This window comes from Fistularia commersonii, chromosome 10 (genome assembly GCF_037954325.1).
Source record: "Fistularia commersonii isolate RoL2024-O1a breed Wild chromosome 10, RoL_Fcom_v1.0, whole genome shotgun sequence".
NCBI classification, from domain to species: domain Eukaryota; kingdom Metazoa; phylum Chordata; class Actinopteri; order Syngnathiformes; family Fistulariidae; genus Fistularia; species Fistularia commersonii.
This window is the reverse complement of record NC_141293.1, coordinates 4136764-4197711: the sequence shown is the minus strand read 5'-3', so window position 1 is coordinate 4197711 and position 60948 is coordinate 4136764. Positions and strand designations below refer to the sequence as shown.

The following is a 60948-nucleotide window of genomic DNA, read 5'->3' as shown; positions in this document are numbered from 1 at the left end:
ATGACGCTGGACACCACCGAGTGGTAAAACATCTGCAGCATGGTCCTGCTGATGTTGGAAGATCTGAGCCTCCTGAGGAAGAACAGGCGGCTCTGACCCTTCTTGAAGATGGCATTGGTGTTCAAGGTCCAGTCCAGTTTATTGTCCAAGTGGACACCCAGGTATTTGTAGGTGTCCACAATGTCCACTTCTGTACCCCTGATGGTGACCGGATTCAGGTGGGTCCTTTGTTTCCTGAAATCCACCACCAGCTCCTTTGTCTTAGACACATTGAGCTGCAGGTGGTTCAGTCCACACCACTCCACGAACCTGTCCACCACGCTCCTGTACTCCTCCTCCTGGCCTCCGTTGATGCAGCCCACGATGGCAGAGTCATCTGAGAATTTCTGCAGGTGGCAGGACTGCGAGGAGAACCTGAAGTCTGAGGTGTAGAGCGTAAACAGGAAGGGAGACAGGACCGTCCCCTGAGGCGCCCCCGTGCTGCTCACAATGGTGTCCGACGTGATGTTTCCCAGCCTCACGTACTGCGGCCAACATGTGACAGGTAGTTGCTGATCCAGGCCGCGAGTGGAGCATCCACCTGCATGTCCAGAGGTCTTGTTCAGCAGGGCAGGTCCAATGGTGTTGAAAGCACTGGAGAAGACAAAGACTATGACTCTCACAATGCTTCCTGCCTCCTCAAGGTGGGTGTAGAGGTGTATTTACTCACTATCCCTCCTCTGTACATGACCCGACCATCTCAGTCTGGCCTCACTGACCTTCTCTCCAAAACATCTAACACGTGCTGTCCCTCTGATGGACTCATTCCTGATCCTCTGCATCCTCTCTAACTCCCAAAGAGACACTTAACATCCTCATTTCTGTAATAAACAGATCATCCACATGAGTCAAATAAAATATTTATTACGGTATATAAATGCAGAGCGCAGCTTACTTCACAGTCTCTTACCAATGTTACAATTTTTCACAATTCTGTGCAGTAAATTATTATACCTATATTATATATATCTTCACCAATATATTTATTGATATTCATTTGATGTTCACCAACCAAATCCATTTTTTTTTATTCTGATTTAGTGTGAAGCATGAAAGTAAATTGCAAAGTGTAAAAAAAGGATTTGTGACTTGAACAAGATTTTTAGACCCAACTTGTTAACAGGTGTTTTTTGTTTGTTTTTTGAAATCAAAAATAAATCCATGCGTCACCATGGAAACCGTAAAGGTATTTAATGTAATACCCAAACATTCCGGAAGGGGGCGCTCCAACACCGGAAGTCCTCTTATTTTGAAAGGAGCCGGTACCGGCGCCGCGGTCGAGTCCTTCACCGCCGGCAGCCAAGGACTGAGGGCGGTCGGAGGACCGGGGAGCCACCGTGAGCGACACAAGTGAGGCGGATACCACAAAAGTACTGTCTTTAACACCTTTTTTTTAATTTATGAATTGTAAGCTTTCACGAAGTGTTTTATGCGGTTTTGTGTTATTCGGGCTTGTTATATAATTTTTAGCTGCTATGAGCTGTGTTGGCTAACTGTTAGCTGGAAATCCAGAACAACAAAATGCCATGTGGTAACATATCATAATGTTCTTTTTGAATTCTGGTGTTGTATGTTATTCGTCAAACGGTTGTTTTTTTTTTTTTAAATATGAACTCCATTTGACAATCTTTGAAAGGAGTGTTTCCAGAGGTAAATACACTGTTTTGTAACTAATGTAACGTTTAACGTTGGCTCATCAGTAGTAGAGAAATTGTCCCATCAGCTTACAGAAATGTTTGCTGCAGTTTGCAAGCAGGCAATTGCGATATCCTTATTGAACACATTTTTATTACACTTTTTTCAAGCCCAAAAATAAGAATACAACTAAAAATAATTAATTGATCCAGTTGTCAAGTTGTTGCTAAAGGAAAAGGACGAATCTCCAGGATTGGATGTTGGATGGTATTTCCTGTATGTTATGGCATTTTTTCCAACTGCTTCTCTGTACGATCTACAGACACTTAAAAAGGAATGTCATGAAGCAAATATGAACATCTGTGAGAAGGATTAGCACTGAGCCAGGCCAAGAGTCCACCTAAAACGGAATAGTCGTCCACGTGATGAGATCCAGCTAGTGTTTTGTTCGAACTTAATAGGATATTGTCATTCTGTCATGACAGGTGGATGTGCAGGGATTTGAAGACATGTTCCCTCGCTCTAGAACGACAAAGCTTTTAATGTTTTTAATCCACTTAGATGCATTGTTCAGGCGTGTAGATGCATTGTTCAGGCGTGTAGGTGAAACCAAGTGAGTTTTGAAATGTGTCTGTGAAGGTTCTTGGTCGCCCAGGTCATGGTGCTCGTAAAATCCTGTTCCAGAATCTAAACTGCGTCAGTTTAGGGTCCCCTCCACGTCCCCAGTATATTTCGTCTGTCATCCCGAGACTTCTTCTCGTTCTAGAACTTAAGATCTGTGTTGATAAACTAAGCGCTTTGAAAAAACCTGTACGAATCCAGTTGCTTGGACAAGGTTCACAACAAGCCCTGAAATGCTTTCATTCCTTTGCTGGGTGTGCTGATGCAACGTGAGATTTTTCTTTTGTTAGACCAAGGTAAATACATGATTACTGAAAAAATAACTTTGAAACTGTAACAAAATGTTGCATATTTTTGCTTTGTCCAAATAACAAGCTTGCGTTTCATGTATTGAATACTTTATCATCTTAGTTGAATTAGATGAACCGTGTGTAAGAAGTAACTTTTAACCTGAAAATTGTCAAGAAGTTACTTGAAATATATTGCACATTATATGGCAATATTGCATGGAAAAAGAAATGATGCATTGAAATATTGTTGTAAAATGGTCTTGGATTAACAGATGAGACAGTTTGCTACTAAAGAATGGTCAAATAGTTGTTAGTCACCACATGACAAAGTGCGTTCAACCGCTTATTTACACCTGGTGATGTCATACAACTCACTGTTACCTAATTTTTTATTATTTAATTTATACAATTATTATATAATTATTATAATACATATATGTGTGTGTGTGTGTGTGTGTATATATATATATATATATAATTTTTATTATTATTTTGGAATATAGGTCAGTGGGGTTGTGGGGAAAAATAAACCCATGCGTGACATGTCACAGAACTCCTTGTAAAAGGGCTAAATTGCATGTCGAGAAACAACCAAGTGTAACTAGAAAACATCATTTCCACTTATGCAAAAAGACATTTATTGAAAAAGAGTGCCCTTTTAGAAAAAGTAACAAAAGATTTTAAATACAGGCCTACAGCTTGTGTCTTTGCACCGACTGAATGTCAGTGGCTTTGTGTAATACATGATAATACCCGTCCTGAGCCGCGAGGTTAAATCTGAACACGTTTCTCTCTCCTGTTGGCTACTCCGGCAGAATGGCCAAGAGGGCGTACGGGTTGCCTCGCCATGGATAGACCGCTGCCACCATGACGCACGAGACCCTCGCAAGCACCCAGCTGTCCGTCAAGGCTGCTGCCCTGCGAATGGTGAACCTGCCTCTGTCCGTCTATGGCTCTCTGGCTCAGGTGAGGCCCCTTAAAACTCCAAAAAAATGGCTAAAAGAGTTATTTTTCCCCCTGACGGATTATTTATTTGCATAGCAGAGCACCAGCGTATGAATTGTAGCTCAAATGAAGTGAGGCTGTCATTACAGACATGGATTTATATTGAAGAATGATAATCATTTCAAGCTGACCTCCTTGTTAAATTGTAATTAAAATTAAATGTTTGTAGCGACTAAGTTACAGAAACAGCCCTGGCGTTTTGACTCGTGAAAGACAGGGAAAACATGAAACAAGAAAAGAAAAATCAGTTTTGAAATACTTATTGAATTTGTTTTTTTGTTTTTTTTTTTCTATTCTTTCAGTTGGTGTGTTGATGATGATGTTCTAAAAGTTAAAATAATATAGTTTTATTGTTCTCATGAAATCAAGCGATGTCGCTGCTGGAAGGAAAAGTGATCATCACATGAATTATAGGAAACAAAGGCTTTTTATCAGACAATGTCTGGGTGTGCAGAGTAAAATCACCTATGATTGTCATCCTTGATGACAATCATAGGTGATAGGTTGTTGTCTGTTGTCTATTTATTCGTGGATTTTTTTTGTCAAACTATATCCTTTCTTCTGCCTTTCTATTTATATTCATACTCATATTTATGTTCGTATTTATTTCCCTTTTTTTTTGGACATTATAACTGTTATGCTGCTTTGACAAAGGCATTTCCCCTGTGGAGAAGTTTATCTTTATCTATAAAAAAAAAAGTTAAATCCATCCATTCATTATCATAGCTAGAGTGCAGTTGCAGGGTCTATTCTCCTGACATTTCATGTGGGAAAAAAAAAAAAAAAAAAAAATCTCAGTCAATAGAGAGTCGTTAGATTGTTTGAACTGACGCAATGAACTCAAATAACATCAAGAAGGAAGTCCACGAAACATCAACCATGCTGGTGTCTTGCTGTTTTGTGAACCAGTGTCACAGTCTTTTCCCCAAGTGTTGCATGACCGGAGTCACGTACACTTCTAACAGCCCCACGAGCCTGACATTTCCCCGGAGCTCTGCCAGAAACCGTATTCCAGTTTCACCCGTCCACCCTCCCGTTCCGATCAGCCGCCACTCTTAAAAAGACCATATCATCGGCGCGCGTTGTCATCGTTCCAGATAGCGTTTATGTAACGGGCCGTTGTTTGGGCCGAGCTGCAGCCGTGGGTTTGAGAATAATCTGCTGGTGTTTCTATCTATAGACGGCCGAGGGCTGCGCACGCCATGTCGAATTGATTCTCTCAAGTGAAGCCGCCATGCTGTCGGAGGATTGTCAGTTTTGCCTGTTGCGTCATCAGAGTCCAATGTCATTCCCATGCAGACAGTACGAAAGTGTTGGATGCAGCCGCGGCACTTTGCCCTAAACTTGACATTTTGCGAGCAGCGAGCAAGCACCAGTGCACGCACTGTAGAAAATTTCAAATCTCACTGAGGATTTTTGGTCATCACCATTTCGGCGTCAATTTTGGAAACGTATGCTCACATTTCGACTGAAATTCCCCTGTACGTATTTTCCTACTTCTAGCCCATCTGACTTTTCTTTGTGTCTTAAAGGCTGCAGAGCGTGTAATCTTAAAGAGGATAAAGGACAAAACTTGTGTCGTTTTAGCTGACAGGAGCAGCAAAATGAGTGGAGGCCAGTGAATGGCTACGAAAAAGTTGTTTTAACTCCAAAACCTTATGGGGTTTTAGAAGAAAAAGTCATCTTAATAGGTAGTAATATTAACTTAATACTTACTATTTAAATATTAAAATATTTAAATCTTTTAAATATTAAAGTTGAGAGAAAATAAGAAATTATCTTAATCGGTAGTCCCGGTGCAGACAAAACAACATTTTATAGTTTTCCCTGCATCACCAGAATAGAGACATGTAAATCACAATGAAATTCACATTAAATACAGCTTATTTCCAATGTAACTAGTTGAATCCAATTTTAGGATTTATTAGACCTTTTATCAAGTGATTTAACTAAAAATGATTGAAAAACAGATCTGACAGTAATAATACTTTCCAGGGCTTTTTTCACCCCACATTTGCAGGAAATCATTTGCCCGTTTAAGATAATTTTGCATTTTTTTGAAGATAAATCTCATGCCAAACATTTATTGAACATTTTTCATGTAATTTCTCAATTTTTTTTAAAGGGGTTTTCTTTGTGAGCTTCATTAAAACAACAACTTGTGTTTCACAATCCCCTAAAGGTGATTTTCTTGCATATTATACACACACATCGACTGTCATTCGTAACATCAGGGCGTTTTTTTTTTTTTTTTCCACCACATCTTTCGCGAGGGTGTTGTCGGTCCGCTGTCTATCTCTCTAATTCCACGTGAATGCAAGCTAATCCATCATGTAAATCCCTGGTTTCTCTAAATATTATGTCATGAGCGCTGCACTGGGAGCAAGGCAATGCTTGTTTCTGCTGTCAGTGAATTCGACAGTAACATTTTGACAGTGTAATAGTTACAGAACTGCAATATTTGCTTATCATTGAAACAGGGTTGAGATAACTGAAACGTAATATACATAATATGTCATTTTGATTCATGCCAAATAGAAGTACAGCTATTTTCTAAAAGTTTAAAAATTGTAGAAATGAAAATGAAAACAGTTAATGGTGTATTTGTGAGAGTCATGAGATCTCATGAAAATGTAACTAGGACGGTTTGAAACAGGTTGGCTTACAATAGAAAGTTATTATAATTTACAAAACAGGCTCTGGGGTGTTGTAAGATTTTACGAATGACAATCGATGTGTGTTTATAATATTCAGGAACATCGCCTTTAGGGGATTGTGAAACACAAGTTGTTGTTTTAACGAAGCTCACAAAGAAAAACCCTTTAAAAAATTGGGAAATAACATGAAAAATGTTCTCACATTTGGCATGAGATTTATCTAAAAAAAAAAAAGCTAAATTATCTGTAATGTGGGGTGAAAAAAGTCCTGGAAAGTATGATTACTGTCAGAGCTGTTTTTTAATCATTTTTAGTTAAATCACTTGATAAAAGGTTTAATAAATCCTAAAATTGGATTCAACTAGTCACGTTGGGAATAAGCCGTATTTGCTTTGCGTCTGACCTTTCCTCCACACCAAATTTGGTTTTGTGATGTTTTGATATCAGGAAAAAAAATCCTTTTTAATAGCCTAAAGCACCCAGTCAAAGAATCGCTTATGTAACGGCAAAGAAAAGCAAATACAGATTTTTGTGTTTTCCTGTTTTTTGAAACGCGCAATAAGCCTGCACTTTATTCACAATACAATTTAGCTGCTAGCATCTATTTTTATTCTACCGCGTGCATTAAACGTAACTCTGCTCGTCCCGCCAGGTGAGCGTCAGCGCCGGCACCAAGAAGCTGGTCGCCGCCACCGCCTTCAGTGCCGTCTCGCTACTCGTCCTCTCACGCCACTTCCGGAGGAGGAAGGGCAGGAAGAAAGCCGCGTTGCCGCCGCGGGAACAAGCCGGCTCAGCGTTATTCTCTTCGGCCGTTACGTGGAACGGTGAGTCTTCCTGAAAGCTCCACCTGCAGCCGTCTGACCTTTGAGCTCCATTTGGCGGTCAGACTCGTTGCAGAGCTGTGATGTAATCAGACGACCGCATTACCTTTAAGCGTAAACAGCGGCTCGAGATAAAAGCTCTCCGCTCATTAGAACCTACTTAGCAAAGTTCACCACCAGTGAGATAAGGCAAATAAACTGGAATTTAAGATTAAGGTTATGTCAGATGTCAATGAGTCACTTGTAGTTGACCTGTTTAATCTGGGTTAAAACTGATTTTTTTATTCTGAAAATTCACAAATTCAAGATGTCCAAACATTTTAAATAGTCCTTAGATTTGTTTAGGCTCCCAAATATTTAAAAATAAGAATGTCTGTTTGTCTCAACCTCACTCTGAATATTCATCTGATTTTCTATCTCACCAGCAGATCTGAGATCAAGCTGTTAGTATCTATGTATGCACCGGATAATCTTTAATATTTCAGGAATTGGAAACAATCACAGGGACTCTTCAGATCCAAAAGATTGGTCTTCAAAACATTCATTTTTAAAGACACATCCTATCACACACACACCCATTTATGGTGACCTGTAAGTCATTTAGATTTTAGCAATTTGTGAATTTATAGATTAGTGTTTTAACTATCTGAGAGCTAATCAAGTTTCCGTGTCTACATGGCAAGCTGGGAAACAATTGATTTTTGTCAGAATAACATACAGATCCAGTATTTTTGTCACCTTGAATCCTTTTGTTGCATTTTATTGCAACAGAATCCAGCATCAGGTTTTATTGTCACCTAGATTTCCATTCTGACCTAAAAAGCATCAGTCTTGAGATTCACTCGCCATGTTTCTGACATTTTAAATCGCTCGTCGCATCCAAAATGCGTCGGTTCTCTAAAATGTTCAAGTCATATCAAAAAGACCGATTAAACAAAACAGTCTTGCAAAACTCACAAGTCTTTATTGGTACGGGACGTCACCGACGCACTGGGAGGTTGTTAGATAACAACGGGCATAAAGGTCAAACAACAGTGACTCCCTAAACGCGACACCAGTCACGTCTTCCACAATACACCTGCTCCCAAGCGTTCTCATATATCCGGTCCTTTCGCTCAAGGAGAAACATCTCTGCGCCACAGTGAAACACGAGCCCCGTTGTAGCACAGGTTTTGTATCCAAGGGTTGTGCGGGAAAATCGGAAGCGACGCAAAGAGAGCGGCGCTTCATCTTGACACGGCAAAATCCTCGCACGTTCATCATTCATACGCCGTCAAAATATTATTAATCCTCATTTAGCATGAATGGATTCCAGATTTAAAGTGGTTGTTGTCATGTGGGCAATCTTAAATTATGTTTCCCTGCACAATGAAATTCTTACTTCGCAGTGCAGCCACATAGGTCGTGATAAACGAATCAGTAATAATAAGCATACTGTTGTAACCAGATGTAAACAGTTCAGGGAAATGTAAACAGTATAAGCAAATTAAAGCTGAGTGCAGCTTTGACTGTGCAAGCTCACAAAATGCAGATGCAGGTTGTATTCAGACAGTTTAAATAAACCGTTAAGCTACACAAAGAGTCGAGAGCAGCAGTGGCTGTGTGTTGAGACGCATTTTGTAACAACAGTGCATTTTGTAATAAACGTCCAAAATGTAATAACTTTTTCATTTCATTTTGTAATAAAGCTGCATTTTGTAATAAAGCCGCATTTTGTAATAAACTGCCCCAACGCATTTTGTAATAAAATTTGCTGCATTATGTAATAAGTTATTACATATTGAGAAGATTATTACAAAATGCACTTGCAACTTTTTTATTTTCTAGGAAATGTAATAACATGGTGCATTATGTAATAACAATTCTAAAGCATAAGTTTGTTAATTGTATTTTATTTTACTTAAAAGTATTTGTAAAAGCTAGGCCTATTATTAGTATCACTGTATTAGCCTAGTAGCAGTACTTAGCAATTACTATCAGTACACTATTCAAAGGTTGCATTAACAGAGAATATTCTATAAATTCCATGTTAAATTCCACTTAAGAGGAGAGAGCGCTGCCGGCTTGTAATCATTCACGAGGGACGTGCATCTCCACTGCCGTCACCATTCGATCAGATCTGATTATACGATGCATCCCCATGCAGGGTCTTAACCAGCTAGCAAAACCCGCCATTCATGACGACGCTATAAGGTCTTAAGTTTTTCGCTAAAAAAGCTCCTACACACTGAGTTATCCTCTGGGCTCTCTCAGGCTTTCATGGCAACTTTCTCTTCGATTTTTGGTTGGGCCGGGTCACTAGTTCTCTTCGTTGTTTGCGGAGGCTAACATTAGCTCGGCGTGCCATCGGCTAATGCGGTTCCCCACGTTAGTCTTGCGACTGAAGTATTTCATTTTTGCATGACAAGTTTTACAAAAGTCCTGGGTCTCTCAGGAACGTCATAGAAAGCAAAACGCTCCCGGACATCCAAGTTTGAAGATGGATGTGCGCTCTGAGCACCTGTCCAGGGATGTTGTCTGATCCGGTTGCCTTGCAATGGCTCTGTTAAGTTAAGCTATTTGTCCGACATTTTTGGAACCGTGTACCGACAACTCGAGCCTGTATGGAGTGGAGTCGGCAGGGAAAGCCTTTGCCTTCCTGGTTGCTCTGGCTTTATCCTGCACAGAAAGCTCCACCAGACTGATCCCCGCAATGCTGCTACAGTTTTACGATGCGGTTCAGCCTGTTTTCGTCTTTCACTGAGTGGTTCCAAAACCATCAGATATAAGAGAAAGAACGAGAATAAACCATTTTCATGTGAAAGTACATGCTCTGGGAGGCGTTAGGCGAGACCACATCGGTACTTGCCTCGAAAGTCTGGTTGCTGTCGATTATAGTTCCCAGGTTTCTCGTTTCCACTACCTGGACTTGAATAAACACTGGAGGGTCAGGTGGAGGCCTCTTCCTAAAATCAATAGTCATTTCCTTGGTTTTTAAAACAGTAATCGCTAATGATGAGCGCTCACACCGGTCCATAAAATCATTAACCTCAGGGCCGTGTATTGCATCCTTGTTTTTGAGGAGTGAAACAATCACAGGGTCGTCTGCAAACGTAGTCATATTCCTTTATTGGTGCAGACGCTGGCACTCATTTGTATACAGTATACCCTTGTTTTTCACGGGTGTTACGTTCCAAAAAGAACCCGTGATAGGCAAAATCCGTGAAGTAGAAACCTTTATTTTTTTTTACAATTATTATACAATTAAATACTCTATTATACATCGCTGCTGTTGTCCTGATGTTTTTTTCTTCCTTCTTTATGGAAGGAACGGAAGATTCATTAATTCCGTAATGCCGACCTACAGCCGCATAGCTTTTACCTTCCCTTAGCATGTCCAGAAGTTTAACTTTATCTGCGATAGATAGCATCTGCCGCTGCCTTTTGGGCCCTTTTGTCGGTCCGGAGCGTTTTGTCAACATTACGGGTTTTAGAGAATCTCGAAATTGCAAGAGAATTTGCACGTACGTAATGTAAATTTGGCAAGCTGTTTTACGTACGTGTACATATTAAACTGCAACGTTATTGACGCACAGGTAGAGAAGAAGCGGAGTGACTTTTTTTAGCCAATCAGAATGCAGAACGCAATGCACGATGCAAATCCGTGAAGTAGCGAAACCGTGAAAAGTAAACCGCTTTATGGTGGACCCTCTGTGGTCTGTCGGATAAAAAGTCCACTCGCCAACTCACAAGATTGTATGTGTCGGTGAGACGATATGCAACAAATGAATGGTTTTATACAGTAAAAAGTGGATGCGAAGTCAAAAATGTCGGCTTTCATCATCCCGTCTTGAAACTGTAAACTTCTTTGTTTACTCAGATAAGACCGGTCAACAAAATGCCCGCGCCTACCTGGACTCGGAGGGCGTCTACCCCTCAGGTCTGGTCCTGTCGGGGAGCGGTTACAGGAAGCTGTCGACGTCTCTGCAGAGCCTGGCATCCGTAAGACGAAGACACCTCCTGTCAGTTGAGAACCAGTAGAATTAGTGAAAGTTAACAGCGCCGTTCTGCCACAGGTGAAGAGCGTGAACTCGTCCAGCAGCAGCACCTGCGCGAATGAATCCATCTGCTGGGACCGACTGGGGGACGCCGACGTCCACGGCGTGGTCAACTTACCCGTCACCACGCCTGAAAACCTCTACCTTATGGGTAAAAGACACGCAGCCGTTTTACGTCCCACAGTAAAAAAAAAAGCCTAGAATGATATACTGCTCAAAAAAATAAAGGGAACATTTAAACAACACGATGTAACTCCAAGTCAATCACGCTTCTGTGAAATCAAAATGTCCACTTTGGACTCCATATTAAAAGTTGAGTGCAGGCTGTATGCATGCCGTATTTATGTATATAAATATTTATATTAGATAAAAAAGGAGCCAAAACTAACTGAAATTTAGTTTAAAAAAAAGGAAGGCTGCAGGCTGATGCAGGCTGTACGCATGCAGTATATAAATGTTTATCTTAAATAAAAAGAAGCCCAAATGAACTGAAATTTGATTTAAAAAAGGAAACTTTTTGATAAAAATGGCAAAAAAATGGGATGCCATACCAAAGAATTTGCTCAATCAGAATCCTTTTATTTTTATTTCTCCTTTATTTAACCAGGAAAGTCCCATTGAGATTAAAAACCTCTTTTTCAAGGTAGTCCTGAAAAATTTTTTTTTTTTTTTATTTTTATCTCGAGATTAAATATACTGCTCAAAAAAATAAAGGGAACACTTGAACAACACGATGTAACTCCAAGTCAATCACACTTCTGTGAAATCCAAATGTCCACTTTGGAAGCAACACTGATTCATTTTGACTCGTTTTAAGGACATTATATTGAAGTTGGATCAACCTGTAGTGTGTTTATCCTCTTAAATTATGAGTGTGACTCCAAATCCAGACCTCCATGGGTTCATACATTTGATTTCTATTTATAATTTTTGTTGTCAGCACCTTCAACTATGCAAAGAACAAAGTATTTAATAAGAATATTTCATCCATTCAGATCTAGGATGTGTTCCCTTTAGCTTTTTGGCAGCATATATAAAAGATTTGTAAAGGTAAAAATAACCCCTATTCTTCCGAACACTGAGGCACAAAATCTGTCTCACACAGACAAATAAATTCTTCCAAATTTGAAATCAAAGTACTTTTATTTCAACTAGTTTTGTGTTTAGTTTGTATATGCACTTAACTTCTTTCTATTTTTATATACTTTTCAGATATTTTTCCATTACATTTTAAGATTCAAAGTTTTTATTGTCCCTATTACAGTCTGGAAACATTTTTCTCTGTACAATGAAATTCTTATTTTGCTCTCCAGTTCAGCCAGATAGATAACAAAAACACAATAATAAGCATATAATTGCAACGATTGTGCAATATCCTACGAAATTGGATGTAATGTTTTGTATTTTTAGACAATTTTCTAATCAGCAGTTGCTGTAATTTAGCTGATTGCATGTGTTTTCTCCAGGTATGGATTTGTTCGAGGAGGCCTTGCGGCGTTGGGAGGAGGCGCTGACATTCAGGAGCCAACAGGCCGAAGACGACTCGAGCTGCGCCTCCATAAAGACGGGAGCCGGAGACGCCATCGCCGAGCAGAGCATGGAGGTGAACACACACACACACACCCGTTCATATTTTCAACATCCCGTGTTTCCCGTGCCTTCGCCTCGAAGTTTGGGTTCTGCAACTCTTCATACTAAACACAGGTCTGGGGGCTGTTTTGCAGTAAAACTCTGTTTCCCATAAGATCGCACATATACAGATAATATTTTTGAACTTTGTTCCACAGAAAACCAGGAAGAAGCCCTTAGATAACGTAATTTGTTTTATTAATATGCACCTGAATTCAGAGAGGCAGTTTCACAATAAATATAAGAATAAGAACAACTTTATTTCTCCCGAAGGAGATTGTTGTGCCAGAGCTTCAAGTAAAATCTAACAATAATAAATAATAGTGGGAAATTGTATAAACAGTAAAAAAAAAGGGGGGGGGAATAAGGAATACAAATAAAAGTATAAAGTGTCAAAGTCAAGGCTATAAAGTGTTTTAAGGTTTTAAGTGCAAAGATTTGAAGATTCCCTGCAGCTGAAGGAAGATGAATTAAAAAGTCTGATAGCCTCAGGTATGGTCATAATATGGTCATAAATCAGGACTGGACGACAGGGAAATCTATTAAATACTATATATTTAGTTTTCATTTATTGGTATTAACCATTGCATTTAGTTATTTTAAGGTATTACTAATATATGCATGCCATTATCCTCTGATTTGGAACAAAACTGATGGTATTACAGAAGATAACTTGATGATAAAACTTGAAAATGATCCCTGTCCCTTCCAAAATTAGCTGGTATTATTAAAAAAAAAAAAAAAACACAATATAGCATCACAGGTAGATTATATTCATAGATAAATATCCCACCTTCATCAATGTAGTTCTCCTTTTCAGTGCGAGGTGGTGCCACCTGGTGCTGGTTCAGAGGAACGCTGATGTTTCTCCTAACGTCACTAGTCTGATTTTAAAACGACGGGAAATCATTTCTCTTCAGACGACCAAAGGGCAAAAAAAACAACTAGAGCGAACCCGTGGAAAAATTTGAAAACCCGAAAAAAGATGCCGCTTTAACCTCATGCATCTTTTTCCACGAGCCTACAGTAGCCTGAATTGTTGTTTTTTTTTTTTTTGTTTTGTTTTGTTTTTTTTAACCTTTAAACTGTCCTTTAAATGCTAAATGAAGACGGCCTTTTTTTAAAACTCGCCGTCCGTCAACCTCTTTATTTTAAAGGGTGCGGATTAGACGGCGTCAAATAGTTAAGCTTTGCCACCCAAACAGACATGCGACAGCCCAACCATCTGTCGTTCATCTTAATGAAGTTTAATGAAGTCCGTGCACGCATTCCCAAGGAAGACATGGAGGAGCCTTTTGAACTTAAAACAAAGTGCGAGCTGGAGTTTCCAAAACAAATCAAAAATAAACTACCCCTTTCTAGTTCTCGTCGGATGCAGTGGTTGCATCACTGGAGGTTTCACTGCAGGAAAAAAGAAAAAAGAAATATGTTCGGATTTTAGATGGACAAAATGAATCGAAACGACGACTGCATCATGATGATTATTCTATGAACTTGCTTTTAGCTCATCTGAAATTCTTTAAAAATGAGTTTTCTCAACGGACCGCCGTCGATATGCAGAGATTTTAAGCCACGTTGCATTTAACCAGCGTTAAAACCGCGCTGACGACATGGGTAGTCTCCAGGTCCGTGTCCTGACCTCTGTCAATGTGTGCGTATTTTCGCGCCCGTAGGACGTCATCAGCTCCGAGTTCATCCACCGGCTGAAGTCTCTCCTGCAGAGAGCTTACCGCCTGCAGGAGGAGTTTGAGGGCGTGCTGGGAATGTCCGAGGCTTCGTCCCAAACAAACAGCCAGGGTGAGTCCTTTTCGCAAAGACGACCTCCGCAGCAGTATCAATAAACTTTGTCATGCTCATATATCAAATTAAATATCCCCGTTAAATGCATTTCAGAATCGGAATCGGGAATTTGCTTTTCGTTTGTAATAAAAATAAAATAAAAAGAACGGTAAAGATCAAAATAAATGAATACAAATAAAGTTAAAGGTATGGAAAAATATATAGATGTCTATTTACAAACACATGTAGATGATTACGTAATAATTTTGTGTAAAATGAGATGAGATGAGAAAAACTTTATTAATCCCGAAGGAAATTGTTGTGCCAGAGTTTCAAGTAAAAAACATAACAGTAATAGATAATATTAGAAAGGAGGAATAATAAGTAATATAATGAAATATGTATTGTCTTAACTGTTAGCAGTAACTACAAAGATTTAAAAAGTAGGGGTTAAAAGTAGGGATTATTGATTTGGATTTTATTTAAACACTATTAATCCATTCCAGACCCATGTTTTTTTGCACCCCCAAAAAAAGTGTACCGTAATGAATGTCGCTGAAATGCAGATTGTTGGGTTTACAATGTCACGATTACTGTAATCTGGAATATTAAGAGCATCCGAATAGAAGCGGCTAAAAATAACAAAATAAATCTATGTGTACAGATATAGGCCGCACTTACCTATAAGCCGCATTTTATTGAAATACATACCAATAACATCCGCAAATACATATTGGAAATGCTTTTTTTTCCCAAACACGGATGATGTAAAAGACTAATAATCAATAACACAAGAAAAAGTCCATCCATCCGTCCGTTTTCTATCCCCGCTTCATCCGACTCCAGCTGATCCCCATCTTTTTCCTGCGCACTAAAACCATTAAAATCGTCTTCTTCGGTGTCAGAATTGAACGGCCTCAGAATTTCACAAGAATTTGCGGTCCGATGTTTTTGTCAGCATCAAGTTCGTTAGCCCCCGAAAAAAAATCCATAAATAAGCTGCATCGTTGTTTAAGCCGCAGCGTTCAAATCGCAGCGGTTTATCGTCCGGAAATTACGGTCGATAGCGCAGTAATATCAAATTAAATTTCCCCATTAAATGAACCGAAACGCTATTAATCCACTCCCGCCTCACGTTTTTAGATCAGAAAAATGTACTTTATAAATCAGAAATGATGTATAGAAAAATGATAATACATAATAAAATGGTTTTATGAAGTGTTTTCACCTTGAAGATGGGGAGAAGATACCGTCCAATTTTAATTTCAAGCTCTACCGCTTAACCTAATTTACCGGACGCACACTTAACGCTGCGATTTATTGCTAAATTTAACTTGCCCGCTTTGCAACGCTTTATCGTTTTAGAGACGGAGTGAACGCCGCTCCTCTTTTTAAAACTAAACGACTCTTCCGATGCTCACCGACATCTTATCCATCTTTTCACGCACGCCTCGCTCTCGTTTGTGGAGGCCCGACTGTTTTTAGCACCGCTTCACGGACAGCGCTTGCAAAACAAACGTTCATCCCACTTGCTCGTTACTCAGACCTCGGCTCCTACCAAAAAGCAAAAGAAAAAAATAGCCAGAGCGACGGCTCGTATCTCAGAAAACCAGTGAGTCGAGTCAGAGCGATCGTACGCCCGGCTGTCATTGATCCCCCGTCTCCGTCCGATTTGAAATTTTAGACTTGTCGGCCAGAGAGGAGCTGGAAGAGGGCGGTCTGAGAGACAGCATCAGCATCGCCTCCACGGACTCCTTTGTCTCCGCCGCCGAGGTGAGGGTTCGCCGAACCATATCTCTGACCGCCTGCTAAATATCAGCCTTTACACATCGATTCTCGACAGTTCTATCCAGCCAGATGTGTAATATTCCGTAGGAATATATTGTTGCCTTAATGTTGATGTCATAAGGTTGATGCCTTAGTTTGATCCTTTAATGTTGATGATATGTATACTATATAAGCGGTATCCTCCAACCGACATTGGGGCTTCTTCTTCTTATTCTCTCTCTGGAATATGCTCTGCCATTAAAGCCTACACCCGTTATAACGTCCCAAGGATCGTTCTTGTACACACGGTACATTTCTCAAACCGAGAAACATTACAGGATGCAAGCTTCGTTCGAAGGCCGGCGGGCGGCTAGCGACGGTAACGCGGGACGGTTTAATCTCCTGGCCTCGGACGTTAACCGAAGCCGATGTTTAAACTCAACTTCTCCAAAGGTCAAGGTGCAAACGCTGACATTAATGACTTAATTCCACGTCAATTACAGTTTACGGCTTCGGGTTAAACTGTGGTCTCGCGCAGCCGCACGCGGATACTCAACCGGATCCTGCGTTGGAAACGGCTTCAGCGTAAGAGCATCTAAAACGCATCTCCAAAATCAGCAATCGGATTGACCTTTTCCTCCCGACGATCCGACGGCGTCGGGTTCCACGTCTAACTCAGCAACCCGCGGCTCCCTGTGGCGTTTGAAAATAATGAACCAGTATTTAATTATTATTGTAATTGATTCATTTTTCCGATTCAAATATTATGGCGACTTTTTCACATCTAAATAAAACAATATTTCTGTCGCTCTTAATAAGCAACTGCACACGCCAGTAAAAAGATGGTATTTTTGGTTTGTTCTGCTTCTTTCTTTCTTTTTTTTTTTTTTTTTCCCTTGAGTACAAGAAGGACTCAAATAGACATTGAGCATTTTGCTTAAAAGTAACCTTCAACCCAATGCTGTTTTTTCAGAGTTCAAAATATTTTGTTGCCTCCTGAAATGACATTTCGCAGATTTCTCTGCAGTTGTTCGAGGATATAAAAAAAAACGGCAACACATATTTTTTTTCTTACATAACATAAAGGCAAAAAAATTACAAAAATATTATTATTAAATTCTGTTAATTCATTTTAAATTTCAAAATTGCTTCACTAATAACTAAAAAATTAATTTGAAAAAAAAAAAAAAAAATTCAAGTTTTGGTTTGAATTCATTTTTACATTTCAGAAGGGTTGTGTGGTTTTCTTTACTGTGGGGAAACGGCTCCAAATGGTTACTTGAGCGGTAAAGGATGCCGAACCCGGGTCGAGACTGTAACCAAGACCTCAAAAGTCCTTCTTGTTGCTCGAGTCCTGCTCTTGACCCACATCATGCAAAAAATAGAAACAAGGAACCGAATCTCCCGCAGACTTTACTACTTTACCGCCCCGCTAAGCGCCTCACTTAGCCCGCTCCGGATGTGAGCGTGATTGAACGGTTGAAACTCGAGAAAATCAGAGAGGCCACAATGTAGTTTACAAGTCCGTCTTGAGCTTTTAGGAGGGAAAGCGGGTCACGCTATAAATAGGGTGCGCAACACACCGCACCTGCGGCTGGAAGCCCTGAGATTAAGTCATTTAAGTGGGGAGATTTACATAGACTGCTCGTCTAAGTCAACGTACAGCACGTGTATTTGTTATTTGTTTGTTTTTCCCTAAGCGTGTATCGGTCCGTAGAGTAAGGGTCGGCCATCTTGGAATTTACTCGACCGCTACCGCTAGCCCCCAAGCTAACTGTTTTTAACTTCTTCTTGAAACCACCCGCATGAAAGACCCGTCTTTCAGATCGATTCGATTTTTTTTTTTTAAAAGCTTTTCGTTTTGACTCCCGTCACGTATTTTAATCAGCTGACGGAGAACAGGGAGCTCAGGAGCCTCTATATTCTCGGCCACCATCCGTTCTACGAGGAGGCGCTGCAGATGGCGGAAGAGGGCCTCATCTCCTGCAGGGTGCTACGGTAACCAGCAACACCACACGCACCGAATCACTTCTAATCTGTTTAGCGAAGCAATAATTTAAGTCAAATAAAAGCTCGAGCAGATTTAAAAGCAAATAAAAACTCGAAGGATCGAACGTTTGACGCCGTCGTTCTCCTTTATGTTCCCCGTCAGAACGGAGATGCTGGACTGCCTCGGGGACCTGGACTTCCTGGCCAAGTTGCACTGCGTACGACAGGCCTGCCAGGTACGCAAGAGCCAGAGCGGCACGACCAGACACCTACTTTTCAAAAAGTGTTTTGGCTGCAGAAGCCATTTATTACAAAAGAAAAAAAAATAAGGGCGTGCCGTAGTCAAACTGTTTTTTTTTTGGCTTTTGGAAGAAGATCGAGCGCAGTTCTGTGCAACTTTAAAACAGAATTATCTGGATTTAAAGTTCACCTACACAAAAATATTCACATCTATTCCGATCAAAACGATTTTGACCCAACATTACTCCATAAAATTAATTTTTTTGGGGTGATTTCTTGTTTACTGAAGGGCAGGGGGATTTTAATTAAAATGTATTTTATTTTAGCTCGTTCATTATTAAAATTTGAAGATTATCTTGGAACATTCTAAATATTTTTGTCGCTCTTAAATACGCGTCACAGCTAGCAAACGGCAAAAAGTCACATGTTTTGTTGCATGCAGAAATATAATTTCCTTTACTCTGCAGTTGTTTATTGATTTAAAAATATATATATATGCAGCACATTTTTTGTTTATACGTAGCATAAAGGCAAAAAAAAAGAAACGTGATATGCTGTGTTCACTCATTTAGAATTTCAAAATTACTTGTATAGTTTAAAAAAATTATTTAAAAAATAAATCTTATTCATAAATTTTATTTAAAAACAAAATGATAAAATAATAATAATAATAAATAATAAAATAATAAATAATAATAAAATAATAATAAAAAATAACAATAATAACAAAATAATAAAAAATGTAAAATGTGTCACACCCTAACTCCGTTGTCAGTTTTTATTTTTGTTGGTGTGGCTCCATTTATATTCAGTTTATATTTGTCATTATTATTGTCACTGTTTATGTTCTTCTTGTTTTTGTTGTTTTGGTTGTCTATTCTCACCCTTGCTGTTGTTTTATTTTATTTTTTTCTTCATTCTGTTGTCTGTTTTTATCCTTGTTATTCATTTTCTGTCTTTTGCTATCTTTTAATTGTCTCTTTTATTTATATTTATACTCATATTTATTGATATTGTCATTGTTGCGCTAGAATTTCCGCTATAGGGATCAATAAAGAATCAATAAGAATTCTAGCTTACTTGAGCCGTGTCCAGTGATTTTGCAAATACTGTATAATTCCAAGAAGAAAAAAAAAGGGAAATTAGCACCGTAATTCCCAGGAGGCTTGCAAGAAATAACATTTTTAGAAGTCAATGATCCCTCTGAATGGAAACATTAATATCAATAGTTGCAACTTTGATTTATATGAAATCGTCCAGCATTGCAATCCGCTTTTTAAGATTTTTTTTAGATTACAATTCAAATTTAATAACAGCTATGTTCCGCCCTCAGCTCATCCTGCGTGAGCGGACGACCAGGACCTTTCTGGCCGAGACGGGGAAGAAAATACTGTCATCCATCATCGTGAAAGCACAGAAGGTGGGACGGAAACCCAGGCGACGGCCGCCAACCGCGCCGGGCGTACCTTTTAATGACGCACGACGTTTGTGTTGCAGAGCCCAAAGAGATTCGAGGAAGCCTTCGAGGAGATGATTTCCTTCTTGGAGAACACGGAGCACTGGGAGAACACGGAAATGGAGCTGGCCATGCGGGGGGTAGGAAGACAAGAAGCCGTCCGCCTGTTCATCCGTTTTTCCCAGGCTCAAAATAATATAATCATCCCATGCTAAAAGGAAAAGACAGACAAAAAATTGCAAGCAAAAAAAAATTTTTCATCTAATTGAATAAATTCTGAAGCGTAAAAGTATAATCAAAAAATTTATAATATCAATATTAATAATAATAACATAAAAAAACATCACTATGGACCGTAAATATTGGAAATATCAATATAAGGAAAAAAAAGAAAACACATCAAAAGTGCTCCTAAAAAGAAAAGATGATTTATTTTACAAATAACACCAAAAAAAAAACGTAATCTCGTTTGATATATTATGTCATTTTAACATTATCTTGTGATAGCCAAGAAACAGATACTTAAAATTTTTGTACAGAATTACAGATATGGGGTATGAAAAACTGTCATGATCCAAGGGCTTCTTATTCTTATTCTTATTGGTATAAAACATAAAATATTACATATCAAATATATACATATATAAATATATATATATATTTATATACAATAAAAAAGATGATTTATTTTACATATAACACAAATAAACAATCAAAAAACAGATCAGACCAACAGAGCAAACTAATACAGGCAGCAAGAAAATAGGGTATGGTTTTAATTTGCTCTGTTGGTCTGACCTTTTTTTTATTTATTTTTTTTATTTTTTTTATTTTTTGGGTTATTCGTAAAATAAATCACCTTTTTTTTTTGGGAGCACTTTTGATGTGTCGATTTTTTTCAAAACTCTCCTTTTAAAACTTGACCCGATTTTCTTGCAAATGCTCAAATTCATGTTTTTTTGGTTTTTTTTTTTTATTTTATTAGAAAATATCAGTGTTTTCGTGTAGGTAATGGTTACTAACGGACATCCCATCGGAGGTCCAAATTATCAAAGCAAACGACTAAATTGCCCTGAAATGCAAAAAAAAAAAAAAAAAAGGAATTTTCATCTTGCTGATCATTCAAAAATGTCCTTATATCGCTTAGCTTTGTGGTCTTCTAACATAAGACATTTTGATATTAATCCTCACCAGGTGAAGCACTTGAACTTCTACGACATCGTGCTGGATTTCATCCTCATGGACTCGTTCGAGGACTTGGAGAATCCGCCCATCTCCATCCAGAACGTGATCAACAACCGCTGGCTGAACAGCTCCTTCAAGGAGACGGTGCGTAAACCTCCGGGCGTAAAAACCTCCGCTTTGGACCCCGAATCCGCAGTTTCATCCCCCGATGTCCGTTTTCCAGGCGGTGGCGTCCAGCTGCTGGTCCGTGCTGAAGCAGAAGAAGCAGCACATGAAGGTCTGAGCTACAGTTTTTTTTTTTTAGTATCTGGAACGCCGAAGCAAAAATGTTTAACCTCCGCCGCTCCGTCTCAGGTGCAGGACGGCTTCGTCGGACGTTTCTACACGGTGTGTGAGCAGATCAGCCCCGTCTTGGCCTGGGGTTTCCTCGGGCCGAAGAGCTCCCTGCACGACCTCTGCTGCTTCTTCAAGGTCAGCCACGACGCAAAGCCACATCCCTTTTTAGACAGGAGTCCCTGCTTTACAAAAAACAAATGAAAATCCGCTAAGTTGCAACCATATTTTTATATTATATGCTGCTCAAAAAAAATAAAGGAAACACTTAAACAACGCGACGTAACTCCCAAGTCAGTCACACTTCTAAGAAATCAAGCTTAGGAAGCAACAGATTCATTTTGATTTGTTTTAAGGACATTATATTGAAGTTGGATCCGCTGGAGTGTGTTTTTCCACTTTTCAACCGAGTCCAGACCTCCATGGGTTCATACATTTGATTTCCATTGATCATTTTGTGTGATTTTATTGTCAGCATATTCAACTATATAAAGAACAAAGTATTTGATAAGAATATTTCATTCATTCAGATCTAGGACGTGTTATTTAAGTGTTCCCGTTATTTTTTTAGCAGCATTTATAAAGACAAGTTGAATCACTAATTTCTGATTGTTAAAGGACAAAATAACCCCTTTTCTCCCGCAGTGCATATATTATTTACATTATATCCATATTTGCTTTAATAAATTATTTAAATATATCTATTTATTATTATATTTATTATATATATATACATATATTTATATTTTATATATTATTATTAATTACGCTCCTTGCACTCCTATAAACACTTCCTGTGAATTGAATGCGTGCTTTGGATATGCAGAGAATGACGCTACAGTCGCTGAGCCAATCAGAACCCAGGATACAGAACACCGTGAACACCTAGAAAATTACTGTAAAAATGATTGAAATACTTAAAAAAAAAAAAGGTAACAGCTCAGTCAGAGCAAAAAATCTGCAAAAAATATTTGGAAGCGATTCTTTGAAAAACTTGACAGATTCATTGAAATTTAAATGAAAATCCAGATTTTAATTCACGGATTTCTCATTATACTACAGGTCTTTGCAGTTTTATATCGTACTTTTAATCTGCTATATGGTGAGGGACAACTGTATTTCTATTCAAGGACTTAGGGAAGTTTGGGTAAAAAAAACAAAAAAAAATTGTCTTAATAGGTGAGAAAACCTGAAAGATGAGACTGCTGAAGCTTCTCCATCATCCTCCGGTGACCTTCTGGAGCTGTGAATCATCTCCGGTTACGACATCTTTTAATACTTGCGTCTTTCCTCCAGGACCAGGTTGTCCACTTCCTGAAAGACGTCTTCGACCTGGACAAGGTGCGCTACACTTCGGTGGAGAGTTTAGCCGAGGACGTGCTGCACCTGCTGCACCGCCGCTCCGAGCTGCTGCTGGCCTTCCTGGGCGCCGACTCCCTGCGCCACGCCAACGGCTGCAACGGCCCGCAGGTGATCCAGAACGGCCTGCTGGAGGCCCGGGTGCAGTGACCCTCCAAAAAAAAAAACAGGAACTCCAGTGGACCAGGAGCAAAAAGATACGACTCCGGATGTTCCAGAACTCCACACCGGGAAGGAAATCCGGGGTCTCTCATCCACCCGTCATTCCCAGTCCTTGCAGGAGGACCGTCGACTCCCTCCCTCCTTCCTCCACTGTGCCATGACAGCGCATGTTGAGTTGAAAAGCATTACGGCAATATCAGAGATTCTGACGCAGAAGGACGAACTGTATCGCAAAGTAAAATGTAATATTTTATTAAGCAGCTATATATGAGGTTGAATTTGTGATTGTGGTTATTTAAGAGACGTCAAATGTATTTATATTTCTGTATCCTAAAAGCGGGGAAGCGGAGTGGTTTTGTTTTTTTTTGTTTTTGATTCGGTTAACCGCTCACATAAAGGGAATGAAAGTCACACATTTGAAACATATCCAGTCACGACCGGACAGTTAAAACAGAACCGAAGCCCCGGCTGGTCCAAGCATTTATGAAGCCTTACCGTCAACATCAAGCCTTTTCGTCATTGAATGTAAGCGATTTTCCCTCCCTTGTTTTTGACATGCGTACGTGTCTGTCGGGTCCTCACTGCCGTGTAAAGAACATAGATTTAAGTGTATAAAGCAATAAGACTTCAAATCGCACCTTGAAATGTTTTCTAGGAGTCACCGGGTTTCGGAACCGAGGTTCATTCATATCAAGATCTCGTGACCTTTGCATCGTTATTTACTGCAGACGAGCCGGGGGTCACGTGGAAGGAAATTGATAGCACCGCATTCACGACCTGTATTTAAGGTCACATGCTAGATAAGAAAAATAAACTTTTGAGTCCTCTCCAGCCTGCTTTGTGTTTTTCGGTGTATATAAGTGCAAGATGATGCAATGCAAAAATTCTACTGAATTCATGTATTTGTCCCTTAAATTTGTCCCCCATCAAAACTCAAAATTATATTCACGTACAATATTGGTTACATGTGCACCACGTTCGTGCTTCAGGATTATTTCACTTATGTTCTTCCTGGGTTCACTATTTGCTTTCTTTGGTCCAATGATGATTTAAAAAAAAAAAAAAAAAACATTCTATCATGCAAGTTTTTTTACGTTCTTGAAGGATAAAATTTACACCAATTTGCCCTTCGTATCATCAAAAATTCTTATTTAAGGTGATTCCTTAAGTAAATAATTATTAATGAATCAAAAATATCTGATATCGTGTTTCCAGTCCAGGAGAGCATTTTCAAAATCAGGAGGATAATTACTGACGACTGTGTTTTATAGTATGTTTAAAAGAAAATATGGGCCCACCTTATTTGTTACAACTTTATTAAGGAACATTGCAACATTTCAAAGTCAACAGTTTATGCAAGATACAAACCATTGTATATTATACACAGCACATGAAACCTTTTTTTTTTTTTTACCTCTAAGGCATGCTCCTGATCTTTTTCTTCTACACCCCCACGAACTCTGGATTGAAAACACTCAATGCTCAAAGGGAGAGCATCGCACATTGACAAGAGTGAAAAGCCCCACAGACAGATTTAACTGATAAACCCCCACAACTAAAGAAAAATAGTGCATGTCATGACTTTAGTTCCTGTCCTCATCCAACGTTCCACAGCATTGTCTCATTACAATCATTTTACTGAAAGGTTATACTGAACGTGTTTCAAGCAAATCAGAATGAAAAAACAGCCATCAGACAGCTCTAAACACACTATGGCATGGTTAAAAGACAGTCAATCCGAGCTAAGAAAGACAAGCATGTATCTAACCAACACTTTGCAATCACAGAACGTTTAATTTCATTGCGTTGCCGTTTTGTTTTTTACCTTATCACTGGAGCTCTTGAACGGTCTACGTTCAGCAGTGGGATTGACTCAAAGGATTCCTCCTTTTGGGGACAAACTACGACAGGGCCTGATTCTACCACCTAAGCCTGCAGCATCTTCCAACACTGTGAGCGAGAAGTGAAGGCAGCAGCGTTTCAATAGTAGGATTTGCACTGCGCTCGAGGGCAGATTCACACCACCACAGAAAAAATCAAAACGTAGAATATATCACCTAACATTTTTTCAGCACATTACAACCTTCTTTGTATGGCATGCAGTTTGGTTAAACCGTGTCAAAAAGAGGAGAAATGGGGATAAAACAGAAGCATCGATACAGTCACTCTCAGACTTACCGAGGGATTTTTTTTTCTTTTCTTTTTTTTTTTTTTTTGCAAAAAAAAAAAAAAAAGAAAAGAAAAGAAAAAGAAAGTAAGGCTAATATCATTTCCCGGGACGCGCCAACAAGATTTGCTCGAGTTGGCGAGGAGGTCAAACGTCATGTGTAACAAAAGTCATATCATGCAGTTCATTCACAACAGGTCTACAAAGGCTTGGAAATACTTTGGACATTTCTTTTTGGACTACGCATGAATCCATCGAGGCATGTTAACGTCACAGGTAAGCATTTGTTTGCATGGATATTTTCTTCACGTGACTTTAAGACAAATGCACTAGTTCTCCTTAGGTTGTGCTTACCTGTGTTACTGCGGCAGAACCTAAGGTGCAAGGTCTGGGACGACACTGCAAAGATCAGATATAATCGCACTGTTTGCCGTCAGTGAACAATGCAGTGAGAAAAAGGGTGCTGCTTATTATTATAATTATTATCATCTGGTTTTTCTTTTTCTTTTTTGCTTTCCTGACCTTTAAAACAAAAACAACAGCCTATGACAGCAGCTCATTCAAGAATATAAATGTCATTTGTCAAATCAATAACCTGGCTAGTCAGAAGCACTTCCAGATCCTAGCATTCCACATGCTCACATAGAACATAAAGAGGCCTAAGCATGCTACGCTGGAGTAATGCAGTCATGTTTCTGATCAATGTCAATCTTACAGAAATAAACATGGCATTTCAAGGTTCGCAGCTAAGACGAGAACGCGTGGCGAGGACAGTCGAAACCAGAGAAACCTCATGGGGTGACCTTAGAAAGCTCCCCCCCTCCCCGAATATGTGGCGGTAGCTGACATTCAAAACCTCAATATGACAAATGGGCTAGAGGGGGATTATTTAAAGAGAGGAATAACAAAAAATAAAAACAAAATCCAACCGGCACTGGCGTTCTACCTACGCGGGGCGAATCTAGAACGATCTACGGAGCACGCCGTCGACTCCCTGGAGTCGCGAGGTTCGGATGGAGCTCAGAAACATGTGGTAAGACGATTCATCAGCCTAACAGATACTAAGCCTCTCAGCAGAACATCAGATACTTACCCAACACACGAGGGGGGGGGGGAGGGATATGACGATATTTGACAAAAGTACTACATCTTTTGCAATTTTAGAAAGCATCAAAAATGCGAAATCCTTCTCAAAAAATAATAATAATAAAAAAAAACAAGTCACAATATTGTACTTACAGTATAGGAGGCTTTTCTTGGAGACTGCATAGCCACCCCGACCCTACAAGTCTAATTCCTTATATTGGATGAACACTAACAGAATGGGCAAAAAAAAAGGACTTTTTGCAACGTTTTATATTAAAAAAGCAGGTTTTTTAAAAAAACAAGTGTATACATGATCACAATTGGAAATGGGCAAGACAGAACGTTTTCAAAGCATTCGTCGTACAGCTGCGAAATTTACCTGACTGTCCTGCAAAAAGAACAGCACAAAAAAAAAAAAGAGCCAACACTAAAAATATGCAACATTTCTTGCAACCACATTTTCCGAGGAACAGAATCAACAAAAAAAAATATTTGCGTGCTTACCGCTTTTTTTTTTTTTCTCTAAATTTTGCCTGTGGAGGAGGAGGAGGAAGCGTCTATCAAAGACAAGAATACAGTGCATACTACCCCAACAATGTCGGCACACCAGGCAAATGTAAAAGTTGCGCCGCGGCAACGCAGTTAAATGCATGAGTGCAGTTCGGACACACCAACTCAACTGTCTTCTGACAAACATCTGGGCTACTGCTACAGTCAATGCGAGGGAGGAAACAGCAAGTGCGAATGGACGTCTAAACAAACGGGACGTTCTCTTGGTCTCGACCGCGTCAATGCGTCTAAGAGCCTCACAGACAGTTGGAGAGAAACAGGACAGGACAACTTTTTCAAATTTGCACATTGGACTTTTTGCATTTTCAATCCCCCACCCTCGACCCTAAAGAACATCAACCGGGAACCAAAGGACATACAGGAAAGGCATCCCCCGCAACCCGCCCACCCCTCTGCTTTCACCTCAACTTACCAACACAGGAGGTTTCAGTTTGTTTTATTGCAAAAACACAACAGGCAATAGCATTTTTTAAAACTGAGATGATTTACATGGTAATGTCTACAGTTTAATAAACACTTCTAACCACAGTAATGTAGATACAGGGCTGGAATGACCATATGTATAATTACCTCACTAAAAACAAAGCATTTACAAGAAAAGGGAAAAAAAAACAAAACAAAAAAAAAAGCAAAAACAAATAAAAGAAAAAAAAAAAAAAATGGGGACAGGATGTGGATCGCCGGGTAATCTGCCATCTATGTGAAACACTTTCAAACCAAGGAAATTTAAGATCTTCATCAAGGCGTCTGCATCCAAACATTTAACAAAGGATTTGTTTTCGACAATGTAGCATTTACTTTATGTCCACTTCACATTACTGGCCCTGTGCAGAAGAAATACATAGAAGATACATTGCATGTTAACAGCAGAAACAGTGGACTCAGCTTCCCAAAATAAAAAGCTAAAATTCCTGCGTAGGGGGCAAAGTTTTTAGGTTAGGTTTGAGAAGCTGCTGCTGTCACCGGAACCCTGTGGAACCTGCGGGGGGAGGAGGGTTAGGGCACACACTGCACCAGTAATTCAGTAGATGTTGGGGAAGGGGGGGGCGGATTCTTATCGGGGACGTACCTGGGGGGCTTGCGGCGCCGCGCCCATGCTCTGGGGGTTGGCCGTGCCGTAGTAAGCGGCCTGCTGCCGATAGTACTCGGCCCAGGCGGCGCTGTAGTCCGGCTGGCCTCCGGGCTGGGCCGCCGCCGCCGGCGCCGCCGCGGCCTGAGGAGCCGCTTGACCTTTGGAGATGCACGGAAGCGGGCGTTAGTATTTACAAGTATCTCCTCTGACATGCAAGTGGTTGAAACAAACATTCAGCGGCGGCGAAATACTGTTTGGCCACAACTTTTCAGGGTGTGGCTGCGACAGGTTGGGAGTCTGTTAATACCGTATTTGCATGGCTCCCATCTGAAAAAGCAGGTTTGGACCGGTTCTCTATTCTTATTTAGTATCACCGGTGACTTTTAACGGGCTTTTGAGCGTTTTAAAATAAGTGCTCAAACAAACAACTTTGACAAACAAGCGCAGAATATGAAACGGTTGGCTGACTAAATCAGTCAAAGTAAGAATGATCTTCTGATTCCAGGTCCCGAGTGAAACAAATGTGACGAGTCAAGACAAAACACAACACTGACTAGACATACATGAAATAGATCATATCAACCTTTCATTGAAATAACACCAGTATCGAAAGGCTGGTTTTCGAGTTGAGATTTGAGTTGCGTGTTTTGTTATGTCGATTTGTGTGCGGTTCATAATATAAAACTATCCAAACAATTTGGCATTGAAGAGCCGATACAAATTCTGGATTAATTAAAAATTCTCATCTTCACTGTAATCCCAACTGTCTAATTTTAATCTGCGTTTCATACAACTGCCGGGTCATACCAGAATGTTCGAACAAACAAACGGACACGTGTGAGAAGGGGAACAAACTCGCCATCCAGCTCTCTAGGTGGCGAACCAGAAACCTTCTGCTTCTTTATAGGGCAGCCGAGACGGCAGCTGCTCCACGACGGAGCGCTGCAGGAGGTCAGCTGCCCACACGGGGGATTCTGCGCGTGGTTGATGCGAGTGCATTTTCAATGTTAGCATGCAACTAAAGCGAGCCTTTCGATGAGAAGAAATGAATCCTATTTTCCAAAAAAGTCACATAGGAAGACACAAGCACGGCAAAATGTGTCCGCAGTCCTTTATGTTGTGCCTCAATTGAATATGATAATTCATTCATTTCAATAGTACTGGAATTACTATATTTTTGGCACGATAAGGCGCACGTAAAAGCCTCTAATCTTCTCAAAAACCGACAGTGCGCCTTATATATGGATCAATAATGAGCCGCAAGAGGTCTCGCAACAGCGGGAAGCAGCTGCTGACTCCAATTTCTCCCATAGGGGTAGCGCGCGGTGCATGCTTGGATATATGACTGCGTGAAGCGTTCATTTTCATTTCCATGCATGTTTGTGTGCGCACACACATCGCCGAAGTAGCAGCGGTAAAAATGGTAAAGGGGAATTCCAGTACCAACCCACTTGTTTGCGTATAACAGAGTTTAAACTCAAGGCGATCAGTCACGCAGTAGAGCACGGGAATAGAGCAGCAGCGAGAGAATTCAACATTAACGAATCAATGGTGCGGAAGCGGAGGAAGCGATAAGATGGCCTGCGCAAAGTGAAGAAGACTAAACAAATTCCGAGGGAACAAAGCACGATGGCTAAAGTTGGAGGACATACTCAAACAGTGGGTTGTTGAGCAGAGAGCAGGAAGTTGAAGCGTCTCTACAGTCACTAATCCAATGAAGGCAACAGCGCTCGCTAGCTATATGAACATCAACGAATTTAGAGGCTGTCCTTCTTGGTGCTTTCGTTTTGTGAAACGTTTGGAACTGTGACAAATACAGCTGGAAATACATTGAATCTGCACTACGTAAGAAGGCGGCGCAAATACCGGTATGAGCTACAGGTAGGCACGGTACCGTTTAGTGAATGCACAAGCTTGTTTTGAGAGTGAACGAAGTTGTCAGACCATTGGTTTGTACAGTTTGACTGACTGACTTATCTGCACAGCTCCATTTAGTGGATGCATAACGTAACCCCAGCCACTACTGTAGCTTCTATTCTACATCGAAGGTCAGCCTTATGGTGCAGAAAATCGGTAGGTTACAAATGTCGAGTCAGGTCTCCTTTGAATGTATCAATCTTTGCTTTGGATGAATTAATTCATGACAATACACACCTTGTTTCTTGTAATACTCCTCCCAGGCTTTAGTGTAGTCCTGAGGCTGTTGGTTCTGCTGACCTGCATCGAGAGGGAAATATGTGTCAATGCGTTTTGGTGTCACAAGATCTGACAGCATAGCATGACAGCATTTGGCCTACATCTTTTCTTACTAAGCACAACCTAAACCCCCAATTCAATCGTTTACTCTAAAACACACTCGGTAGGAATGACACATTCAAGGCTCTTCCCATCGGTGTGGATAAAGTCCTTATTCTAGAGAATGAGCTACTCCTAAGCAGATAGATGGTTCTGTGTCGTCAGCTCACTCCTGTAGAGAGTGAAAGTGTTGCAGTCTAAACAGCACGGGCGTCAAAAGATCAAGCCAAGTGGAGACGCAGAAAAAAAGGCTCCACAGCAGGCCAGCAATACTGAAAGCTATCCAGACCTGGAAAGGAAGCTGATTCAAGGCCCAGTGGCTGTTTAGACTGTCTTGTGTTAATAGGTGTACACTGAAACTACGTTCATATACCCATTTTCTTGTAATATTCCTCCCAGGCCTTGGTGTAATCTGCCTGTCCACTCTGACCTGCAGCCTGTGGGTCACCTGTTAAAAAAAACCGTACTTGTAATTAGTAAATCACTCTCAGCCGTTTGTCCTCCACCTGTCTGGGTCACGGCTGTCAGCCTAAGGGTGGCGGCGGAAAACTATCCTGTCCCTGGGATAATATGAAAAGAGTGCTCTGCAAAAGCAGCGTCATTTTTCAGATGCCAAACCAGCTTGTCTCCTGTCAATCAAAATCCAGTAAACCGCCGTCTCGGGACACTACGGAGGTAAAGCTAGCAGGCTAGACTGCTCTACTCTCATCTTAACAAGACTTTGTGCTTCTTGCGCACGAAGAAGACTTCACCCACGAGAGGAACGGGCTGTTACCTTGGCCGTTTGTCTGAGTGGTGCCGGGAGCGCCGCTGGTCGGGGTCATGGGGGCCTGCGGCTGCTGGCTGTACTGCGCATAATACGCCGCCCAGGCGGCTGCGTTGGCATCGGCCGCTGCTTTATCTGAACACAGGCGGGAGGTTTGTTGTCAACCACGTGAAGAGGAGAAACCCACAAACATACCAGGGGTGTCACATCCAACGTGAACCTCCAGCAGTACAGCAGGATTTATTTGCGTTTACCACCAGTACTGCTTGCGAGACTGTACCGTTTGAAACCAGCGCGACAACTGGCTTCAAATAGACTTTTGTTGCTGGTCAGAAACTTGTAACAGAAACTTAAAACAGTCGATCAGCCCCAAGTGGAATGGGACGGCAGATTTTACTGCTATTGAACATTATTTCATACGGGCTTTTATTTCACTTTCATTAATAATCTGAGTTGCAATGTGCATGCACAATGAGGCACTTTAAAATATGAATAGGCCAGTTAAAAATACATCCAAGCAAAACCTTATAAAAAGGTTTAAAATCTTTTTCGACATATTTTCTCCAGAGTTCAATCAATGTCACGTATTTTACAGGAGAAATCACAAACAGCTTCCTCAGAAAATACAGCCCTAAGCCAAACTCAATATCTGGCATTAATGGTGGGCGTCTCACTATAAATAATTAAGGGTATCAATTCCCCTTGAGCAGGTACTCACTAGGATCAGGCTGTCCCTGCTGCCAGTGCGGGTAGCCGTTGCCCCATCCCTGAGGCTGGTAGGGTGCAGGTGGACCGCTGGTTAAACAAAGAATTCAAGTTAAAAAAAAAAAACACGATATGGTAGTGACGCTTGATGTTGTGATAGGAGTTCAAACTGTAATACTGACTGCGGTCCTGGAGGCCCCTGGTTGTACGGACCAGGGTTGTATGGGCCCATGGGAGTACCGGGAGGTCCGGGCGGTCCTGGGGGACCGTGGGGGCCGGGTCCTCCATGTGGACCAGGGGGGCCATGAGGGCCGCCCATCGGGGTCACCGGTCCCTGAATCCACAGCAAAAACAGTGTTTTGGGGCAGTTCAGTCTGGAACTTCACACAATTCAACTGAACACCATGTCTCACCCCGATTTTCTCCTCCACCAGCTGCCTGGCGTAGTCGATTTGTTGCGGAGAGCCCCTGACAGTGAACATCTTGATGTTTGGATCAGAGTTGGGTGGAGGGTTCCTCTGTAGCTCGATCCTGGCCCCGGATTGCTGGCTGATGCCCTTGATTGTCTCTCCACCTGGAGGACGGCAGTGTCATAACCATCACAAACGTCAAACTATGGCTGAGTAATACCTTTTTCTTGCCCCGATGGGCCCGCTCGGTCCGCACGCGAGAAAAGTCACTCGCCTTTTCCGATGATGAGGCCAGTCTTCATGGTTGGGACAGTAAAGGTGAACTCTTGCAGGCCACCAGGGGGACCCATGTTCCAACTGCCCTGGCCTCGACCTCGACCTCTGCCACCGCCGTGGCCCGGAGGACCTCCAGCCTGGACGCTCCTGAGCAGGTCTGATATGATCTCCGCAGCATGCTGCGCCTGATCAGGAGGACCCATGATCTGTGCTATCCTGTCGGGTGCACTGCCATCATCTGCAGGAAGAAAACAGGAGACTTAAAACTGGACCGTTCGCTTTGAATATCTGCCATCTAATTTCCCTGGGTGTGTGTGTGTTCGATGAGGTCTCAGATAACTTAGGGTTGGGGTTATCCATCAGCCTTTTCAGCGTGGTGCATGAGTTTTCATCACTGACCAGAAAAAATGTGACTGTTTCTGAAAGAGCCGAAAGGTCATTCACTTACCTGGTTTAAACTGAATCCTGACACCAGTGTCGTTCTGTATTTTCTTGATCATCTCCCCATTTCTGCCGATAACGATTCCAACTGCAAATCGTGGGACGGGAACCTATGATGGAATGAAAACATCAATGACGTCATGGTTTAAAAACACCCTCCAAATCTTCATTAGCGGAGTAAAGCAGAGCAGGGAATATACATACATCTAAGCTATCTCCTCCTCCAATCCTGGAGCCGTATTCTCCCCTCTGCTCCCTGAAGCCCTGGTCTCTGATGAGCTCCATTACCATCTCTTTGGCTTGCTGGAAATGAGGAGTTTTCATTAGAGCAGTACTCTACATTGGCGATGTATTTTTTTAGGACCGATCAAATTAAAAATGTTTCAACTTTTTGGCAACAACTGTGATGACATGGATAAGTGACAGACCTGCACTTTGAACGGTTCCCCAGAAATTCGGAGTGGTTTATCTGCACCTGTGTTTTGGGGCCCATCTTGGATCATAACCATTTTCACTCCAGCTCTTTCCTGCAAAGCAGACGCAATGGCTCAACCAGTGTGTCAAAACACTTTCGGGACTGAAGGGCTAAACTGTGACCATGAGATTTTGTTTTACGCAAGCAGTGACTAACCTGTAGACTTTTGATGGTTTCGCCTCCTTTTCCAATGACAAGACCAGCTTTGGAGGCAGGGACCATAATCTCCTGAACAGTCATGCCAGGGCCATCATTATGATGGAACGCTGGCGCTGGTCGCCCCTTTTCAACAATCTCTGTGAGTAGCCTCTTTGCAGTCCTGATGGGACAACACATGTACCGTGGCTCTTTTCCTCAGCATGAATCATAAAAACCAATAAGTCATGCAAAAGAATCCTCAAAGAGTTACTTACTGGATGGAGTCTGGTGGTCCTGTTAATGTAACTGATCGGTCTGGCATCCCTCCACTGTCTACAACAAAGATTTCAAAACAGTATCAGCACCTCAAGTAATTCAGAAAAAAAACAAGCTACTTTAATGTATTCCAGAAATCTAACAACTATAAACGTACCAGGGGCAATCTGTATTTTACAACCAGATTCCTGCTGCAGGCGTGATATTTGCTCCCCACCCCTTCCAATAACTGTGAGAGAGGAGGGCAGTCAGGTAAAAGTACTCAACATCTGATTTACAAAAGTCAGAGGGGGGGAAAAAAAAAAGAAGAAAAACTTACTGAAGCCAACCATTCCGTCAGGAACCTTGAATTCTTCTGATGCTGACCTGAAGAACACAATGAAAAAGACTCAACTTTTTCTTGCATTTATGATATCAATCTTGAGCCAGGTTAAAAAAAAACTATCAATGTCAACAGTGTCTCACCTTGGGGGACCACCAATTCCCCCCATTCCCGAAAAGGCTGAAAACAAATAATCAGTGTTAAAGCTTCTACTCTTCACCATTACCGTAGAAAAACATTTAAGAACTAAAAATATCATTAGATGACTTACCGTCATTGGTAGCCACTTTCTTTGTCTCTGGTTGGTCTGTGACAACATTGCAAAATAAAAAACATTATCTAAAAATCATACACACGCTATCATTCTATCCACAGTTTTAACAGGTTAAGACGTGAAAGATGGCAGAGTTGTCATACATTCACACTTTGATACAATTTTTGGCCAAACAAAATAACCTCTCACATAATATTTGAAGACTTGGTTATCCCTTTGGCAGGTGCAATTTGCAGGTTTCTCAGTAGAGATTATAAATCTTTAAAAAGGAATACAGACATGTGCTTTCATGTGAAGGCCAAAATACCCTTCATATAAGTGCAGGCTGGATGAAATAGTGATGATGGTCTCCCATTTCACAATAACTATGAATGGAGGTAGATTCAGCTATAGAATGTCATTGTATTTTGTGTTTATTCAATGAGATCGATAACATTTTTTAAAATATCCTTGCTGCACTGTTCCCAGCTTAAATCTTGATTGGTACTAGCAGTCGCATGAATTCAGAGGTTGATTAAACCACTGGATATTTAACAATATTATCAATATAATGACATGGAGAAAAGTAGATTCATAAGTCTGAACCAGCAATAGAAAGATACACTTTAGGTTACAGGGACAGAGTATTTTCTTCAGAACACATGCCATTTCCTACATGATTAAATCAACCGCTAAATGACGGAAAATTTGGAACATATACAAATCTGGCTTTGTACTGCATTTACTTAATCTGCTTGAGGTGTTATATTCAATTCAACTGTCACTGCAATTCAATAACCTCTGAAAAGATACTGCTGTAGAATATTCACTGTGGCGTGACTATAAACCATTACCACATAAAAAATAGCTTCAAAATGCAAAGTAAAACACCCCAAACAGATTCAATAACCGATCATAAATAAGAATTTCGCGTTCACAAATGTAGTGTATTAGAAATCTATTAACAAGTACTTGTACAAATAGCAAGAGGGTACTACATAGACAACAAATGAAGGGTTGCAAATACAGGAAATTAATTAATAACATTAAATAAAAGTCAAAGCTATCAAGTCTACGCGTTTAAACTTAACTTAGCGGGGTTAAAACACTGCTACAAAGTTAATTACCATTTAGTAGCTGTTACAACAAACAGGCAGGCATAAATGAAAAAGGCTTGCATTGAATCGATTAAAACCACTGACCGATATTCAGGTTAGGCATGGGAAAATACCCACCAGCGTCCTCCAAGGGCCTTTTTTGGCCTCCGTACCCGAATTCGCTCGACGGAGGAGCAGCAACGCCGTCACCACCTATCTTCGCTGCAATCTGGAACACACAGACGTTTGAATTTTTATGATTTTTCCCCCAAAATTTTACGGGAGCACTCGACGGCCGCATTCAGGACAAACACGTTTAGCGGGGCCTACCGCGGCAACTGCTCTCCGGAAGTCAGCACCAACAAAGACGGGCTTCTACTAAGATAATCACAGATTTATAATAGCTTCCAAATAAGTTGGGGAATTCACTCAAGACTTAAATCTTTTTCCCCGCATTCTCGCAAAGGACTGCAGCTACTTTTCTTTTTCCACGCCCGTTCCCAAAATTTCCGTGGCGTATCATTAGCAACTTTTTCATCATTGGCTAGCTTAGCTCGAAGTGATGCCGCTAGAACGGAAAGAACGGACGGAAACGTGACGTTTAACGGCAAAAGTTGACGAGTTCAACAACTATTTTAGAATTCCGGTAGTCTCACCTGTCGTGCTCGCTGAAGAGCGTCTTTAAAAGCATCATTCATTCCGCCACCCGCGGCCGAGGACGGGGGAGCCACGCTGCTGTAGTCCGCCATATCTGCTGCTGTTCTCCTCGCCGGGCCAACAAGATGGCGGTTTTCATACGCGGGATGAGAACTCAAATCGCGGTCAAATTATCTCGCGATAATTACCGAATTCCCTTTTCTCTAGCTGAGGACTAGCTTAGTCTTCTGGGTGTTTTGTCTTATTGTTTTCAATTGCAGTTATTGGTTAGTGTTGTTTTTTAGCCCAACTCTTTTTTTTGAGAGAGAGGGATGAAACATCATAACCTTTGGGATAAACGGCACATGTGACGTCACATAGGGATACAATGACGTCACAAAGCGGCTGTAATGGGTGTGAGCAAAGTTTTGGAATCTCCATAGATGCTAACCGCTACAGTCCTGAAGGTCGGGGCTAATGTCGACAAACAACAACAATATCCTATATTGTTATCAATAGAGGACGAGCCAGGTGTGCAGAAAAGCACAATTAATATAGAATAGATTTTATTCAAGATTCAAACCGTGTACGTCCACTCGGGAAATGTGTGTCCCTTCTAACATTACTGTCCACAGTCCATCCAGATACATGGGATAAATAAATCATATGTCATAAATAAGTCATTTGCAAGTTGTGCAGGGAAGGTAAAGAAACGGGTTGATATGGGTGGCGAAAAGTGTCAGGTGTCCTATGATAGATGAGATGATGACGTGAGATTTACTTTACCGATCCCATGCTTGGGCACTTGTTTCGCAGCAGCGGCTAGACATACAAGGACAAGACAAGCTAAAAATACATGTAAAAAAGAAATAAGTAAGGACTTAGAAGTGTAATCTAAAAACAAAATACGTCTCTCATATTTACCAGTATACAGGAATAAATAATGTGCAAAGAGGAGCTGCTCCGCTATCTATCTAACATGAGATAGAGGGGATGGTCAGGGTTGTCCATGATAGACAATAGTTTCTTAAGCATCCTCCTTTCCAGAAGACTTATCAACCAGAATGAAAGGAAAGGTAGACAAGACAGTGGTGATAAGTGATGCTGTATGTTCTCGAAACAGTGACAATGACCAAAAGACAGGAGTGATGATCCCTGAAGGGAAAAGTCCAAAGGAAAAGAAGATGAAGTAATTGTGCAGACAGTGCAGTGCAACTGTCACCATACACAGATATGTAAACCTTATTAGAAAATGTAAACAGTGTTGGTAGATGTGCATGCTATTGCTGTCGAGTGCAGCTTTGAGTGAAATGATAAATCCCACAACGGGGAAATTCAATTGCCACCGCAGCATTGCAGGATAGAAAAGTGTCCAAAAGATAAGAATAGCAAATGTATGCAAATTTGGGATAGAGATACAAATGAACAAAGACTATGTAAAATCGATACAATAGAATGCAAAATATGAAAAGAATTAGAAGAGATGCCTTGCGCTATTGAATCAAAAGCATGATCTTGTGAAAGGGGGGGCCATTTTAAGGATAGCGACTACAAGAAATAGAGTGACATGAAATGAAATGTACATTTAGTTCTTTTTGTGAGGCAGTTTGGAAAGAAACAATCTGTTATGTAATTAAGTCATCTCCACTGATGACATCATAGGGGTATTTAACCATGGTCTGTATTTTACACAACTGAGGGTGTGTGGAAAGGCTATTTACCATTGTCTATTTTTGTAATACTCACATTTCAAAGTCACTTGCATTTAGCATTGTTTAATAATACATGGAAAAGAGAACACATAAGCCCTGTAATTGAATATGATTTTATTATACAGCACCACTCGGCTATAAACACATTTTCACAGCTTAATTAATATTGCAATCGGTCACATTTCAATTTCAAATAAGTTACGCCATGCAGTGAGGTAGAAATCAAACTGATAAAATAAATAGCATGAAATTTAAAAGGATTGATTTGAAATATCAATGGTGAATCAGTCTAGCAGCTCTGACATAAGCATCGTTGAATCAAAATGTACTTTCAGTACACAAGTCTGTTTTTAAGACATGTAACATCACAAAGAGTTCATTGTCGATGTCGATCTTTTGTTCCCAATCACATCTCCAATCGTTTTTCAAGAACCAATTCAACACAACACAACAACTGTTCAGGACTCCATTGAAGAAAACACATTTTCAAATGTTTTAGTTAAAGTGTAGTTAATCAGGGCACAAGGAACAGCCCTGACAAAGCTTGCTCCCATTCCATTATAATATCCACGGATGCCATGTTTTTCATATATCCCGCCAAGCTGTTGTAGCACACCTGACGTGATGGGTGAATCTGAGCCAAAAGCTGAAAAACAAGACAACCCTTGATCAAAATGCGATCCGAGAATAATGAAGTTTGAACGACTACACATGAAACAATTTCTGGCTAGTTACCCTCACCATGACCTTGGTTGTAAGACAAGAAGAGCTCCCTGCTCCGTGAAGCTACATATCACGCTTGCATTCTTAATGGAGTTTGGACTAGCATTTTTTTTTGTAGTAATTTTTCCCGATTGTCTTGCACTTTAATAATAAGCAGGAATTCATTTAATCAACATATCCTGCACAGGGGCCAGAGACAATCCCAGCAGCCATTGGGCGAGCGATAGACAATTTGGAATTGTTGAGTAAACCTAATACAAGGGCTTGATCGGTGGTTTGAATCCTTAGAGAACCCTAGAAGGCACAGGGAGAACGTTATCTACACACAAAACCCCTCCGTCACAAGAACTTATTTGCTGTGAGCTGTCGGTGCTAACCCCTGCAACACTGGGAATTAAAAAAAAAGCATTTTTAAAGCAACTATTGGATTATTTTTCCCAAGTAAGCAGGTGTTTTTCACAGTTATGTCTCCCAAATGAGGCTTGCGCATGATATACACACGTAATTAGTCGTGTTTGCATTGTTATTAAATTACTTTTTTAAATTACTGCTATCACGTTTCTTTTTTTTTCTTGCAGCTGCACCTTAGTATGACTGTCACTTTAAAAGCAAATCTAAAGGAAATTGCACTGTAACTACAACTCCCTCAGAATTCTTGTCAAATCTGGGCTTGAATTTCTTCACTTGAAGACATTTCACTACTCGTCCGAGAGGCTTTTTCACTTCTGATGACAATTGGGGAGTTTCTAAATATAACTGTCAGGTTTTCAGACGGCTCTAGGTTAAGGTGACTTGTGTAAATTAAAGAGTTGATCTGCAGAAACTAGGTGTAAGGGGGGCTGTTATGCTAATGAATTAGCATTATCATTAGCATAACATAACAAGGGGGGGTTGATCTGGATGACTGAGAACCTCAACAGACATAACTACGTAAGCATAACTCGTCGTTGTTTTCCGTGAGCAATTATTTTCAATTTTTTTGTACTTTTGCACCCTTAAGAGTAACACTATTTCAATGCTCTGTATGTGTGTATGTATGTCTGTATGGCAGTGTTGACAATAAAGTTAACTTTGGCTATGACTTGATTCAGGCAGACGATTGCTACATGCTAAGATTAATTTTGCTAAGCATCTTCTATCCATAGCAATCATGGCGAATAGGGATGGTTAGGGCGGGTTTCTTCCCATAATTCAAAAATATGCAGAAGAACCTAAGTCGTTGCATGTCTCGGTAGGTGGCGGCTGATTTGGCTTAAGATAAGATAATATCTTATTGATCGCCAAAAGGGAAATTCTTTTGTCACAGCAGTGCAACAGTGACTTGTCACTTAACATAATTTAATAACTTGTCACTTTAAAAATCAAACCTAACCTTATCTACCTCAGCATAACTCGTCATTTTTCGTTTTTCTCTGACAGATTATTGTTAATTTTTTGTACTTGGGTCTGAGAGTAACCCTATTTCAATGCTCTGTATGTGTGAATGTATAGCAATATTACAATAAAGTTGACCCTGACTTTGACTGATAACAATAGATATGAAAATAAATATGTAAATATAAATAAACAAGACAATTGAAAGGAAGGAGAACAACAAGGATTAAAATAGAAGCTTCGCATGTTCCCTGCCTCTCGCCCAATGACAGCTGGAATACACTCAAATGCAGGATAAGCATTATAGATAATAAATGAATGCTGAATACGCTTAAAATTTTGCAAGAGTAATTTAATTACATCACACTGGAAGCTTCGGGTACCTCGAGCTTGCTGGTGAGTTCGAATTACTGCCAGCGGGTAACTGGTCACCTGCCCAGAGGCGAATGCGACGAAACTGAAGAAAAACAATTTGGCGTCGCTGTTGTAGGCCGGATCACTCTTCGCCCAATTCATGACGGACTGCAATCACAGAATGACGGATTTAGAAATCCCTCGGTTGATGAATTATCCTTCGACGGATACGCCGTCTCACCTGATGGACGGCGCATTCCACACCCGCGTAAGGGATCATACAGAGGACGCTAGGCTTGAATCCCCTGTAAAATGAGGACAAAGACTCGTCTCTGTAAATAGACCTGGCACACGCCAGCACGCCGTGATAGGTGGCGGCTTGCTGCAGGTTGAGCCTCACCTTCAACACCTAGAGGGAAGATAAAAACACAGGTCATGCCAGAAGTGAAACGGCAATTCACTAGAAAATATCACAACTTCCTGTTCTCGGTTTACGTCTAATTTCTGGGTGAGATTTCCCTGTTTTGCAACCAGGAAAACCTCCAAAGATGCACATATCTAACATGTCTGTGTTGTGGCAACTGGACTTGAATTTCTTCATTTGAAGCCCTTTTTTTCCAGAGGCTTCTTCCGTTCATTAGAATGAATATAACTGCTAGTTTCTGCTCATCAACTCTTCCATTTACATAACAAGCAACCATTCAGTTGTAATAAATGTGAAGTGAAACCAAAATATAATATGGATTGATTTTTCTGTTCCCATTAATATTAATTGCGGCAGGAGATGTGGAGAGAGAATGAAATCAAAATGTAAATTATCAATGGACGGTCATGGAAATGGTTATTTTTCTGTAAGGCATATAAGAATACAACAGAAGATGTTAAAAAAAAAAAATTAAAAATCAAAATTTTAAAATGGATTGGCTTTTGAATTTTCCAGTGAATAGACAGTAAATTAATTTTTTTCAGCTGTAATAGCAGAAGAAAAAGCCTGACTAGCTATGATAACAAGTGAGATGTTCTCCTCTGACTTTGCATATTTGCACAAAAAAAAGGAAAAGAAAATTGCAAAATAAATGTATTTTGACAATATTCGGTAAAAGCCATCAGCACACATTTACGAAGGAGCCCGAACGACCATCAGCAAAATCTAACAGATGTATTTGGTGAGTTTTAACTGTTTTAAGAATAAGAATAAGAATAAGAATAAAAATAAGAATAAGAATAAGAATAAGAATAAGAATAAGAATAAGAATAAGAATAAGAATAAGAATAAGAATAAGAACAACTATATTTATCCCGAAGGAAATTGTTGTGCCAGAGTTTCAAGTAAAACATAACAATAATAAATAATAGTAGGAAATTGTATAAACAGTATAAAAAAAAGGGGGGGGGGGGGGATAAGAAATACAAATAAAACTATAAAGTGTCAAAGTAACAAGTCAAGGCTATAAAGTGTCTTAAGGTCTTAAGAACAAAGATTTTGAGATTCCCTGCGGCTGAAGGGAGAAGTATTAAAAAGTTAACTTTAAACTTTTTAGGAACACCAGGCTATGACAGACCGCAACTGTTGCATCGCCTGTGCTGCTACACGTCGATACATAGTAGAAGAACCGTCTCTGACGTGCAGCATCAAGTGAAGAAATTCAAGTCCAGTTGCCACGACAAGAAGATCCCGACAAAAATACAATCATCGAACCCATCCTGGCGATGAGCTGAAAGAGGTCAGAAAAGGAGGCGAGAAGGGCTGATGGTAAGCTTCGGGAAGCCCACAAAGGTCAACGTGATTATGGAGTGTATTTCCACCGCGCATGACACATTTAAGCAGCAGGATCCATCGTTTTTGAATTCTTTTAATTGATTTTTCGGTCTAAACAAGGGCAATCCAGATACCGCCAGGTTCTCCTTTTACGGCTGCAACCCGCACACCGGCGCTCCCATTCTTGCGGTCATACGATCCGTCCGACGACGTGCAAACACGCAGGGCGGCGTTGCAGAGAGGCTCAGACAATTATTGCGTGCTCCCAACCCCCCCCCCCCCTCCCGGAAATACGATATTCCACACAGCAGTCATTGCTCGGTCATGGCATTACATCTGATGTTATGTAAGTTTATTTGGCATGAGAATCTTGAGCGACTTGCGTGTCATTGCTGGCATTGGGGTTGAACATTTGGAATTGTGCAGCTGAGTCTCGGTGGTGTTTACCCAGAGAACACACACCAAGCCTGCTCCGTAGATGCTATTTCCCTAATTATTTACTATTTTGGCACGTTCCAATAAGCCTTAAATCCAGGCGCTTTAATATTTCCTTCACCCAAAATGTCCCCAAGGCTTTAAATAAGGGCTTACCATCTGCATCATGACTACGAATTATGTAAATAACAACGCACCATGTGAACAACTTGTCTGTCTATTTATTTTTATTTTTATATCAAACCTGTACATGCTCAGAGCCAGAATTTCACTGTGCCTGCACAATGACAATTAAAAATCTTGATTCATGGAAACCCAAATGACTCCATCAAATAGCTCATTATAATTATTTTACTTTGCAAGGGCAGCTATTACGGTGAAATAAATGGCATTGTGTGAGTTTTGTGGCGGTCTCCGCTACCTCCAAAGGGTAGAAGACAGCGTGAGCTATGGCCCCGGAGACGCAACCCAAGCTGAACCTCTGCCGTACCGTCAGGGTCTCCTGGGTTCTGTTTAGCGTGCAAAGCTTCATCTGCGCAGAGCAGAGACGGTAATTAGAAAGGGGAAACTCTTTGTTTATTATTTACACCGGGTGGAGAGGGGCTATTCTTCCCCACCTGGGCGTAGATGAGGCACTGCAGGGTCGACTGGGGAGTTCCCTTCAGCACGTTGACGGCGTTGCCTTGCCACATGGACCGCAGACCAGCTGTCCTAATCCCGTGGAAGCCTTGAGAGAAGGCATTGGATCCGTGAACCTATAAAGTCGGCGGCAAGTGATTATTTTTTATTTTATTTTATTTTATTTTATTTTATTTTATTTTATTTCATTTTAATTTAATTTTATTTCATTTCATTTCATTTCATTTCATTTCATTTTAATTTAATTTAATTTAATTTAATTTAATTTAATTTAATTTAATTTAATTTAATTTAATTTAATTTTATTTTATCCTTGGTGTCACTCCACTTGTGTCATGTTTATTTGTGTCATTGCTGTTGTCGCTCTGTTTCTAGTCTTATCCTTGTTGTTCACACTTCTGTCTATTTATTAAGACAGAATTTATTTCTGTCTATTTATTTAGTGGATGTCTTTTGGTATCATTTAATTGTCTCTCTTATTTATATTTATTTTCATATTTATTGATACTGTCATTGTGGCACTGTTGTGACAAAAAAAATAAAAATCTTATCTTATTTAAGATCGCATGCATTCAGTTGTAACAAATGTGAAGTGAAACCATAATATAAATGGATTGATTTTTCTGTTCCCATAAATATTTATTGCAGCAGGAGGTGGAGAGAGAGAGTGAAATAAAAATGTAAATTATTAATGGACAGTAATAGAAATGTGTATTTTTCTGGGTGCGTGCTCAAAAAAAAAAACAGTAGTGCATACAAGAATACAACAGAAGATGCTAAAAAAAAATAAAAATCTAAATTTTAAAATGGATATTTTCCAGTGAATACACAGAAAATAGATTTTATATCAACTGTAATAGCAGAAGAAAAAGTCTAAATAGCTCTGATAACAAGAAATGTTCTCTGTTTTTCTCTTGCTCTGAAAAAAGGAAAACATTTTTTTTGAAATAAATCTATTTTTACAATATTTTGTTGAACCCAGCAGTTTCACATTGCCTGAGGAGCTCAAACAACCATCAGCGAAATCTAACAGATATTAGGATTCAATGAAATATTTTAACATTTACATAATTGTCATTTAATATAATGTTTACATATTATGAACTGCTGCATTAGCTCTGGTTCTTTACATCTTTACATCGTAGAAGAAGCGACGCTGACCTGCAGCTGGGTCTTCAGGCGGTCGATGGGGGCCGTCACGGTTCGAGACACGGCGTCGGCCAGACCGGCGGAGAGGACGAACGTCCTCCACGCGCCGAAAGCGGACGCCTCCTCCGGGAACTCGATGGGCAAAGCACGACTTTCGCCCACGTCGAAAACCTGCACGGGATGAATCATATCCATCAGTCGTGTCTTTTTGACTTTTCCGCGCTCTCATCTTTCTGACGTACCAAAAAAGCCACTTTTTCTTTTCCTTTCGGCTTTTCCCTTCGGGGATCGTCACAACGGATCAACGTTCTCCATCTAATCCTATTCTTATGTACATAAATCTTCTTTTTGGTCTTCCTCTAGACCAGGGGTGTCAAACGTTCGGCCCGCGGGTCAGTACCGGTCCGCCAAGGGGGTCCAATCCGGCCCGTGGAATATATTTGAATTAAAAAATAAAATTAAAAAAAAAAAAAAATTGAATTAAAAAAAAAATGTTGAATAAGAAATACACAAAAATTGAGCTACTTCTTTTAAATAAAAATGCAGTTTATATATTGTCTTCTAGGGATGTACTGTTATAGTCAATGTTAGCAACATGGCACAACACGATGTGACTCAGAACTTACGCCAGATGGCAGCAAAGTGGATTCCAGGTCTGTAAGTAACATTTTTATTTATTGTTAGAAATTTCCCTGCTTTTCTGTCAGCCCAGAAACCCTCATCAGCAAGATGGCGTTGTCAAAAAAGGGAAAAGTGGGCATGGAGTGTAGGGTTTTCCAAGAAAAATGGACCAAAAATACAACAAAATGCACAGAGAACTGAGGAAACAGAACTGAGGCATAGTGTTGTTGAAATTGCATTTACTTTGCTTCATGAATCTCATGTTGTTCGTTATGTATTTTTTAAGAGGAACTGTTCATTACATAGAAAGATTTTTTATCATTTACCTGTTCTCCTTTACACTAAAGCAAAGAAAAAATTTGGACTTTGTGTTACTTCTTGGTAATGACGCTAGGATTTTACAGGTCATGCACTTTTTACATCAAGTTAAGCCAAAATGAGTTTGACCCCTTTGGCCCATGTCATTTTTCACCAACTCCTGATTCAACATATGGCTCAGATTTTTTTGTGCGTTATGAAAAATTTGAAAAAATGACTGGTGATTATTATCATTATCATTAAAAAGGCTTTTGAGTGTCATAAGTTGTATTCTAGCAGCACTAATGATATAAACACAGCATAAACATCAAATGAACTGCCTTGCATTTGTGTTTTTTTTTTTTCTTTATTTTTCTGCTCTAGACCTCCAATTTATCATCAACGCAATTCTAAAATTCAAAAACCTGAATGGAAATGCGTGAACAAAAAATGTTCACGTCAACACGCTAGAGGTGAAACGGCGGTATGAAGATGTCTGAACCAGAAAATTAGCGATTCAAAGAAATGGTTAAGGGTCCGAATTTGCTGATGTCTTGTATTTCACATGCAAAACAAGGCGAAATGACGCTGCAGGCTCTCACCAGGCCGTGTTTCCATGACGACACCAGCTCTCCGATGTTGTCCGCAGGGTTGAGAATAATATGATGCAGGAATTCTTCCCAGTCCACCGTCATTGAATCGTCTTTATCCATACTGTTAGCAAACACGAGAGCAGCGGCTGAGCCTCCTCGCTATTTTTATTAGTTTTTTTTAATCATCACAAAATGAAGGTTTTCAAACACGCGTGCGTGTTTTGTAAGCAAACGCAGTGAATCTGTGACACCGGAGCACCCTTTCAAATGTCACCGGGACAGGAGAATAGTGTAGCCAAAGATAAAATTCGGCTGCTCGGCATCCAAGACAGAAAAAAGTTAACCAATCAACTTTATTACAATAAACTTCATTATTATCATTATTATAAGCAGTAGAAGATTGATGGATATCATTATAACAATAATAATAATTATTATTATTATCATTATAAGCAGTAGAAGTTGAATTGTCATTATAATTATCATTAAATAAAATAATTATATAATATAATTATTACTATAATGAGTATTATAATAATAATATTATTGTAATAATGGATAATAATAATAATAATAATAATAATTTGTCTTCTACTGGTTGTAATGATAGGAATGATAATAATGTTAATGATATTATATTAATTACTATTATCATTATTATTTTTTATTATTGTTATCATTATTATTATTATTATTATTATTATTATAAGCAGAAGAAGATGGATTATTATGATTATAATTTTTACAAGCAGTAGACGATGGATGGATATTATTATTATTATTGTAAAAGGCAGTAGAAGATGAATTATAATAATTATCATTATTATCATTATTATTATCATTATTATTATAAGCAGTAGAAGATGGATATCATCATTATTATAAGCAGTAGAAGATGGATATTATTATTATTATTATTATTATGAAGTCTAATTAGAACAGGGGTGAGGGTTTGCTCAGTAAATTTGAAGATTGAATTAGCCTTTTGTCAGTATCTACATTCATTCATTTTTTTTTTTTATCTGTACTGTTCATCCTGCAGCTGGGGGGGCACTAATATACAGCCATTCACTCGTTCATTCACACATCATTTTGAGTCTCCCAAAATTTGGTACCGGTCCTTAAAGAAAATCATTCTTCCGAAATAAAAGCCATGTATTTTTTTTTCCTATTGTCATCCCTGATGTTGTCATTGTTGCTGTTGTCTACTTAACTGGTGTCCATTTATTTGTGGATTTTTTTTTCTTTGGTCTTGCTATATCCTGTCTTCTTCCTTTCTTTTCATATATTTCCTTTTTTTGTACATTATAACTGTTACACTGCTGATGTAACGTCTGAGTCAGACAAAATAGAAGGTGATAGAGCCCCGACTAAAACCTCAGCACCATAGCTAGCAATCATGACAGCTGGTAAAAAAAGGTACAAAAAGGTTGGGGGGGCACTGATTTAGAGACATTCAAACCAGGTATTTATATAACTGTATTTCTATGAATGTTAGATATTTTCTGGGGGATTTACAACATATCTATACATTGTCATGTTCTTAAAGTAACTACTTAAGCTGATTTTTTGATCATTTCCAATCAGCTCATTTTTCAACATATGGCTCAGTTTTTGGCGTTTCCTGAAGATATGCATGCATACGGCTATATAAATATACACGCATAGGATTCATATTTACGCATGCGTTATGTTATGACATCGACGTGCAGTGAGGTTCGCGGCTGGTGAGGCACCGACTTCATCAAAATCAGATTTACGAGTCGCAAGGATCACCAGCGCCCCCTACCATGAGGCAGGGGAACTGCGTGCCTCACTTAGTGGCTCCTGGCAGCTGTTTTATGATCCCTCAGCACAAGAAACTAGTAACACATGTACAGCTGCTGACATATAAACACTGTTCATTGTAAATGTAGTCCATATAGCAAAAGTGTTTAAACATTTTAGTAACGACATACAGAGAGAAAGCATGCCAGCCATCATTGCGCAATCTACGTTGAAGCGCAACAGTCGGCAGCATCATCTTCACAGTAAATGTGAAAATCTAGTAATTTTGAATAAAAAACAATTTAAAAGTTAAATTAAAAATACCTTCCTCTGATAAACTCATTCCTGATACTATCCATCCTGGTCACTTCCAAAGAGAACCTTAGCATCTTCACCTCTGCAACCTCTAGTTCTGCCTCCTGTCTTTAGGTCATTGTAACTGTTTCTAGGCCATACAGCATGACAGGTCCCACAACTGTCTTGTACACCTTTCTTTTTATTCTGGCCGATAGTCTTCCATCACATAGTACCCCTGACTCTTTTCTCCACCCATTCCAACCTGCTTGGACCCGTCTCTTCACCTCTTTTCCACACTCTCCGTTGCTCTGGACTGTTGACCCCAAGTACCTGAAATCCTCCAACTTCTTGATCTCAACTCCCTGTAGCCTCACCGTTCCACCCGAGTCCCTCTCATTCACACACCTATACTCTGTCTTGCTGCAACTAACTTTCATTCCTCTCCTTTCCAGCTCATACCTCCACGCCTCTAGATTTTCCTCAACCTCTCCTTTGCTCTCACTACAGATCACAATGTCATCTTCAAACATCACGGTCCATGGAGATTACTATCTAACCTCTTCTGTCAGCCTGTCCATCACCACTGCAAACAAGAAGGGGCTCAGAGCTGATCCCTGATGGAGTCCCACCTCCACCTTGAACTTCTCTGTTACCCCCACAGCACACCGAACCACTATCTCACAGCTAGCATACATGTCCTGCACCATCTAACATACTTCTCTGCCACTCCAGATTTCCTCATACAATACCAGAGTTCCTCTCTTGGCACCCTGTCATATGCTTTTACTAGGTCTACAAAAACACAATGTAGCTCCCTCTGGCCTTCTTTGTACTTCTCTATTCACATTCTCAAAGCAAATACTGCATCTGTGGTACTCTTTCTAGGCATGAAGCCATACTGCTGTTCACAAACGCTGACTTCTGGTCTCAGTCTAGTTAATTGAAGCTGACAGCTGCTATCTCTAAATTTCGTTGCACTCTGCGTTACCACAATAAAAGTCCTGAATCCTTGAATGAGCACTTGATTCAGCATATGTCTACTGCAAATGCATGCATACAACCATCCATATAATACAGAATTATGTAGGCAACATGATATGATCATGGCATAGTTCATTCATTCATTTATGTATTATCAGGATCACAGCAAATCATTCATTCTCTCGCATGGTAAAGTTATATTTTGAAATCTTTATGAGTTCTTTTTTACCGTAAGTCTTCATCCATTGGAAAATCAACCATTAGCACATTTATCGAATTTTGCCTTGGGTGTCGAGCAGCCTTCATCTGAAAACTAAGCAACGGCGGCGTCTGTGGAAAACACCGGGAATCCAGCTGGAATATGTAATCAAAACATCTGAGGAAAATAAACTGAAACATCCATTATGGCAGTGTTTCCCAACCACTTTCATTATGTGGACAAATGCCCACTTTCACCTGATTGGTCCAAAAATGGTCCAAAAAAATGCCACTAGATGGCAACAGGTAGTGAATGATCAATATTTAAAAAGAAAAAGTACTCAATCAGAAGAACATTCTGAGCCAGATGAAGGGCCAAGTATTAGTAGTGGTCAGAAGAATTTTTTCTAATTTTTATTCGTGTTTTTGTTCATTTTTTAATCTTTTTATCTTTTTTTCTACCTCTGTTGTTGTCATTTCAATCTTCATCCTGTTTGTTTTTACCCTTGTTGTCATTCTACTATCTGCTCTTATCCTTGCTATTGTCTTCATCCTTTTAATTGTCTCTTTTATTTATATTTCTCTTCACTTTTATTGATATTGTTATTTTTGTGTTACTGTGACGAACAAATTTCCCCTATTGGGATCAATAAATCGTATCGTATCGAATCATATCGTATCCTATCCTATCCTATCCTATCCTATCCTATCCTATCCTATCCTATCTTGGTGTCACTCTATACCATCTTGTTTATTTTTGTCATTGTTATTATCACTCTGTTTCTATTTTTAACTTTTTTATTGTTCACTCAGCTATCTATTTTTTGTGTCTGTCTTTTGCTATCTTTTCACTGTTTGTTATTTCTATTTCTTTTTCGTATTTATTAATATTGTCATTGTTGCGCTGCTGTGACAAAAGAAATTTACCCAATAACCCATCTTATCTTATCTTATCTTATCTTATCTTATCTTATCTTATCTTATCTTATCTTATCTTATCTTATCTTATCTTATCTTATCTTATCTTATCTTATTTTTGTCATTGTTATTGCCACTAAACTGGCTGAAAAAAAGTCAGGAAACACTGCATTATGGAATCATGATGCAAATTTGCGTGTCAAATTAAGTTTTCACTGAAATCTAGCCCCCATCTGCGATAAATATAAACGAAAAAACATTTTTCGGCCCGGCAACTTCGGCGACATTTATTGAATCAGTACGAGATAGTTTGCACAAAATAAAAAATGAATCTTACATTTGTATAATTTTTTTTGCACCCTGCTTTGATATGGCCACTCCTAACTCCTTAAACAAACATATGATGTCCTCCTGGTCAATCACGCCTGATCAGAAAAGAGACGCATATTAGACTGTGTGTGATCATGTTTATGGGATGTATGAGCTGCTGCAGGGCAAAGGCTCACTTGTCTGTTCAATGCAGTGACGTGCGGTGAGGTTCGTGGCTGGCGAGGCATTGACTCACGAGCGCCCTCTACCATGAGGCAGGGGAACCGCGTGCCTCACTTGGTGGCTCTTCGCAGCTGTTTTATGATCAAGAAACTCGTAACACACACATTCAGTTGTTTACAAAAAACGCTGTACATTGGAAATGTATTTCATGTCGCAAAAGTGTTTCAACATTTTAATAGCGACGTAACGGAGACAGCAATACTGTGTAAGTGCAAAGCAAGCCAGCAATCAGACGTCAGTGAGGCTCAACAGTCGGCAGCCTCGCCACATGTCTTTAGAGAGTTAATGTGAAAATCCAGCCTTTTTGAATAATAAAGACTCTAAAAGGTAAATGAAAAATCCCTGTCTAGTGCAAATCACTGATAAATATAAACATTAAATTATTATCTTTTCTTTTCAAGATTGCCAAGTGAGGCACGGCCTCTCCTGCCTCCCCTGACGGCACGTCACTGGTGCAATGTGTCATCAATAAATACATGATTATTCTTTTTTTCCCTTTTAAAAATATCAATATTAAGGGATTTTATAGGGAACAAATCTTTAATTTACATTCGTTGACCATCAGGGCCTCTCCCTCTTGAAATATTTACATACATGTGACAAAATAGTGGAAGTAAAGGTAGTCAATATTCCACATACAGTAGCCCCTTAAGATACGAATCACTTTTCATAGGAATTTTTTAAGATACAACGCGCAATTCGAGCACATTTTATCCTTGAAATACGAAAAAAATCTCATGATACAAATATGAGAACAAGAAAAATTAAAATTCGAAATTCGCAAGGTATGCGCTGAACTCGAATTCGCTTGATGATTGCTTCCGGATTGGCGCTGCTCGCCGGTCTCACCTTGAAAAACGCCTGATCCAGAAATCCCTCAACCACTTTGTCCGGGTAGTCAGTACAGTACACATATCTGGTGTGGCGTTCCTATCTCTTGTGTGGCATCTTTGTGCTTATTTTGTGCATTTTTTTGAATACTCATCAAGGGCCATAAGGAAGCAAGTGGTGAACCCAGGAAGAAGACGCTTTCTATTAAAATAAAGCACAAATGTGGTGTTTGTGTGATCAGAAAATGAGCATAATGGCAATGCATCCACCATATGTACCATCTTAAAGTAAAGGGAATCTGTAAAGGCTATGAAGTGCGTTACTTTTATGTCGCAAAAATGGACATCTATACACAACCACATGGAAAAATTGCTTCTGATGTGGGTGTTGGAGAAGGACCATCTTCTTCTACTTCTCCTTTGGGCTTTCAGGGGTCTCCACAGCCAATCAACCTTCTCCATCTAACCCTAGTCTCTGTATCCTCCTCTCTCACAACCACTAACTCCATGTCCTCTCTCACTTTGTCCATAAATCTTCTCTTTGGTCCAATTTTAGCACCTTCTCTCCAAAACATCTACCATGTGCCGTCCCTCTGATGGACTCATTCCTGATCCTATCCGTCCTCGTCACTCCCAAACATCAGCATCTTTATCTCTGCGACCTCCAGCTCTGCTTCCTGTCTTTCAGTCATTGTTGCTGTTTCTAGAACAGCGGTGTCAAACTCATTTTGGTCCTAATTTGATGTCATTGGGGCCGCAAAATCATACCACAAGTAACTAGAAGACACTAAGTCCAATTTTTTTCCTCTGTTTTAGTGTAAAAGAGAACAGGTAAATTTTTCCTAAAGTGTTCCTTTTAAAAAATACACGACAAACAACCTGAGATTCTTGAAGAAAAGTAGGCACAATTTCAACAGCACTATGTCTCGGTTCCGTCTTCTCAGCTCTCTGTGCATTTTTTTTTGTATTTTCGGCCATAATGGCACCGAAACTTGCTGTATCCACACCAAGCATACAGGTTTCTTATCAACCTCAAGGAACAAATAAAAAGTGGTCCTGTTTTCCTGAAAAACCCTCCACTCCATGTTCTCTTTTTTTGACAACAACATCTTGCTGATGAGGGTGAAATGTAGGTGAATAAGAAAACGCTATTTATAGACCCAGAAGCCGCATTGCTGCCATCTGCTGTACGTTCTTATTTTAAATAAGTAGTTCATGATTTTTAAGTTTCTTTTTTTTCAAATTGGAGATTTATTCGATGGGTTGGCTTGGACCCCCTGGCGGGCCGCTAACAGCCCGCAGGCCGTACGTTTGACACCCCTGGTTTAGAACATACAGCATGGCTGGTCTCACAACTGTCTTGAACACCTTTCTTTTCATTCTGGCTGATATTCTTCCATCTCAAAGCACCCCTGACACTTTTCTCCAACCCATTCCAACCCGCTTGAACCTGTTTCTTCACCTCTTTTCCACACCCTCCTACGCTCTGGACCGTTCACCCCAAGTACTTAACACAGAGACTCATAAGTGAGAACGCGTGCTTTATTTATTGTGACTTAAATAATCATTTTGATGTCCCTTACATTGTTAATATCAGTCTTTTTTTTTTTTTTTTTTCCGGATTAATATTTTGTGAGTTTTGGGGGCGACGTCGGAACAAATTCTTTTTTTTTTTTTTTTTTGTTATTTAGATCTGAAAAAATTTGGAAACGAATTAAATCGGTATCTTAAGGGAGCACTGTACGCACTGTCAGATAAATAGACTCACCGCACTTGTTCTTGTCAAGGTCGTGAAAGTGAATCTTCCATTTCCTCTCTCTGTCCGTCATGTAGCTGCGGAACTCCTCGTAGTCCAGCAGCCCGTCTTCGTCCTTGTCGTAAGCGTGGATGATGCTCTGGGAACGTCACAATCGGAGCGTTTGTTGACAATAAATCGCGTTCACGTCGGAGGAGGGGGGGAGCGCGTTACCTGGGCCTTTCCGTCCGCTGAGAAGATCCCGTGCTTAGTCATTTCACGGTGCAGCTCTGCCAGCGAGACGAAACCGTCCCGGTTCTCGTCCAGTTTGGAGAATAAATCCCGGAACGGATCCATCCCGGGCACAGAGACGGAAACTCAGGAGAAATCGTCGGGGTGGTTATGATGGTCATCAGAGGTCATGTCACTGCGGTCCTTCCTTCCCGGACGCTGACTCATGGAGGACTGTCTCTGCAGCGGCAGCAGGGCGTTCAGATCCTGCACAGGACAGCAGGCGGCGCTGTGGTAGAAGGAGAGGTGTCACGAGAAACCTGCAGCCTTCACACAGTGAGTGAATCCATTTTAACAGCTTGGTTTGTTTGGTATGCAACCAAATTTGTTTATTTTCTTATCCGTTTTTACATGTCGACATTTTTATTTAGGATCGTCTCATCGGTTTGGTTTTGAAAAATTCCCGACTGACAGCGATAATGACGTATAAGAAGAAGAAAAAAAAGGACTCAGTGGGAAACAGGAAACAGAAAAAAAGATGAAAAATACAAAAAAAAAAAAAATACAAAAAAAAAACAGGCAACTTGAAAGAAAATGGCTTTATCACAAGACATTTCTTTTTTACGAACAAAATACTTTTGAGTGGGAAAATTGCCTGGATGTGAATGAGGGAGTGGATGGTTACCTGTCAAAGCAAAGCCCTTTATTTTTTTTCTTCTGATCTTTACCGTTTTTTTAATTTTATTTTCTCATTCGCTGTTTTATTCTTTATCTTCATATGAAGTTCTACTTTGATTTTTCCCCACTACTTTGTGAGCTGCTAACAAGAAAAAGCAGTTTCCCCCTTGGGGATCAATGAAGTATTCTGATTCTGATGATATTCAGGTCACTTCTGCACTCAGAAATTTGGTGAAAATGTTCAAAAAAATGAAGGAAAAAGGGGAGACAGAAAATTTAACAAACCAAATTGATATCATACCAAATCCAAATGATATTCATTTTCAAATTCCAGGATGTAAAGAATAACACTGTCATTTTCTGGACTATAAAGCGCACCTGAATATAAGCCGCACCGGCTTATAAAAATAACTATAAATAATGTGTGGTCACATGGCAATAACATTTACTCATTTGTCAAAAGTGTGCGCAATCGCCAAATGCTATGACTGAAATTAAAAAAAAAAAAAAATTGCATCCATTCATTCATCCATTGGGGAATGGTACAGTAATTTCCGGGACTGAATATAAGCCACATCGGTTAAAAATACAAAATAAATCTATGTGTACATATATAAGCCGCACTTGTCTAGAAGATTAATAATCACTAAGACAAGGAAACGTCCATCCACCCAACTCAAGCTCATCACTATTTTGGTCTTCCTCCTGCGTACTAAAACCAATGAAATAGTCTTTTTTGGCGTCGGAATTGACAACCTCAGAATTTCACGGTCATTTCATCGGTCCGATGTGACGAGGCTAAGAGTTTTGGCGGCGTGAAGCTCGCTAGTCTACCCCCCAAAAAAAGTCCATAAAATAGCAGCATTGCTGTTGTCCATTCATTTCAGCTAGATTGTTGAAAAATGCTTACGGAATACCTTTTTTTTTTTTTTTTTTTAATGTCTGAACGATAAAGCTTTTCTTGAGGGGTGGCGACGCAAAACCCCTGCAAAGGTCAAAGGTGACATGCGGTGACGGGGACACCTCACCTTGGATTCCCCTGACACGCCCACATAGACGCATTGTTCTCCGTTTCCGCGGCGACGACGTCACATTTATAGCTGTCATGACGGGGACTTTCTCTCACCTGGATGATGAGTAAAAGACCCCATTATAGAGAATGACACCCTCAGCATTTGCTTTCTAGAAAAAGCTGCTGGGTTCTAGTTGCTGATGTTAAGCTGAAGAGACTTCAATGGAACTCAATGCCTTTCAAAATAAAACCCAATCTAAATGAAGTATCACGATTTCGAAGGATTTGAATTTATTTATTTATTTATTTATTTATTTATTTATTTATTTATTTATTTATTTACTTACTTATTTACTTATTTACTTATTTACTTATTTATTTACTTATTTATTTGTTTGTTTATTTATTTGTTTATTTATTTATTTATTTTTGTGTTAAATTGCCAATGTTTTTGCTTATTGCAAAATAATCAATTATTATTATTATTGTTGTTGTTGTTGTGTTAAATTGCCGTTGTTTTTGCTTATTGCAAAATAATCAATTATCATTATTATCATTATTATTATTACTATAACAATTGTATTAAAATTTCCTTGATTTTTCTTATTGCAAAATAATCAATTCTTATTTTTATTATTATTATCATTATTATTATTATTGTTGTTGTTGTTATGTTAAAGTACCCTTATTTTTGCTGATTGCAAAATAATCAATTATTATTATTGACATCTTCATTATCTTTTTTTACCTCATAGAAACACACGACCTATGTCTTTTGCCTCATCACGGGATCAAAAATACAAGATAAAATGATAGAATCTAGAGTAGACTAGGGGCGCACTGAAATAAAAAAAAAAAACAAAGTAGAAAGGGGAATAGAATTATATAGATGAACTAAATACCAGCAGTTACATATCCATAGAGAGAGATATATATATATGCATATAGGAGATGGGGTGTATATTATATAGATACACATACATACATATTTAAATATATCCAAGCTTGTTCCATTTAGAGCTTCGGTTTCCCATTTCACAGTTGTGCGGCTAAGTATTATATTGTATTATATTATATTATATTGGATATTATATAATATTTATACACCCTCTTCACGGTATAATTCAGTTTGTTATTTTTAGAGCTTTAGTTTTCCATTTCACCGTTGTATTGCTAAGTATTCTATTCTCCTGGATAATATAAAATATATGCATGTACAGGACTGTCTCAGAAAATTAGAATATTGTGCTAAAGTTCTTTATCTTCTGTAATGCAATAAAAAAAAAAACTTTTTCACGATATTCTAATATTTTGAGATAAGATTTTTGAGTTTTCTTATGATGTAAGCCATAATCAGCAATATTAAAATAATAAAAGGCTTGCAATATTTCAGTTGATTTGTAATGAATCCAGAATTTTTGTTTTTTATCACAATATTCTAATTTTCAGGGACAGTCCTGTGCATAGATAGATAGATAGATAGATAGATAGATAGATAGATAGATAGATAGATAGATAGATAGATAGATAGATAGATAGATAGATAGATAGATAGATAGATAGATCCACACTCTTCACTATGAACTCCAAAGTGTCAGAGCTTGAGTTTTCCATTTCACGGTTGTGCCACTCAGTATTGGACCCATACGGCCTTTAAAATATTTGTGATGTCACGAACGGTGCACGTAGGAAAACTGGCAGCGTTTGGCCGTCATCAGTGAATGTGAAACAGCCTTGCGGAGGGAAAACTCTGCAGAGGCGTCGCTCAGGAATTTGCAACAACAGGAAGAAGACGTTTTTACTGCACAGGGCGTTTCTTTCGCCCGATCCCGTACTTAAATTTAAAAAAAAAGCGATCCATGCTGGAGGGAGGAAGCATGCAATCTTTAGAAGACAGGACACAGTGACTTTGCCACCCAGGAAGGAGTTCTGGTTTTTCATTCATTATCAAAACCGCTTCTTATAAGTGATATAATTATAGATTTAATAGTCATGAGATAAATAACAGTGGTGGATGCCTGGTGAGATGCTGCAATAGGTCAAGCCACGTCCACTGGGAACCTGAGGAACGTGGGAACCACGAGGTTACTGTTTGGACATGAGTGCAGACGGGATGAAGAAGAAGAAGAAAAGTTATGGGATGGAATCATGGAATGTGCCAACTGCAGCATCAGTGGAGGTTAGCTTGGTGCTAACTAGAAGCTTTTTTAAAAACAAAGCTAACATCAGCAAACTAATGCAATGACTGAAAGTGTTGATATAAAACACTGTCTGGCTCTGGAGTTTGGTGTAAAATTACAGCACAGGCCTGTGGAAACACTTTTTTTTTTTGAATAATTATTTAATTACAGCTTAAAAACTAGGGCACCTCCCCTGAATATGAAATTAAGATTAGGAGAGGAGAGGGGGGGAGTGAATTCATGGAAAAGATTACAGTACAAAAATGATTAAAATAAAAAAAAAATCTAAAACCTTTCCTATGTTCTAAAATGAAAAAACAAACAACACACACACACAAAAAAAATGACGAATTGTCTGCGCGCATGCGCCATACAACCTCACTGACATCATCCCATTCCTGTCTCGGCACCGGAAACAGAATTACCCTAAGCACCGCTAGCTTGACGTTGGCGCCGGGGGCTGCAGGGGAGGGAGATGCGTCTATTTAAAGAGGGTCATCCAGTCACAGATAAATAACAGGGGCTCCACGGTGTTGACTAATCGCCTCTAAATGGTCTTCATCCTGTACTCGGACTCCTCTTCTCGCTCATAAATCCGGACTAAAAGCCGGATCTTTGCAAACGAGAACATCCGTCGATCGGATCCAGGCGACAGCAGCTCTCCTGCAGGGGCTTTTTCCTCTCCCTCCCTAAAAAAAAAAAAAAGGCTGAAAAAATAAAAGAAATGGGGAAAGATTACTATAAAACGTTGGGGATCTCCAAAGGAGCGACGGAAGAGGACATCAAGAAAGCCTACAGGAAACAAGCTCTGAAATGGCATCCGGATAAGAACAAGTCTGCAGCCGCCGAGGAGAAATTCAAAGAAATCGCAGAGGCTTATGAAGTCCTGAGTGATCCAAAGAAAAGGGAGATCTATGACCAGTATGGTGAAGAAGGTAAAGGTTTTAGGTTTTTTTTCAATTTTAATATTGCATTTTTCTTAGGGGAGGAGGGTGAGGGATGACCTTCAGTGGATTGCTTTGTTGTAAAATTTAAAAAAAAAAAAAAAAAAAAAAAAAAAAGGCCTGGAAAGATGTAAAACACAGCTGGCTCAGGATTCTGTCTCACCAGCAGGCCCAGAAAACAGCTGTCCAACCCATCAGACAGGATTTTTTTATTTAGTTATTTTCAAAAATAAGGATCTGTTCTAGCCGAGCCCCACGTTCCCGCAAAGACGCGTTTTATCTCCAGAACCAGCTGGTCGAAGGTGAAAAGCCAGCTTGGACCATGTGGGGGTGCCCCGTCACCTCAGCCAGGCACCAGGAAACAGCCTGTGCGCCTCATTAAGTGTGTGTGTGTGTGTGTGTGTGTGTGTGTGTGTGTGTGTGTGTGTGTGTGTGTGTGTGTGTACGTGGGGGGGATTAAAACCAGCAAAGGGCGTGTGGGGATCTGACGCTGAGCAATCAAACAACCAAAAGTGTGAAGGCACCGTGGAAAGAGAACCTCGAGATGTGCCTCCCGTGGCGAGCTCATGATCTTCACCATGAACAGAACTGAGATCCGGATTTTGGCGAGATTCAGGATTTGTCGTTGTTATTTGTGATATTTATGTGTTTCTGGAGAGGGGTTGAGATGCGAGTGCATCAGGGATCAGCTCCATCTTGTTTGTTATGGTGACGGACAGGCAGACCGAGGAGGTTAGACTAGAATATCCGTGGAATGCACTGTTTTGCAGATGACGTTGTGATCTGTGCTGAGAGCAGGGAGCAGGTGGAGGGGAAGGTTGTGCCAAGAAAGAGTACTACAGAAACAGTATTTGCTTCAAGAATGCTGATAGAGAAAGTCAGAGAGAGCTGCTTTGTGCCTTTGTGGACATACAAAAAGCATTCAACGGGGTGCTGATGGAGAAACAATGATATTATATGAGGAAGTCTGGTGCAGGACATGTATGCAAGGTGTGCTGTGGAGAAATGGAGGTGGGGCTACACCAGTGGTCACCTTTGAGGCCCTTCTTGTTCGCTATGTTGACAGACAGGCTGACTGAGGAGGTTAGACTGGAATATTTATGGAATGTATCATTTTGAAGATGCCATTGTGATCTGAAGTGAGAGCAGGGAGCAGGTGGAGGGGAAGGTTGTGTGAGCAGCAGGATGTTTCATGCCTAGAAAGAGTACTACAGAGGCAGTATTTGCTTCAAGAATGCTGGTAGAGAAAGTCAGAGAGAGCTGCTTTGTGCCTTTGTGGACATACAAAAAGCATTCAACAGGGTGCTGATGGAGAAACAATGATATTATATGAGGAAGTCTGGTGCAGGAGATGTATGCAAGGTATGCTGTGGTGAGGTGGAGGTGGGGCTACACCAGTGGTCACCTTTGAGGCCCTTCTTGTTCGCTATGGTGACAGACAGGCTGACTGAGGTGGTTAGACAGGAATCTTTATGGAATGCATCATTTTGAAGTGATCTGAAGTGAGAGCAGAGAGCAGGTGGAGGGGAAGGTTGTGTGAGCAGCAGGATGTTTCATGCTTAGAAAGAGTACTACAGAAGGAGTATTTGCTTCAATAATGCTGGTAGAGAAGTACAGAAGAGGTCTGAGAGAGCTGCATTGTGCCTTTGTGGACATACAAAAAGCATACGACAGGGTGCCGGGAGAGGAACAATAGTATTTTGTATGAGAGAGTCTGGAGTGGCAGAGAAGTATGTTAGACTGGTGCGGGACATGTATGTGAGGTGTGCTGTGGTGAGGTGGAGGTGGGACTACATCAGTGGTCAGCTGTGAGTCCCTTCTTGTTCGCTATGGTGACAGAAAGGCTGACTAAGGAGGTTAGACTGGAATCTCTGTGGAATGTATTGTTTTGCAGATGACATTGTGATTTGAAGTGAGAGCAGGTGAAGGGAAAGGTTGCGTGAGCAGCAGTTTGGTTTAGTGCCCAGAAAGAGTACTAAGGGGCAGTACTTGCTTCAAGAATGCTGGTAGAGAAGGTCAGAGGGAGCTGCATTTTGCCTTTGTAGACAGAAAAAGCATACGAGGAAGAGGAATTGGTATTGTAGGAGGAAGTTTTGGAGTGGCAGAGAAGTATGTTAGACTGGTGCAGGACATGCATGCGAGCTGAGACCGTGATGGGGTGTGCTGTGGTGAGGTGGAGGTGGAACTTGTTCGCTATGGTGACAGACAAGCCGACTGAGGAGGTAAGACGAGAATCACCCCGAACTATGTTGGACTATGCAGAGGACTTTGTGATCTGTCATGTGAGCAGAGAACAGGGTGAGGAAAATCTTAATAGGTGGAGGTATTGTCTGGAAAGGAGAGGAATGAAGGTTAGTCGCAGCAAGACAGGATGCACGTGGGTGAATGAGAGGAACACAAGTGGAAGGGTTAGGCTACACGGAGTGGAAATGAAAGTGGAGGATTTTAGGGACTGTAAATCAACAATTCAGAACAATGTAGACAGATGGAGAAAATGCCAGGCATGATTCGAAGGAATGAAAGAAAAGGTATGAAAAGGTTGGTGTGATAGATATTCTGGAGATAAAGTCAGACTGAGATAGCTTGGACACTAACAGATGGTGAAGATCTGGATGGAAGGACGCTGAGGTTGGAACTGCCAGCTAGGAGGTCTAGGGGAAGACCACTGAGGAGACTTCAGGGGGGCGTGAAAGAGGACATGAAGTTTGTTGGCATGAAAGGAAAGGGTTAGATGGAGGCAGATGATTGGCTGTGGTGACCCCTTAAGGGAACAGCCTGATGACAGTCACCTCCTCTTTCTTGCCTGTCTTACACTTACATTTTGGACAAAAGTATCAGCAACATTGAACTGTGACTTCCTGGTTCACATTCAGCAGGCACACATGGAACCGCCTCCAGGTCAGCAGAACTTGTCTCGTTCCACGACATACAAGTATACTCCGTGTTCTGGTTGACATTTGCCCGGATCTGGACGTTCCAC

At 40.1% G+C, this 60948-nt stretch overlaps 4 protein-coding genes across 12 annotated transcripts in view; 2 read left to right on the top strand and 2 right to left on the bottom strand.

Annotated features, from left to right (window-relative positions):
• The first annotated feature begins 1271 nt into the window (after positions 1-1271).
• Positions 1272-23832, top strand: miga1 (mitoguardin 1). 2 transcript variants are annotated; one of them, XM_086153350.1, is made up of 16 exons: positions 1272-1409; positions 3401-3551; positions 6900-7071; positions 10928-11049; positions 11124-11256; positions 12572-12708; positions 14408-14531; positions 16198-16286; positions 18169-18278; positions 18433-18505; positions 19843-19929; positions 20007-20105; positions 21160-21294; positions 21374-21427; positions 21505-21621; positions 22780-23832. In XM_086153350.1, exons 2-16 carry the CDS (start codon positions 3453-3455, stop codon positions 22990-22992), a joined length of 1764 nt encoding a protein of 587 aa, XP_086009476.1. In that variant the 5' UTR covers positions 1272-1409; positions 3401-3452; the 3' UTR covers positions 22993-23832. The 2 variants fall into 2 exon arrangements, with proteins under 2 accessions (XP_086009476.1, XP_086009477.1); XM_086153351.1 differs by having other exon boundaries at positions 1316-1389.
• Positions 23833-27246: 3414 nt separating this feature from the next.
• On the bottom strand, positions 27247-36143 carry fubp1 (far upstream element (FUSE) binding protein 1). 7 transcript variants are annotated; one of them, XM_086153342.1, is made up of 20 exons: positions 36010-36143; positions 35459-35582; positions 34275-34310; positions 34147-34183; positions 34001-34047; positions 33839-33910; positions 33681-33738; positions 33424-33586; positions 33221-33319; positions 32997-33095; positions 32800-32902; positions 32350-32589; positions 32079-32239; positions 31848-31999; positions 31679-31755; positions 30970-31095; positions 30568-30642; positions 30054-30116; positions 27897-28057; positions 27247-27806 (listed from the first exon to the last, which is right to left on the bottom strand). In XM_086153342.1, exons 1-20 carry the CDS (start codon positions 36100-36102, stop codon positions 27759-27761), a joined length of 2034 nt encoding a protein of 677 aa, XP_086009468.1. In that variant the 5' UTR covers positions 36103-36143; the 3' UTR covers positions 27247-27758. The 7 variants fall into 7 exon arrangements, with proteins under 7 accessions (XP_086009468.1, XP_086009469.1, XP_086009470.1 ...); XM_086153343.1 differs by having other exon boundaries at positions 35492-35582; positions 36010-36139; XM_086153344.1 differs by having other exon boundaries at positions 27247-27651; positions 35492-35582; positions 36010-36139.
• Positions 36144-37831: 1688 nt separating this feature from the next.
• slc25a24l (solute carrier family 25 member 24, like) lies at positions 37832-55105 on the bottom strand. Of its 2 annotated transcripts, XM_086153340.1 has the most exons (11): positions 54861-55105; positions 53158-53443; positions 52957-53083; positions 50144-50231; positions 45655-45766; positions 44147-44305; positions 42964-43101; positions 42768-42878; positions 40394-40561; positions 40182-40320; positions 37832-38347 (listed from the first exon to the last, which is right to left on the bottom strand). In XM_086153340.1, exons 2-11 carry the CDS (start codon positions 53278-53280, stop codon positions 38160-38162), a joined length of 1353 nt encoding a protein of 450 aa, XP_086009466.1. In that variant the 5' UTR covers positions 53281-53443; positions 54861-55105; the 3' UTR covers positions 37832-38159. The 2 variants fall into 2 exon arrangements, with proteins under 2 accessions (XP_086009466.1, XP_086009467.1); XM_086153341.1 differs by lacking the exons at positions 52957-53083; positions 53158-53443; positions 54861-55105 and adding an exon at positions 50313-50418 and having other exon boundaries at positions 48920-50231.
• Positions 55106-57445: 2340 nt separating this feature from the next.
• The window catches only part of dnajb4 (DnaJ heat shock protein family (Hsp40) member B4), an 11172-nt gene continuing 7669 nt past the window's right edge, over positions 57446-60948 (top strand). Inside the window, exon 1 of the mRNA XM_086153339.1 lies at positions 57446-57959. Within this exon, the coding sequence (XP_086009465.1) occupies positions 57749-57959 (211 nt within the window). The 5' untranslated portion in view covers positions 57446-57748. The remainder of the gene's footprint in view (positions 57960-60948) is intronic.

Coding starts and splice junctions, on each gene's coding strand:
- fubp1 (XM_086153342.1), bottom strand. CDS start 36,102: ATGGCGGACTACAGCAGCGTGGCTCCCCCGTCCTCGGCCGCGGGTGGC. Junction 35,583..36,009: donor CTCTTCAGCGAGCACGACAG/GTGAGACTACCG, acceptor TGTGTGTTCCAG/ATTGCAGCGAAGATAGGTGG. Junction 33,320..33,423: donor AAACCATCAAAAGTCTACAG/GTTAGTCACTGC, acceptor TCTGCTTTGCAG/GAAAGAGCTGGAGTGAAAAT.
- miga1 (XM_086153350.1), top strand. CDS start 3,453: ATGACGCACGAGACCCTCGCAAGCACCCAGCTGTCCGTCAAGGCTGCT. Junction 14,532..16,197: donor GTCCCAAACAAACAGCCAGG/GTGAGTCCTTTT, acceptor TTGAAATTTTAG/ACTTGTCGGCCAGAGAGGAG. Junction 16,287..18,168: donor CCTTTGTCTCCGCCGCCGAG/GTGAGGGTTCGC, acceptor TATTTTAATCAG/CTGACGGAGAACAGGGAGCT.
- slc25a24l (XM_086153340.1), bottom strand. CDS start 53,280: ATGGATCCGTTCCGGGATTTATTCTCCAAACTGGACGAGAACCGGGAC. Junction 40,562..42,767: donor CTGTCTTCTACCCTTTGGAG/GTAGCGGAGACC, acceptor TCTTCCCTCTAG/GTGTTGAAGGTGAGGCTCAA. Junction 40,321..40,393: donor TGGAATGCGCCGTCCATCAG/GTGAGACGGCGT, acceptor CTGTGATTGCAG/TCCGTCATGAATTGGGCGAA.